This window comes from Garra rufa, chromosome 5 (genome assembly GCF_049309525.1).
Source record: "Garra rufa chromosome 5, GarRuf1.0, whole genome shotgun sequence".
Classification (NCBI taxonomy): domain Eukaryota; kingdom Metazoa; phylum Chordata; class Actinopteri; order Cypriniformes; family Cyprinidae; genus Garra; species Garra rufa.
Genome location: NC_133365.1, coordinates 53,112,353 through 53,184,441, shown reverse-complemented (window position 1 = coordinate 53,184,441; position 72,089 = coordinate 53,112,353). Strand labels below are relative to the sequence as shown.

General features: G+C 33.1%; 2 protein-coding genes across 2 annotated transcripts in view; one reads left to right on the top strand and one right to left on the bottom strand.

Annotated features, from left to right (window-relative positions):
• Nucleotides 1-18,706: 18,706 nt before the first annotated feature.
• mlxipl (MLX interacting protein like) lies at nucleotides 18,707-66,103 on the bottom strand. The gene is made up of 17 exons (XM_073840421.1): nucleotides 65,594-66,103; nucleotides 58,367-58,473; nucleotides 58,047-58,129; nucleotides 54,999-55,088; nucleotides 52,978-53,016; nucleotides 45,169-45,343; nucleotides 37,010-37,090; nucleotides 32,124-32,275; nucleotides 29,790-30,456; nucleotides 28,575-28,648; nucleotides 28,137-28,356; nucleotides 26,190-26,284; nucleotides 25,991-26,110; nucleotides 23,850-23,977; nucleotides 23,640-23,763; nucleotides 21,425-21,554; nucleotides 18,707-19,064 (listed from the first exon to the last, which is right to left on the bottom strand). The coding sequence occupies exons 1-17, from the start codon at nucleotides 65,929-65,931 to the stop codon at nucleotides 18,940-18,942; spliced, it is 2,748 nt and encodes a 915-aa protein (XP_073696522.1). The 5' UTR covers nucleotides 65,932-66,103; the 3' UTR covers nucleotides 18,707-18,939.
• Nucleotides 66,104-68,950: 2,847 nt separating this feature from the next.
• Nucleotides 68,951-72,089, top strand: part of rpain (RPA interacting protein) — a 4,452-nt gene continuing 1,313 nt past the window's right edge. The window contains exons 1-5 of the mRNA XM_073841209.1: nucleotides 68,951-69,114; nucleotides 69,666-69,851; nucleotides 71,131-71,203; nucleotides 71,362-71,476; nucleotides 71,557-71,620. Of these exons, the coding sequence (XP_073697310.1) occupies nucleotides 69,043-69,114; nucleotides 69,666-69,851; nucleotides 71,131-71,203; nucleotides 71,362-71,476; nucleotides 71,557-71,620 (510 nt within the window). The 5' untranslated portion in view covers nucleotides 68,951-69,042. The remainder of the gene's footprint in view (nucleotides 69,115-69,665; nucleotides 69,852-71,130; nucleotides 71,204-71,361; nucleotides 71,477-71,556; nucleotides 71,621-72,089) is intronic.

Genomic DNA, 72,089 nt, shown 5'->3' with positions numbered 1-72,089 from the left:
TTTATTCATCAAAGAATCCCGTAAAAAGTATCAAAGGTTCCAAAAAATATTCCAACACTGATGATAAAAGTAATAAATCAGCATATTACAATGATTTCTGAAGGATCGTGTGACACTGAAGACTGGAGTAATGGCTGATAAAAAATATAACTTTGCATCACAGAAATAAATTGTATTTTAAAGTATATTAAACAAAAAAAACTGTTATTTTAAAATGCAATAAGGAGAAAATTCCTCAGTATTTTAGGAAATTTATATCCTAGTTTATTCCTAAAAGTTGACCAAATTTTTATTTTAAAATGTGTACATTTTAATAGTTTTATTCAGCAGTGATCCATTAAACTGATCAAAAGTGACAGTAAGACATTTAAAATGTTACAAAACATTTCTATTTCAAATACATGCTGAACTTTCTATTCATCAAAGTATCTTGAAAAAATAAATGCATCACCATCTGCACAAAAATATGAAGCATCACAGCTGTTTTCAACATTGATAATAATAATGAATGTTTCTTGAGCAGCAAATTAGCATTAGAATGATTTCTGAAGGATTATGTGACAATGAAGACTGCAGTAATGCTGAAAAAATCAGCTTTGCATCACAGAAATAAATTACATTTTACAATATATTCACAAAGGAAACACTTTTAAATTTTTTTTAAATTGCAATAATTGGTTTTAAATTGCAATAATATTTCACAATATTGCTGTTTTTATTGTAATTTTTGATCAAATAAATGCAGCTTTAGACATATTATATTATATTATATTATATTATTATTTGATGCATAGAAAGATCCAAAGAACAGCATTTATCTAAAATAAAAAAGCTTTTGCAACATTATACACTATACATTTCAAAAGCTTGGAGTGAGTATATATATTTATTATTATTTTTATTTTAGCAAGGGTGCTTTGAATTGATCTATTTCAGATAAATGTGGTTCTTCTGAACTTTCTATTGATCAAAGAAACCCGAAAAAGTTCCACTCAGCTGTTTTTAACCTAATAATAATAAAATCAGAATATTAGAATGATTTCTGAAGGATTATGTGACTGCAGTGATGAAGCTAAAAAGGAATAAATTAGATTTTAAAATATATTTAAATAGAAAACATTTACTTTTTTTTTTTTACAGCTGTTTTTGCTGTCCTTTAGATCAAATGAATGCAGGCTTGGTGAGCAGAACAGACTAAAAACCTTTCCTGGTAGTGTATAGGTATTCACAAACATAATACAACCCCTATTATGAATTAAATAAATCGACAACAACATGTTGGTGAAATATCAGTATTTCTGCATTTACTATTAAATGATCTTCACACAATTATAGATAAACACAACCTGGTTTAAGTAATAACACACAAATAAGTGTACTTTTCGTTGACACTGCAGGTTAAAAAATGCAATTATATTGTCAATATTACTGTTTTGACTGTATTTATGGTCATCTTTATGACACTGAGTCCGGATGGAAAAAGTAAGTGAACCTCTAAGTTGAAGACAATTATGTACTAATAGCCAATTGTGATGCTGTGGCATAACCTAAAGCAGGTTGTGCTGTCAAGAAAACCAAGAAATATTGATAAACTGAAACAGATTTGTGGGAAGGGAATTTGATCTGAGGTCTAATAAGAATCCACATAAAACGTTTGCTAAAGGTTTTGCTCCTAAAGGAGCATCTATAAGGAGTCAACCATTTGACTTTAACCTGCAAATGTGCATCAAAATGCCTCAGAAGCGTGTCTCTCTTTCTCCTGAACTCAGTGTCAGTGGGATCATGTGTTTGTTATCGAGCTTTGAGAACAGAACAGTAAGTGCCCTCATCTCTGCCTTCATCCTGCAGCATGTGATACTCAGAAACGCCAAACCAAAGCCATTTCTGTTGAAGAGAGATCATTTTCTCTATACAGCAAGATTCTGATCAAAACGAAGCACCTCTTTTGTCTTTTCATTTGTTTCCGAACATAGTAATAATCATGAGATCCATTCTATGAAGGGCACTTGGATTTCTCTGAATGGTGTCATTAACTTCAATCATGGGACATGAGTAATACGCCATCTGACAGCACACACACATGATAAACTTCAAATTATGTCATTTCCTCTATCTGTATGTGAGATCAGACAGTGCTGATATCACTGGAGCTGTTCTAGAAACTAGATACATTATACATTTTAATAATATAAGAAAGACCATACAATTTTTTTTATTTAGTATTGTCCTGAGAAAGATATTTTACATAGAAGATGTTTACATATAGTCCACAGGACAAAACTGCTGAAATTATTATAATAACCCTCTTCAAAAGTTTGGGAACCCTTTGCAGAATCTGTGAAAATGTGAATAATTTTAACAAAATAAGCAAGATCACACAAAATGCGTCTGTTTTTTTTATTTAGTACTGTCCTGAGTAAGATATTTCACATAAAAGAGGTTTACATATAGTCCACAAGACAAACTAAATAGCTGAAATTATTCAGATATCCCTCTTTAAAAGTTTGGGGGCCCTTTGCAGAATCTGTGAAAATGTGAATAATTTTAACAAAATAGGAGAAATCGTACAAAACGCATGTTATTTTTAATTTAGCACTGTCCTGAGAAAAATATTTCACATAAAATATGTTTGCTTATTGTCCACGGGACAAAAAAAATTGCTGAAATTATTCAAATAACCTTCTTCAAAAGTTTGAGAACCCCTTGCAGAATCTGTGAAAATCTAAATAGTTTTAACAAAATAGGAGAAATCGTACAAAAAGCATGTTATTTTTTATATGAGTACCCTTGCATAAAAAGACGGGGGCGAAAACTTTTGGAATTTGAAGATCTAGGTAAATTGTACTTAATTTGTCTCCTGGGAAATATGCAAATCTATTCTGTTGCTTCTGAAGGGCAGTACTAAATTGGGAAAAAATATATATTTCTTCAAAATAAGACAAATTTTGACATCTTCATCCTGCTCAAAAGTTTTCACCCCCCAGTGAAAATGCATTTTGCTTTCTTCTGGAGCATCAGTGAGTGTTTGAACCTTCTGTAATAGCTGCATATGAGTCTCTCAGTTGTCCTCAGTGTGAAAAGATGGATCTCAAAATCATGCAGTCATTGTTTGAAAGGGTTCAAATATGCAAAAGATGCTGGAAAACTGAAGAATCTACAGAACCTGGAGGATTTTTCTGAAGAACAGTGCTCATTTTAACTGTCCAGGTCAAACAAGGGACTCATAAACAACCATCACAAAACAAAAAACAGTCATAGATCATCCAGGTAAAAACACACATATTAAAAAGAACCAAGGGTTCCCAAATTTTCAGATATTTTTTGGTCTTGTGGACTATATGTAAACATATTTTAAGTAAAATATCTTCAGGACAGTACAAAAGAAAATGACATGCATTTTGTATGATCTCTCTTATTTTGTTAAAATTATTCACATTTTCTGCAAATAATATATGCCACTATATATACCAAATCTAAGCAATGGTGGGTGGAGTTACTTAAAACAGTCTTTGCCAACAAGATTGACTATTTAACCTCTGTTTGAACAGACACTCCCATAAAATAAAAGTGTAGGAGTGAGTGTGAAGAGTGTGTTTATCTGTCAGTCTGTACTGCACAAGGCATGTTTGTTCATTTTATTGTCTTCTCTCTATAACTATTCAGCAACAGAATAAATTATAAATGCCACTGTTCTTTTATAGCCAGAGATAATGAGCAGTCATGTGATCTGATCGTCTAATTAGGAGCAGGACTGGCGTATACGGTGAGGCTTGTTGCATTACAGATGGTTTCTGTTGAGTACCATCTGTGATGTAAATGCAGCACCTTTGAGTGTGTGTGTGTGTGTGTGTGTGTGTGTGTGTGTGTGTGTGTGTGTGTGTGTGTGTGTGTGTGTGTGTGTGTGTGTGTGTGTGTGTGTGTGTGTGTGTGTACCTGGTATTCATCACGTTGTGGGGACCAAATGTCCCCACAAGGATAGGAATACCAGTAGATCTTGACCTTGTGGGGACATTTCTCAGGTCTTATAAATCTTATAAATCATGCACAATGAGTTTTTTTGAGGAAGTAAAGGTGTGCACAATCTCCTGTGAGGGCTAGGTTTAGGTGTAGGGCGATAGAAAGTACGGTTTGTACAGTATAAAAACCATTACGCCTATGGAATGTCCCCATAAAACATGTAAACCCAACATGTGTGTGTGTGTGTGTGTGTGTGTGTGTGTGTGTGTGTGTGTGTGTGTGTGTGTGTGTGTGTGTGTGTGTGTGTGTGTGTGTGTGTGTGAATACCTTATACAAAAGCAGAAATATCTCCAGAGAGAGAGGAGGAAAGTTCAATGCTGCTGTAAGAGCTGTCTTGAGCTGTCAGTCAAAGTCTCTCTCTCTCTCTCTCTCTCTCTCTCTCTCTCTCTCTCTCTCTCACACACACACACACACACACACACACAGCATGCATTCAGACACAGTGTGAACAAAAAAACTGCACTGCAGCTGCCCACATACTTTAATAAGTGGAAGGTTCAATACAATTTAAATAAGTTTTTGCTTAAACCAAGCAAAAAAATATCTGCAAATGAGGTAAAAAAAAATCTTATTTAACCTTTGAATTAAATGTATTTTATCATATATTTAAAATCAAGTAAATGTAGCTTGATTTTTACAGTTAAAGTCTACAATCAAAAGTCATTATTTAAAAGGTTTTATAAAGGCAGCATTACTTACAAAATGACTAATGGTTATTTAAGCTCAATTATCAAAATTTGTGGCATAATGTTGATTAGCACAATTAAAAAAATAATAATAATGCTAAAAATAAGGGACTGACAATAAAATTTTGTTTGTTTATAATTTAGTGCCATGCCAACAACCCCAGCAAGAAACAAGCAAAAAATGTTTTGTTTCCAGGGAGGACAAAAATAAATTAAGTGCAGTTTGCTTAAAAAAAGACTTATCTTACTTAGTACTTTGTCTTGTTTCTAGTCAAAATACCTAAAATAAAATAAAAAAAATTAAGTGCAGTTTGCTTAAAAAAGGCCTTTTTCTTACTTAGTATTTTTGTCTTGTTTTTAGTCGAAATATCTACAATTCTTAAATTAAGATGCATTTACTAGATAAGCAAAAGGACATAAGATATTATAGACTTGTTTTTTAATTTTAAGAAAGTGCACTTAATGCACTCAGTTTCCCCCCCCCTGGAAACAAGTATCAAGTAAAGTACAAGTAAATCAAAAGTATTTTACTAAGTAAGATAAGGCTTTTTTGCAGTGCAGTGAAAGATCATTGATTTTTGTTCACAGTAAAATTATTAGAAAAACAAATATATATTTTTTTTCTTACTCAGCATTTTTCAGGGTGAATATCTATAAATTCTTAAAGTAATACAAGATACAGAAAAATTACTTAAATATTAAAGTATTAAGTACATTTTTGTTTCAAACCATGAGAAAAATCTTTGGAAGTGAGACCAGAAAAATAATCTTGCTTTAAAAAAAAATGTTAAATCTTACTAGGTTTTGTCTTGTTTCCGGCCAAAATATCAAAAAATTCTTAAATCAAGAAGGATTTTCAAGACGACTAAAAATTATCTTCTTGTTTTCTGAAGAAGAAAAAAACAAGTCAAAATGAAGTGAGTTTTTGCTTAGAACAAGCAAAATAATCTGCCAATGGGGTAAGAAAACTAATCTTGTTTTTTTTTCTTACCCCATTGGCAGATTATTTAGCTTGTTTCAAGCAAAAATGCACTTAATTCTGACTTGTTTTTTCAGAAAACAATACAATAATTTTTAGTCGTCCAGAAAATCCTTCTTGATTTAAGAATTTTCAGATATTTTGGCTGGAAACAAGACAAAAAATCTAAGAAAAGCATTTTTGCAGTGTTCGAATTAAGTACATTTTTCTGACCCCAATGACAGATATTTTTTCTTGTCTTAAGCATAAACCATTAAACCAATTTTGCTATATATATTTCTGATATATATATCAGAAAATGTCTTTAACTGAATGAAAAAAAGTGATGACAAAATAATTATACTCATTATATCACTTTTGAAGTAGAGTATTTTACTGTTTAAAGATCAGCCCCTCTTTCTTACATTTTAAGTACCTAATTGTAATCCAGATTATTAATTTTAGATAAAAAGGGGTACAGATGGAAATTAATTATTGTGGTAATCAATGTTATATCACAAATCCTGTAGGTTTAACTTAACTTTGAACACAGACAAGACAGAGAGCCGTCTTAGACGGTGCACAGCAGAAGGGCTGCCATGCCTCTTATTGTATCTGGAAACCTGATTCGCTCCACACCACCTGATCTATGTGTGTGTGTGTGTGTGTGTGTGTGTGTGTGTGTGTGTGTGTGTGTGTGTGTGTGTGTGAACTCTCTTGAGCTCCTGAGACAGACACGCTACTCCATTATTCAGAGGAAGAGACTGCAGATGTACAGATCTCTGATCACACACAGAGGATGGAAAAATCAGGAATGCGATTGCTTCAATATCTCAACTGTTTTTGCTAGCTAAAAATTTCAGTAATCTTACATGCATCTCCTATAGAATTTCAGAAGAGATCTCAACAATGTGCTCAGATTTGCCTCTGCAAAAATGATTTTCTTACTCCAAAGCCAAACAAAATGAAAGGCCGATTATCGAACACGGTTTTCCGTGTTTCTTCCCCCAAATGTTTTCGACATTGCATAAATTAAATAGCCAAAACAGTTTTGTCTTGCTTTTCAAAAAATAAATCAATTGTAAAACAACAGTTTACTTAACACTAAACATTTTTAACATTCTAGTAGACATTATAGCCTTCCAACACAGCACAATTTAACTTAAAATGAATACGTTAGTAAAGTAATATTCTTAGGCCATTTTTAAGACCCCCTTCTTGAATCAGGCATGTGTTTTTAATGCACAAATAAATGCAGCCTTGCTGAGCAAAGGAGAATGTTAATGAATGTAAATGTATTACTAGAGCTGTTGTAAAGATTGTTATCATTATTTTTGTCTTACTTTTTGATTTTATTTTACAGATCAACAGTAAAATTACAATACTAACATTTATGAATGTTGACTTGTATTTTAGTGGAAACCCACAAGAAGACCTCAGTACTACTTTTTGCTGACCACAGCAGATTTATGAATGATTCTCATCAGGCAGATTTTCCTCACACTTTGGACTCTGAACCCTGGCTAAGGAGCTTGTGCAGAGCTGTCAGAATAAATACAATTTGTGTGTGTATCAGACAACATAACATTCTGTAGTTTATTTACTGATACTTTAAGGCCATTTGGTGATTTCAGTCATCATACAGTAACCAGCAACAACCAGCCCTTTCTCTTCTCATGGACTATATGCAATGCGGTTCTCGCTGTTCTTGCTTGTAATGATTTTTGTGTCTTTCTCAGACAGTTTTAAATGCTTCCACACTGTCCACGTTTGTTGCATTAGTGCGCGCCTCTATTTGATCATGTCACGTGATCATGTTATCATTTATTCGCCCTTTTTCACTTATTTGGCCGAACATCAATTTTTTTGTGTGCTATTTTCATCTGAATAATTTCGGTTGCCGAACATTCGGTGCATTCCTAATATTTTTGCATAAAACAAGAAAAAAAAAATTCAACAAGCTAAAAAAAATCCCTTTGAATTCTAGTTTTATTCATAAAAACAAGACTTAATATCTTGTTTCATTTTGCTCCTCAAGTAAATGTATCTTGATTTTAGAATATTTAGATATTTGTACTGGAAAAATCAGAAAATTACCTGCATTACCTACAAAAAAATGCCTAAAGGTTATTTGTAGTCTTTTTTTTTTTTTTTTTTTGCAATAACGTGCACTTATGACACCAGGAGCGTGAATTAAGATTGTAAATAAGATCTACTTTGATGTTACATTGACTTTGCATTACATTGATGTTGCAGACGTTCTAAAGAGAGACATTAAAGCAACTGTGAATTTAAAAGAAGCCGAAGAACGAAAGGTTGGGAAGAAAGTGCATGAGATGTGCTCCAAACACACAGAAATGTCTATGTCCTCTGCTGTCCCTGTAACAAATGCATGAGCAGCAAAGCTTCAAACATACGGCTTCCATCTCCCCTCACCTCTTCAATAATGCCCTTTCATCTGCTCCCTACATCCAGACCAGACCAGAGACACAGTGAAAGCACAACCAACAGTGATGAACCAATCGTTATTCTGAATCATTCTGCTTCACAAAAACCAGTCTGAGAGAGATGGGTCATGGTTACATCTGGTATGATAATTGCGCCATCCTTTACTCATCCAAATCTGTATGCATTTATCTCTGTCGAACACAAAATAAGATATTTTAGTAAATGAATGAATGAATGAACACATTCAAAACAACTTGTGCTCTGCAGAGGAAATAAAAGCAATTTAAGAAAGTGAATAAACATTTCATGACGTCAAACCACATGCTGTCAGAGCAGATCAGACGACGCTGCTTTACTAATGAACTTGGTCTTTGATGTGACTCAAATGAATCCATTTATATTCTGATTTCAATAGAATTTTACATATTCAGTCTGACATGTCCTTTGAACTCAGATGAGTGCAGATACGAGGCGTCCAGATTACCCAGAATACCAGCACGACTGAGACGACCGCACACTCCTGCTTAAAGGAAAATACTGTCTTTATTTACACATATCCTTCCAAACCCATTTGACTTTATTTCTTTGTGGTTATTTCTTGTGCTAATTGCCATATAATGCAACAACAAAAATGAGAATTGGGGCCATTAAGATGCAAAAACGACCAAAGCGTGTCTTCTACACTATTTTTCACATTTTTACAAAGTCATATGATAGAAATTGTAATAATTTTGCTTAAAGTCTTCTCTATCCACTGTAAAACAACCAAACGTCTGGCATGCACTGCAAAAAAAATGCTTTTCTTTGATTTTTTGTCTTGTTTCCAGCCAAAATATCTAAAAATTCTTAAATCAAGAAGGATTTTCTAGACGAGTAAAAATTACTGTCTTGTTTTCAGAAAAAAAAAATAGTCAAAATAGTGTGTTTTTGCTTGAAACAAGCAAAATAATCTGCCAATGGGGTAAGAAAAATAATCTTGTTTTCTGTTTGAAATAAGATGTATTTTTCTTACCCCATTGGCAGATTATTTTGCTTGTTCTAAGCGAAAACTCACTGAATTTTGACTTGTTTTTGCTGAAAACAAGGCATTTTTTTACTCGTCTAGAAAATCCTTCTTGATTTAAGAATTTTTAGATATTTTGGTTGGAAACAAGACAAAAAAATCTAAGTAAGAAAAGCATTTTTGGAAGTTTGAAGCGTGATTCACTGACTAATTACTTATAATAAATAATAAAAGCAATGCATGACTTCAGAAGGTTTGGAATTTAATGCATGAGTCATGAGTCTTATGATTTATGTTACTCTTTTTTTTTTAAAGCCTCCTACCATTATGAAAAATCTGCAAAATTCTACAGGTCTACATGCAATTCTGCAAATTCTTCTGCCGTTCTAAGAGCGACGTCGCTGTGAAATTCTAAAAATAAATAGACACGAATAGACCGGAAAAAAAGAGACAGAAGCATGCTGACGGTACACATTCCCATTTAGCATTAAACACACTCTAGTGTGTGGTTAGAGGACAGACATATGCTGGAAAACACACACGCGTTAACCAGTCCCCCGAGGATCTGTGTGCCCTTCAGGGGAACGATGGATGGGAGAATTAGGATGGCAGGAGGAGACACATTTGATAAAATGGAGGCTGAGAGAAAAGAGGAGAATGGAGTGAGAGAGAGACCGAGTTGACTTAAGGCTTCCCGGATTTAAACGCAGCGCCCTAAGAGCATAATGGCACTTGATTTTGCTGGCATTCATACATTAAAAGTGTGTATTTTTGTACTTCATCTTAACGCAGTTTTAAGAACACATTCAAAAAAGATTGGAATTGGTGAAACATCTACACCGTAAAAACCTAAGTTCTGATAATATTATTTGTATTGGTTACATGTTTTGCAATAAATCATTTTTTTTTTTATTATTTAGTACAGACCTGAATAAGATATTTCACATAAAAGATGTTTACATCTCGTCCACAAGAGAAAATAATAGCTAAATTTATAAAAATGACCCTGTTCAAAAGTTTACATCCCCTTAATTCTTCATACCATGTTGTTACCGGAACGATCCACAGCTGTTTTTTTGTTTTTCGTTTGGTGATAGTTGTTTAAGAGTTCCTTGTTTGTCCTCAACAGTTCAACTGCCTGCTGTTCTTCAGAAAATCTTCAGGTCACACAAATTCTTTGGTTTTTCAGCATTTTTGTGTATTTGAACCCTTTCCAACAATGACTGGATGATTTTGAGATCCATCTTTTCACAGTGAGGACAACTGAGGGACCCATATGCAACTATTACAGAAGGTTCAAATGGTCACAATGCTCCAGAAGAACAAAACATGCATTAAGAGCCGGAGGGTGAAAACTTTTGGAATTTGAAGATTGGGGTAAATTTAACTTTTGTTGTCTTCTGGGCAGCATGTAACTATCTTCTGTAGCCTCTAAAGGGCAGTACTAAATGAAAAAAATATATAATATTTAGGCAAAATAAGAAATATGTACACATCTCCATTATGTTCAAAAGTTTCCCCACCCCCATATATTTTTTATAACTATTTTTTTCTCTTGTGGTCAGTACTAAATAATCAATACTTCATGCACTTTGCACGATCACTCTTGTTTTGGTAAAATAATTTACATTTAGCAGATTCTGAAAGGGGGGTGTAAACTTTTGACCTCAACAGTCAAACAGTTACTTTTAAAATAGGTTTTCTTTTTCCCTGCATAATGATTTAGTTACAGTATGGTCTAAAATATGAATGTATCTACAACTTCTATATTTAAACGCTTTGTTTTACAAAAAAGCTTTACAGCTGTGCACAAACCATTTGTTGCAATCAATATATAAATCAGTTTTATTTTATGTATGCATTAAAGTGTTTGCATTTCAGATGCTGTCAATATGTTGATATTTTGTTTATGCATAAAAACTATAAATATTAATAATATCACGTGGTCCCTAGGGGGCACAAACAGACTGTTTCAACTCCATCATTTGATTTGATAATAATGCAAACAATTGCAGCCTCTATTTGAAAAAAACAAACAAACAGTATGAGTGTTTTGTGTGCAGTGTCGTGTGAGTCAATCATCACTTTTACTATTACTTTTACTCATAGGGTTAGAGGCTTGCTCAAATCATTACCTTAAACTTCAGTTCATAACATCTGTATTTTAATCCATCAAAATCAAATCACCATATTGTGTCAAATGAGAAAGGAAAAAAGGTACAAAAGCTGTCACTAAAGATGTCACCCTTTCAAAAGCCATGCCTTTATACCTTCATTCACCCCTAAAGGGTGCATATTAGTAGCTTAAATGCACATATTTGTATCTGAAGTGTACATATTAGCATCTAAATGGCACATATTAGTAACTTTTGAAAGGTTACCGCCCTAGTGACAGCTTTTGTACCTTTTTTTGACAGCGCTGGAACATCAAATGAATGTGAAAAATCTCACAGTCGCACACACTGAAGGATGCAATTTTTACTTGGACCAATAAGAAACCATCTAGCAACCATTTAGAACACCCTAGCAACACCCCGGCAACCAAAGTACTCTCACAACCACTTGGCACAACACTCAAAACAATTTAGGATTATGCCAATGAGTTTTGCACAGAAAAGCACCACTCACGTTTTCTATGAATGACGAGAATTATGAGAGCCTCTCAGTTTATATGCACACACACAGACACACAACTGATTTGAATGAATTTTCTGTCCCACAGCTGCAGCCCAAAATCAACCAGGCAAACACTGACAGTCTGTATATCTTTAAAGTCTTCATATTCTTTCATTTCTCTGGCAAAATGGTAATGGTTTATACCATTTACTAATTATTGAAAACACAATTTCAGCACACATATAAAAGCTTTAGCATCTTAACAGTGTTTACTGCGTCCATATACAATGCTTTAATGAGCTTTAAAGTGCTAAAAACCATCAAACAACAGTTTTGCAGCATGCATGTCATTGCTACAGGCTCTGAATGAAACTAAGCATTCATTGAGAAGTATTTCCCTTTATAACTCTTTACCTTGACACGTCTATTCACTAAACCTTCTCCAACCAGCCTGCATGCTGAAATAAATCTACATTACTAGGGATATGCAGACTAAAACGGCACCCTGGGAAATTATTGACAACCAGCCGCGGATAACTAACTCCCCTCCATTAAGTGAACGCATTTGTCTCTTTCTGAACAACCAGCAGCCAGTGACCCCTGAATAAAGAGGGTGTAGAGCTCTTCAGGTAAGGGTAAGCGGAGCACAGAAACCCTCACACACCTCACAGAGGTGTTAATGGCTAAAACACAGACTATTCTCATCCCTACAGCGTTACTATTCAAAATCAAAGCATAGGAAGAAATACTAAGGTTTTAGTAGCACTTTGCATGTCCATATTAAACAACAATAATGCATAAATATGAGAAGCTGCACAAGGTAATTAGACATTTACTTAGCATTATACTGCAAAATTACTAAACATGCATCAACATTACATACACAGCTTACTGGGAGCATTCTCATAGCTTTCTACGACGTTTTTTAAAAGTTATATTAATGTCAGGACAAAATGTTCTTAAACTAATGGGTGCAGTAATGGAACATTTCTATAACTTTATTAATATTTGATATATGTAACCCTGGACAACAAAACCAGTGTTAAGTAGCATGGATATATTTGCAGCAATAGCAAAAAAAATACATTGTATGCATTGCATTTTTCTTTTATGCCAAAAATCATTAGGATATTAAGTAAAGATAAATTGTAAATGGTAAATTTCCTACCATTAATATATCAAAACCTAATTTTTGATTAGTAATATGCATGCCTAAGAACATACAATTTCAAAGGTGATTTTCTCAATATTTAGATTTTTTTTTTGCACCCTCAGATTCCTCAGATTGTATTTTGGCCAAAGAAAAGCATATTTATTTAGCTGATGTATAAATCTCAATTTCAAAGAAATTAACCCTTATGACTGGTTTTGTGGTCCAGGGTCACATATGTTCTCATAAGATTGAGAGAAAACATTTTGCATAGTAAAGGGACGTTCCTAAAACTTTATTAATATTTGATAAATGTGACCCTGGACAACAAAACCAGTGTTAAGTAACACGGGTATATTGTATGCATGGTATGTTTCCTTTATGCCAAAAATCATTTGATCTTTAAGTTAAGATCATGTTCCATGAAGATATTTAGAAAATTTCCTACCGTAAATATATCAAAACTTAATTTCTGATTACTAATATGCATTGCTAAGAACTTCATTTGGACAACTTTAAAAGCGATTTTCTTAATATCTGGGTTTTTTCCACACTCAAGATTCCTCAGATTGTATCTTGGCCAAATATTGTCCTATCCTAACAAACCATACACCAATGAAAAGCGTATTTATTCACCTTTATGACTGGTTTTGTGGTCCAGGGTCATATATGTTCTCAACGTTGAGAGAAAACGTTTTGAGAACATCCTTTGAACATCTTTGTGATGTTATTTGTACTTAAACGTTCTAAGAAACGTTTTTTGTAACTTTTGAACAACTAAACGTTATCAGCATATTAAAAAATAACGTTATATTTAGGGTGAAGATAAAGTTAGTAGAAGGTTATTGGGAACGATTTTGCCTTTAAAAACTGTGTATATAACCTCAATTTGTTACCTAAGAATATACAGATATAATCTAGACACCTTGATATATTTTACCAAATTCACTCTTTAGTTTTAAACACACATGAACCATAACTCCGTCATAATTCCTCGTGCTGCTTCTCTATGGCTCGGATCAGATTTCTAATGATGATTAGCGACATAAACCATCACAGAACCGTTGTTTGATTAAAATCTCGAGCAATTATGTTAATTAAACCAATACATCTTACAAAAAGCATATACACCAATATACATCCATTATGAGATTCAGCAATAAAGCTCATCGTTCATTCCAAACATGTCGAAAACATATCGAAAACATCGATTTGTCAGACCAGAGCGGTTTAAACAGAAAATATTCACATTAAATGCCATTTGTGTGTGTTTGTGTGCAATTACACAGACAATTAAACAATGTAAAGAACAAAAGAATCGGCGTGTTGAAAATAATCGCGTTTAATCACATTAAGAGCTTGTAGCGATTCTGCTGTTGTGTGTTTGGTGTTCACACGTATTCCGTTATTTAAGCGCTATTATTGCGTATATTTGATAGGAAGCGGTATATAATCTTACCGGTTGGTCGTGTGGATGTAGATGAGGCTGGCTGAAGCGCTTCTGCGGCGGTCTGCTGTGTTTTTCTAGGAGGGTCGGGAGCTGTCCTCCGCTCGCGGTGCTGAACGTTCAGTGTTTGGTGCTGGACAGCGGCAGCAGCCCAAGAGCCGAGAACGGGACGATTTGAGTCGAACTGCATCAGACGCAGCGCCCTCCAGCGCTCAGGAGGAGCAACCGCGGCGTACTGCAATACTGACTCATTTCAAAACGACTAATTTGATCACATTAAAACAGGAGGAAACCAAAACAGCAAAATGAAGTATTAACAACAACTATAATTTATAAAACAGCAATTTACAGGTATTTAACAAATGTAAGGAAAACAGGGATAAGCATGTAAGTGTGAATTCACTAGCGACACCTGGTGATGTAGTTTTAACACAGGAACATTTCTTTGTTATTTGCATAAAAAAATCTTTTCTTTTTATCAATGTACAGTCGTGGCCAAAAGTTTTGAGAATGACACAAATATTAGTTTTCACAAAGTTTGCTGCTAAACTGCTTTTAGATCTTTCTTTCAGTTGTTTCTGTGATGTACTGAAATATAATTACAAGCACTTCATACGTTTCAAAGGCTTTTATCGACAATTACATGACATTTATGCAAAGAGTCAGTATTTGCAGTGTTGGCCCTTCTTGTTCAGGACCTCTGCAATTCGACTGGGCATGCTCTCAATCAACTTCTGGGCCAAATCCTGACTAATAGCAACCCATTCTTTCATAATCACTTCTTGGAGTTTGTCAGAATTAGTGGGTTTTTGTTTGTCCACCCGCCTCTTGAGGATTGACCACAAGTTTTAAGATCTGGGGAGTTTCCAGGCCATGGAACCAAAATTTCAACACAGCCACTTAGTTATCACTTTAGCCTTATGGCACGCTGCTCCATCGTGCTGGAAAATGCATTGTTCTTCACCAAACTGTTGTTGGATTGTTAGAAGAAGTTGCTGTTGGAGGGTGTTTTGGTACCATTCTTTATTCATGGCTGTGTTTTTGGGCAAAATTGTGAGTGAGCCCACTCCCTTGGATGAGAAGCAACCCCACACATGAATGGTCTCAGGATGCTTTACTGTTGGCATGACACAGGACTGATGGTAGCGCTCACCTTTTCTTCTCTGGACAAGCCTTTTTCCAGATGCCCCAAACAATCGGAAAGAGGCTTCATCGGAGAATATGACTTTGCCCCAGTCCTCAGCAGTCCATTCGCCATACTTTTTGCAGAAGATCAATCTGTCCCTGATGTTTTTTTTTTGGAGAGAAGTGGCTTCTTTGCTGCCCTTCTTGACACCAGGCCATCTTCCAAAAGTCTTGGCCTCACTGTGTGTTCAGATGCGCTCACACCTGCCTGCTGCCATTCCTGAACAAGCTCTGCACTGGTGGCACTCCGATCCCGCAGCTCAATCCTCTTTAGGAGACCATCCTGGCGCTTGCTGGACTTTCTTGGACGCCCTGAAGCCTTCTTAACAATGCAGTGGAAAGTTTTTTTTTTCGGGATTAAGTTAATTTTCATGGCAAAGAAGGACTATGCAATTCATCTGATCACTCTTCATAACATTCTGGAGTATATGCAAATTGCTATTATAAAAACTTAAGCAGCAACTTTTCCAATTTCCAATATTTATGTAATTCTCAAAACTTTTGGCCACGACTGTAGTTTTTACCTAATTTTGTTATTATTATATAAAAGGGTGCATCTCATAAAATATATATTCTTAGGTAACATGTTTAGGTTATATAAACATTATTTAAAGGCAAAATCATTCCTAATGACCTTTTACTAACGTTATTTGAACGTTTATTTTTAATATTCTGTAAATGATTAGTTGTCATGTTAAAACTTACAAAAACGTTTTACTTAGTACGTTCAAGTACAAATAACATCACAAGGATGTTCAATGAATGTTCTCAAAACGTTTTCTCTCAACATTATGAGAACATATGTGACCCTGGACCACAAAACCAGTCATAAGGTTAAATATGACAAAACTGAGATATACACACCATGTCAAAGCTCAATAAAAAAGATTTCTATTGATATATGGTTTGTTAGGATAGGACAATATTTGGCTGAGCTACATCTATTTGAAAATCTGGAATCTGAGGGTGCAAAAAAAATCTAAATACTGAGAAAATCACCTTTAAAGTTGTCCAAATGAAGTTTTTAACAATGCATATTACTAATCAAAAATTACATTTTGATATATTTATAGTAGGAATTTTACAAAAAATCTTCATGGAACATGATCTTTACTTAATTTCCTAATGATTTTTGGCATAAAAGAAAAACCAATAATTCTGACCCATACCATGTATTTTTGGCTATTGCTACAAATATACCCCAGCGACTTAAGACTGGTTTTGTGCTCTAGGGTCACATATGTGATCATGGACCACAGAACCAGTCATAAGGGTCTTTTTTTAAGCTGAATTAATACGCTTTCCATTGGTGTATAATTTGTTAGGAGAGGACAATATTTGGTGTATTTTTTTCTTTATTTAATTATTATTATTATTATTATTATACAAAAGGGTGAATCTCATAAAATGTATCACGAATGTGCCCACAACACATCTGTATATTCTTAGGTAAAACATTTAGGTTATATAAATGTTATTTTAATGTTATTTAAAGGCAAAATCGTACCTAATAATAACCTTCTACTAACTTTGTTTTCACCTTAAATGTAATGTTATTTGAACGTTTATTTTTTAATATTCTGATAACATTTAGTCGTCGTGTTAAAAGTAACAAAAAACGTTTCTTTAAACGTTCATCAAGTACAAATAACATCACAAGGATGTTTAAAGAATGTTCTCAAAACGTTTTCTCTCAACGTTATTAGAACATATGTGACAATGGACCACAAAACAAGTCATAAGGGTCATTTTTTAATTAAAAAGCTGAATAAATAAGGTTTCCATTGAGGTGTGGTTCATTAGAATAGGACAATATTTGTTCGAGATACAACTCTTTGAAAATCTGGAATCTAAATATACAAGAAAAAAATATTGAGAAAATTGCCTTTAAAGTTGTTCAAATAAAGTTCAAGGAATGCATATTACTAATTAAAATGTAAGTTTTGAAAATATCTTATGACATGATCTTATTATCCTCATTTTTAAATCATCTTAAATGTTCTTAAATACTCTGTTTTTATTGTTGTGATTATTATTTTATTGCTATTTTTATGCTATTATGATTTTAATTCCTTTTATGTACAGCACTTTGAATTGCCATTGTGTATGAAATGTGCTATATAAATAAACTTGCCTTGCCTAGCCTAATTATTTTTGTCATGAAAGAAAAAAATGATCAGTGACCCATACAATGTATTTTGGTTATTGCTACAAATATACCCATGCTACTTAAGACAGGGTCACATTTCTCTATTTATTTAAATGTTTCTTTAAACTGCTATTAAAATTTTGAATGGTATTTTCCATAATAATCATTTTAAAAAAATGGTTTCAATATTAAAGTTACTTGGGCAAATGATTTCTGAAGGATCATGTGACACCTGAAAATTCAGGTTTGACATAAAAAATTAAATACATCTAAAAATATATCCATATAGAAAACAGTTATTTTAAATTGCAATAATGTTTCACAATGATTGTATAAATATAAATATATTTAGTATTTGTTTGGTATTGTTCATGCTTGATGAATGCAGGTTTTCTAATCATTTAAAAATTGAAAAAGTGAAATTAAATAATTTACTTCTCTAGATAGCATCCACATTGTCATTTCTTGAATTTGACCATTTAAAATAGTAATATTACATTTTAGTATAGACAAAAACTCTTGATAACATGCTAGATAATACTTCACCTAATAGCCTGGGAATAAAACATGGGATTTGTGCCTCTAATCCTTTACAGGAAGTTACGGGACACCAAAGCTTACCGTATGAGTGCGATTTGCCATCAAAACAAATGCCATCAGGGTGAAACAAACACACTTTAAGAAAAACAGTCCAATTTTACATTTATTCCTTGAAGGAATTGTTGAAAAGACCAGTTGAACAGTCCAAAGCTGAAATTACATGTGGAAACGTAAAGAAGGCACAGAACATTGTAGAAAATATGTTCCACTGTATCACATTCACTGATATATATATATATATATATATATATATATATATATATATATATATATATTTTTTTTTTTTTTTTTTTTTTTTTTTTTTGCGAATTACGAAACAATAACATGAACAGAAGAAACGTATGCTGAGTCTTCAGCAGTAAGGCATTATAGGGCACATGAAAAATGCATGTTATATATTGGCTGCACTGAATTGAATTGAATCCGATATATTGAACCTATTGATCTAATAAAACTGAGCTTCATGCTGGCTCACGTCTGTCCCTCTTTCCTCTCCGTATCAATTCTGATAATTATAAATAACTAAATCAATGCTGTAGTCACTGCCATCCATAAGCACTTGCACATTTGGCTGCATTTGTGAGGGAGCAAATTGTCATTGGTTGTTGCTGTAGGACGAATGTTCTGATTGGATGCACATGTGGGTCGTATGATTGGCTGTGGTTTTGAGACATGTGCTGTCATTGGCTGTAGCTGTGGGATGAATGTCCGTGAGTTACGGCCTGGACGGCCTGTTCAGGAACCAAATTGGGGTCTGAGAGGATTGATGTGGAGGTGCTGAGCAGACGCAGAGAACTCAAAACAGCTGGAGAGAAACACAGAGACAAGACATAGTAGAAGTATTACGATAAAACTGATATTGCCTAATAGATTTAACTTGATTTCTGACTTGATGGGCAGGTTCTGCTGTTGTAAAATGCCAATAAACACACACTGATGACTTTTGAATCATTTAGTATTAAGTATTGTTTTCTTAAAAAAAAAAAACAACGATCAAAATTTTGTTAGTTTTTGCCTAAAAGAAAAAGGTAAAAGAAAAATTTGCCAGCTGAGTAAGAAAAATAATCTTAATTCAAAAGCTAAACAAGATTTTTAAATAAATAATTTACATTGGTATAAAATATTTATATTTTGAATAAACACTGTACTTTTTAAACTTGTTATTCATGAAAGAATCCTGAAAAGAAAAAAAAAAAAAAAATCACAGGTTCCAAAAAATATTTGGCAGCACAACTGTTGATATTATCCAACACTGATCATTCTAATGATAAATCAGCATATTAGAATGATTTCTAAAGGATCATGTGACACTTAAGACTGGAGTAACAGCTGATAAAGATTCAGCTTTTCATCACAGGAATAAATTCTATTTTAAAGTATGTTAAAATAAAAAACATTATTTTCTATTGTAAAAACATTTTGCAATATTACCGTTTTTTCCTGTATTTTTAATCAAATAAATGCAGCCTTGATGAGCATAAGACACTTCTTTAAAGACTATTACAAGTCTTGCTGACCCCAAACTTTTGAACGGTAGTGTATATATATATATATATATATATATATATATATATATATATATATATTTTTTTTTTTTTTTTTTAAGAAATTAATATTTTCATTCAGCATGGATGCATTAACGTCATCAAGTGACAGTAAAGACATTTATAATGTTACAAAAGATTTCTACTTCAAATAAATGTTGTTTTTTTAAACTTCATATTTATAAAAGATTCTTAAAAACAAAAGTATCACAGCTTCCACAAAAATATGAAGCAGCACAACTGCTTTCAACATTGATAATAATCAGAAATGTTTCTTAAGCAGCAAACCTGAATGTTACAAGATTCGTAAAGATAATCTAAAATGAAATTCCATGACTTTCAAGAACTTTTCAAGCGCTACTTTTTTGATTTTCAAGGACTTCAAACAGAGATCTCACTTTTCAAACAATGTCATATGTTTCAAATTCTAAAAAAATAGTTTGATGTTTTCTGCTGCTTGGTAAAAAAAAAAAAAAAAAAAAAAAAAAGATTTTCGAAGTCTGAAGTGTTAAAGTGAAACAGGAAGTAGGGCAGGGCGATATGGTCAAAAATTTTTATCACGATATAAATAGCCAAATTTGCGATAACGATATAACTGACGATATAATTGACGCTAGACTTCAAAACTGCTACCCAACATACCCAACGTACCCAACGTTACTTTTTTCCCGGTACTTTAGCCTACTTTCATAATAACGAAAACATTTATTTCAGTGAAAAAATAAGTCCAAAACTCTCTATTTTAACATTTTGAACAGTAGGGCTCTAAAAAAAAAGCAATCTTTTGCTTTTTTTTTTTTTTTCCTTTTAGAAATTCTTATGTGTTTTAATTTTTCTGATAATCAAATGAAAGCATAAACATTTATTTATTTTTAATCAAATGAAAAATAAACCCTTTTAATTTTGGGCAAACAAACAGAGGTTTTGTGTTTTTAATTTTATATATTTTCTTTATTTGTATTTATTCATATTTTTTTAAATTCTACCTTTGTATTTAATGTTACTGTTTGTATTTAATGTTACTTGTATGCACCATGGGTCTGAGAGTAACGCAATTTAAATTCTCTGTATGTCCTGTACATGTGGCAGAATTGACAATAAAGTTGACTTTGACTTTGACTTTACTGTTAAAATCAATACATGGAATAAAAGTTATATTCAGTTTAAAACGTTTAAATGATAATTGTAGTATTTTTTTCTACAATTAAGTGGTTAATCTTGTTGTAATATTTAGTTTTTATCATATATATTGTTTTATGTCAATTATTATTATTAGGAATATATAAACACCTACATTATACCGTACAAAAGTAATACAAGACTAATATTGTTCCGTTTCATGTTAAATCGTACTTTTATTTTGACAGGCTGCCTGAAGTTTCTGTGTGTACAGTATGACATGATGCTAGTTTTCGGTAAAAGAATTCAGTAAATGAAATGGTAAAAGTGACACTCACAGCAGTTTTGGTGATTGAGTTTATCTGTTCATGTGAGATGCAAATCTATCGCGATATGTCAATTTCATACCGTACCATAACATTACACCGGTATTACCTTGAAAGGTATGATATGGCCCAGCCCTAACAGGAAGTAGTGTTATATAAAGGAGCTGGTTACTCACTAGGTCTGAGTGCAGGCAGAGAGCAGTGCTGGTCCAGCCAGGACAGAGTGCTGCGACACAGATCATCAACACTGGCTGTAGACACCATCCTGTTAAACGACTCGAACAGCGGCTCAATGATGATGCTGAACTAAGACAACGGCTGCAGTTCAGGAAAATATTAAGACTTGGAGGACTTGCATCTTTATAGAATTACTTATGCTAAAAGAATAGATGTGGATGCTGGTCTCTGCAATTGCATGTTTTTTTCATGCAGGGGTCAATTTCAAAGCTATTTTACTTCCATAACATGTCTTCTATTAGACTAGTAAAAAAAAAAAACATACACATTTTATTACACTTCACTTATTTGCATCTAAAAAATATAGTTTTACACCAAACTTCACAGAGGTGTTTGTTCGTAAATTATTCATACTGAATTTATACAACATTTAATTCCTAAAAACATAGTGAAAATGTATTTCTGACTGTTGACAGTATTTTCTGATTTATGAATCCCTACCATAGATATTATGAGAATAAAGTCGAAATATTTCAAGGTTAAAGTCGAAATATTATGAGAATAAAGTAAAAATATTTCAAGATTAAAGTCGAAATATTATGAGAATAAAGTCAAAATATTTCAAGGTTAAAGTCGAAATATTATGAGAATAAAGTAAAAAAAATTAAAGAATAAAGTTGAAATATTATGAGATTAAAGTCGAAATATTATGAGAATAAAGTAAAAAATTAAAGAATAAAGTTGAAATATTATGAGAATAAAGTAAAAAAAAATAAGAATAAAGTTGAAATATTATGAAAATAAAGTTGAAATATTATGAGAATAAAGTCAAAATATTTCAAGATTAAAGTCGAAATATTATGAGAATAAAGTAAAAAAAAATTAAAGAATAAAAGTTGAAATATTATGAGAATAAAGTTGAAATATGAGAATAAAGCCAAAATATTTCAAGGATAAAGTTGAAATATGAGAATAAAGTCAAAATATTTCAAGATTAAAGTTGAAATATTATAAGAATAAAGTAAAAAACAAAATAAAGAATAAAGTTGAAATATTATGAGAATAAAGTTGAGATATTATGAGAATAAGGTCAAAATAATATGAGAATAAAGTCAAAACATTTCAAGATTAAAGTCGAAATATTATGAGAATAAAGTAAAAAAATTTAAAGAATAAAGTTGAAATATTATTAGAATAAAGTCAAAATAATATGAGAATAAAGTTGAAATATTATGAGCATAAAGTCAAAATAATATGAGAATAAAGTCGAAACATTTCAAGATTAAAGTCGAAATATTATGAGAATAAAGTAAAAAAATTTAAAGAATAAAGTTGAAATATTATGAGAATAAAGTTGAAATATTTCAAGTATAAAGTCAAAATATTTCAAGAATAAAATCGAAATATTCTTGTAATTTCAACTTTATTCTTAAAATATTGTCTTTATTCTCAAAACATTTCGACTTTTTTTTCTCAAAACACTTAGACTTTATTCTCAAAATATTTCAACTTTATTCTCATAATATTTCAACCTAATTCTCAAAAAAATCCAAGATTACGAGATGTGTTGAGAATAAAGTCGAAATATTATGAGAATGAAGTTGAAATATTACGAGAATAAAGTCAAAGTTTTTAGACTTTAATCTCGTAATGTTTCGACTTTATTTTAAGAATAAAGTCAAGAATAAAGTCTAAATGTTTTGAGAATAAAGTCGACTTTATTCTCGTAATTTCAAATTTAAATAAAGTCAAAATTACGAGAATAAGATCAAAATGTTTTGAGAATGAAGTCGACTTTATTCTCAAAACATTTAGACTTTATTCTTGACTTTATTCTTAAAATAAAGTCGAAACATTACAAGTTAAAGTCTAAAAACTTTGACTTTATTCTCGTAATATTTCAACTTTATTTTCGTAATATTTCAACTTCATTCTCATAATATTTCGACTTTATTCTCAACACATCTCGTAATCTTGGATTTTTTTTTACGTAGCACTAAAACGCTGTCATATTAATTTGTCAAAATCAAATAAAAATTTTAAACCTGCCTTCATCCAGTGTTTAGATTTCAGTTCTGAAAATGTACATAAACTAATGCATATTTAATTAGATGATGTCTCATTTGAATATTTAAATTTAACATTCAAAAAAACTTGTATTAATCAACTCTAGAAGTATGATTTTTTCAGATTTGAAACAGCTTTGTAGGATACAATCCAGAACTTCCAGTTCTGCAGCGTCTGAGCTCTCACATACTCTCTGAACTTCTCCCTCATGTGGTCGAATCGCTGTCGTGTTATTGGGACGCCTGTAGCCGGAAGCTGCTGCTGACACGTACTACATACACACAGTTCAGATACATCAATGTTAAAGTCTCTTCTATCTATATTCATCACATTGTAAAACAGCTCAAACAAACTCACTTGATGGCAGAGTTAAGCATGAGGATCTCGTCTCTGAGTCGCTGGGCCTCCTCGTGGAGCTGAGCTCTCTCCTGCTGCATCTTACTGATGTACTCCGCCGTCTTCTGAAGCGTCGTGGCCTTACTGATCTGAGACCAGCGGGAATGAGAGAACAGAGGGGGAGGAAACATGACTGAAGATATTAAACCAGATGAGACTATAGTAGACTCTGCATACATTCTAATAGAAGCTGAGGGTTACAGACAGCATCAGTCTTCAGCTGAAATCCCCTAAACAAATTCAACTGAAGTAACTTAGAAGCTAAAATGCATAGCTATCATTCACCTGTAAAAGAAAAGCATACTTTTAAAATGAGTACTTATTATGGAAACAATATACTTTAGTGCAAACTAAATGTATTGTTTTCGAACACTTAAATGCATGTTATTTACAAATATGAAAGCTTATTAGAGTTTAAATCTATACTAAATGCAATTTGTTGAATTTGAGAGTGCTTTATATCTTTGCATGTAATTTCATAATTACTTCTACATTTTTGTGCCTTGTTACGTTTTTTTTTTAAATCTAAGATTACGAGATTAAAGTCTTAACATTTTGAGAATAAAGTTAAAATATAACGAGAATAATGTTGAAATATTAAGTCTAAATATTATGAGAATAAAGTCGAAATATTTCAAGATGAAAGTCGATATATTATGAGAATAAAGTCAAATATTTTGAGAATAAAGTCGAAATATTATGTTAATAAAGTAAAATAAAATAAAAAAATAAAGTCGAAATATGAGAATAAAGTCTAAATATTTTAAGAATAAAGTCGAAATATTTCAAGATTAAAGTCTAAATATTTTGAGAATATATTCGAAATATTTTGAGAATAAAGTCTAAATATTTCAAGATTAAAGTCGAAATATTTTGAGAATAAATTCTAAATATTTCGAGAATAAAGTCGAAATATTTCAAGATGAAAGTCGTTATATTATGAGAATAAAGTCAAATGTTTTGAGAATAAAGTCGAAATATTATGTTAATAAAGTAAAAAAAATTTTTTTTAAATAAAGTCGAAATATGAGAATAAAGTCTAAATATTTTAAGAATAAAGTCTAAATATTTCAAGATTAAAGTCGAAATATTTTGAGAATAAATTCTAAATATTTTAAGAATAAAGTCTAAATATTTCAAGATTAAAGTCGAAATATTTTGAGAATAAATTCTAAATATTTTGAGAATAAAGTCGAAATATTTCAAGAATAAAGTTGAAAAATGATAAGAATTATAAGAATAAAGTTAAAATATTCGCATAATTTCGACTTTATTCTTGAAATATTTCGTCTTTATTCTCGTAATATTTCGACTTCATTCTCAAAACATTTCGACCTTATTCTCCTAATTTCGACTTTATTTAAAGTTGAAATTACGAGAATAAAGTCAACTTTATTCTCAAAACATGTCGACTTTATTCTCGACTTTATTCTCAAAACTGTACTTTAAAGTAACACTTTTAATTTGACATATTTACAAAGTGCACTTTTAAACGTCTACTTAAGTGTGTTAAAAAACATAGTCATGAAAGTGTCTACAAGTAAACTTGAGCGGCCTTTTATTTTTATTTTTTAGCAATAGCCAAAAATACATTGTATTGGTCAAAATTATCAATTTTTCTTTTATGTCAGATATCATTAGAATATTAAGTAAAGATCATGTTCCATTAAGATATTTTGTAAATTTCATACCATAAATATAAAAACTTGATTTTATGCATTAATAATTAATATGCATTTATGAGTTATATGCATTGCTAAGAACTTTATTTGGACAACTTTAAAGGCGATTTTCCCCATATTTCTTGATTTTTTTGCACCCTCAGATTCCAGGTTTTTAAATAGTTGTATCTAGGCCAAACATTGTCCTGTCCTAACAAACCATGCATCAATGGAAATCTTTTTATTCAGCTTTCAGATAAATCTCAATTTAAAAAAAAAAATTGACATTTATTACTGGTTCTGTGGTCCAGGGTCACATATTATCTGCAAGTACAGTTTTTAAAAACCATCCTTTTAAGATTTGAAGTACACTACAAGTGCACATTCAATACAATTAAGCACAACGTCTTTTTCTCAAATGAGGACACAAAAGAGTGTTACCTTTATACTCGGCTGTGAGCTGAGAGTCGTCACCAGACTGTGTAACGTGTCAAACCCAAGCTTGATGTTGAACCGTCTCTTCTGCTCAGCAGAAATGTGCGTGATCCGTCGTGTGTCTGTCTGTAAAACAAGACAACATGAAAAACAGAGCACACGCTGAGTGGATAGGAAATTATCATGTGTTCATTTATGTTTTTACTCTTGTGGACTCCATCTTGGCTTGTCCAGACGACTCTGGGCTTTTCTCTGGTGGATTCGTAGGTGATGTCTGTCCCATGTTTCCTGAAAAACTGACTAGAAAAAACAAGCAAACATTTGAAAACAAGATTTTTGATTACTTTTAAACTTAAGGGGAGACACTGCAGGCAGAAACGCTGTTTTTTCATGTACCTATCAAAGTTGAGATTATGGGCTTTTAGGTTTTTCATAGTGTTTTTTCAGACTAGTGGAAAGAAAACATCCAAAAAACACTGTAAAGTGTTTCTTTTATAGCACTTTATTTATTTGTGTCAATAGATTTCAACTACAATCCATATTTTTAAAGGCCGTTTTCTCAAAATGAGTTTTTTCTCCTACTCTGAGCCATAAATCTCCACATCAGTAGCACTTACACACACCAGACTTTACATTTTTATTCCTGTTTATATCCTGAAGGTTGTTACAGAGGGATTTGTTCATATATAATTTGCTTAATTTTATACAACATTTTATTAAAAAATTTTTTTTTTTAAATATAGTGTTTCCTGGCTGTTCTCATTTTTTTTCTCTGAATTATGGAGTGACAAATTGACATACACAAAATTCTCTCTGTAAATACTTTTGACTCTAATATGTCAAAAAAAAATGAAACTGACTGCATCCAGTGTTCAGATTTTTGTACTAGAAATGTGGAAATTAGCGCATTTTTCATTAAATAATGCCTCATTTGAATATTTTAACCTAACATTTTAGAAAACTTGTAATACAAAAAATGTTTGCAATTATCAATGTAATCAATGAACTGGGTAAGTAAGGTGATAACTATTAGTTATTTTTTTACCCTATTCACCTGCAGTGTCTCACCTTAAAAACACAATACTTGAGTAGTGTGTCATCATTTGTCATCAATGTAAATATACTGTAACTTTAATTTGCTGAAAATGTCCTCAACATCAAGCCATCCAATATGTAGACAGGTTTGGCTGTGTTTACACTGGCAATAAAAATGGATTTTTTGCTCACATCTGACACAGATCAGAATTTTTTACACTCGTGTACGTAAACAGAAATCTGCAGTTTTTTTTTTTTGCATCTTCCCAATTCCCACTTCCACATTTAATCTGATCCGATATCTGGACAAATGCAAGGGCAACTCGTTTGACCATAAAGCTAGCATTTTAATGCTGGCATGCTGTATTTACTTGCATTTTTTGAGATGGAAATTATATAGGTAAGAAATTGCACATTCAGGAGCTGGTTTTGCAGTTCAGACAAAGCCTTTGTTTCTTCATCAGACCAGATTTTAAGAGAAATGAGCATTCCATCACTGTCTCACCAATGGTTCCACTGCAGTGAATGGGTGCCGTCAGAATGAGGAACCAAACAGCTGATAAAAACATTACAATAATCCACAAGTAATTCACACCACTCCAGTCCATCAAATAACATCTTGTAAAGCTGAAAGCTGTGTGTTTGTAGGGAACAAAAGCATCATTAAACCATTACTTTAAAGTCTATGATCCATAATAATGTTTCCTCCAGTGAAAAAGTCCATCTCCTGTTGTCTCTCACATCAAATTCCATGCATATATTTGTTTAGAGACGTTTTTGCTTAGAAATGGTGCTTGATCTGTGCAGATTTCTCTCCTGATTCAGACCAGATGACTTTTTCACTGGAGAAAGTGTCACAAGATGTAATGTACTGGAGTGGTGTGGATTACTTGTGGATCATTGTAATGTTTTAATCAGCTGTTCGGACTCTCATTCCGACGGCACCCATTCACTCCAGAGGATCCATTGGTGAGACAGCGATGGAATGCTACCTTTCTACAAATCTAACACAGCAACAAATGCATCTACACCTTGGATGGCCTGAGGGTGAGTACATTTGCAGCAAATTTTAATTTTTAAGTGAAATATTCCTATAAAACCACAAAAATCAACACACCTGTTAAACTGGTCCTGTCACTTCCGTGCATTTGTACTGGGGACAGTTTTTCTGTTTTAGGGACCAGAAGCGGTGTTTGTGTGAGCAGAGAGGAGATGGTGCTTCCCTGCGGGGTTGACATGTGTGTCTGACAGTGTAACGGAGACAGTGGTGGGATTGCAGGAGAGACCCAGGGGGGATTGTGGGAAATCTGTGACCCTCCTCGACTGCTGCTCTTTGGCTGTCATGGAGAATAATTTGGATTTTTTTATGTTTTTGAAAGAAGTCTCTTCGACTTCGAAGGCTGCATTCATTTGTTAAAAAATTTACAGTAATAACAGTCATATTGTAATTGCTAAAATACTATTAAAGTTCAAAATAGTTGTGTTCTTTTTTAAAATATAATTCATTTATTTGATGTCAAAGATGAATTTTCTGCATCACTGAAGAAGAGTTTACCGGAGAGATGGGTGATGTTGGTCGGTGACCTATTAACCCTGTTGAAGGAGCATCAAAACTCACTGCTGGTTTTCCTATAAAGATTAAAAAAAGTTAAACAATGCTTTTAAATACCACAGATACAAACTTTGATATAACACATGTTATTATATAAAATAACATGTTAACAACAGTGTTATTTTACTATTACTATTATGCTCATAGTACTTAGTAATTAGAATTAGAATTGTTTTATTTTAACTTTTTATTTTAATTTGTTTAAAAAATTTTGTTATGCACTTTTTAGCTTTTTCAGTTTTAGTGTAAGTTTTTAGTTTAATTTAGTTTAAGTTGTTTTACTTATCTAATATTTATATTTTTTTTCAGCTCTAATTCAATGAACAAAAATGATTTTCACATTAATATATTATATAATACACGTTAACATCAGTGTTATTTTACTATTATTTATATTTTATTGTAACAGTTTATTTTAATTTTAGTTTGTTTAAAAATTTTATGCAAAATTATTTTTACATTAATACATGATATAATACATGTTAATATCAGTGTTATTTTACTATCATATATATATAAACAATTAACTTATTTATAAAATTAGAATTATGTTTTTTATTTTTTTTATTTTTATATTTTGCCTTGTTTTAATTTTTGTTGAATTTCTAGTCATTTTTCTAAGCCATTTTGTCTTTTTGATTAATTTTTTGTTATGTGCTTTTGTCTTTTTTTAATTTTTATTTCAGTTTTATTAATTTTAGTACTTCAACTGAAACTTTTTTCAGATAGTTGCTATTTTAGTTGTTATTTTTCTAAACGATTTTGTCTTTTTGATTATATATATATATATATATATATATATATATATATACACACATATATACACTACCAGCCAAAAGTTTGGACACACTTGAAGTCAAATATTAATAAAACAAAAAAAAAACAATACAATATAATTATTTTATTTTCAAATTGTGGTAGTGTGTGTGTGTGTGTATATATGTATGTATATATATATATATATATATATATATATATAAATTTTATATCAGCTTTACTTCAATTAACAAAACTGATTTTCTTTTTATAGTTTTAGCTACAGAAAGTGCTCAAATTAGTTTTGAACATGGGACACTCCTTTAGCTGTCCAAATGCTCACTGGCAAAAATTGTAGAAACTAAGCAAGAAAAATGACAAATTAATCAAACATCTACATACGCTCTTGAGATCTGGAAGAGAGCAGATTGGCCAGGCAGCTCGTCTGAGTGGGCGGAGTTGTAGATGAAGTCATCACTCTGGGAACCAATGGGGCTCCTCCTGTCTTTTGTTTGTGCTTCCCCCCGCCAGTAGACACACCCACTTGCTGTGGCACAGAGAAGCAGTAAGAAACACTGGGCGAAGGAAGAGAAGGGGTAGCCGTCATGGGCTGGTAGCTCAAAGACATGCAGGTGGCAGGAGGAAACATCTCAGCCACATTGGAGTATCCATGCCCGTGCTGGGCATCCAATGGCAGGGCTGTCGTGGCAGAGCCGGTGTGGGTGATAACCGTGGATGTTGCGGTCGCACAGGTCCGTGATTGGCTGGATGAATATCTGTGTCTGAGGCAGGCTGATGGGTAATGGCTTTCCTGTGTCATGACACCCGGCATCTCAGTGGGGTGACTGCTGAACGACGTTTGCTGACTGTACGGGTCCATACCAGACGAGAGGTTCAGAGGGTGATGAAAGTCACCAATGTATTCCGAGTGACCTTTGAACTTGGGCTCTGAGATTTCGCCACTGGGGTTGAAGGTCATGTCGGGGTGGATGGTCTGGCGAGGATAACTAGATCCGGGGAGGTTTATAGATGAGGACAGCTGGGATAAACTTTCAGCTGAGAGAGGAGGCTAAAAATGAAAATTTAAAAAAGTTAAATAATTTGACTTAGATATTTAGGAAAATGTATTGAATGTATGTGAAATCTCATGAGATAAACTGTCCGAAGCATGGCAAACTTTTTAAACATTAAAATGTAGGAAATAAAACAAACAAATGATTATATATTAATAAATATAATTTTTTTCAGTTAATTTTATTTTAAATATTTTTATGTTGACATGCTTTTAACCATGCTACTAATTACTATATAGTATAATATAATTATCTAATTTTTTATATTTTATTTAATTTCTAATTATTTTATTCTAAACATGTTATAATATAATATAATATAATATAATAGTCTTTTTTGTTATTTAGTAATTTTATTCTAAGCATTTTAATGTTGAAATGTGTACTATGCTTATTAGCATGGTAAAAATTATAATATAATTTAACATAATATAATATAATATGAAACAATATAATTATTAACGTCATGATAAAAAATGTGAAATTATTTGACTAAAGTTTTGTATAAAAGTTTTATATAATAATATAATATAATAGTATTTATTTCATTGTTATTTAGTTATTTTATTCTGAGCATTTTAATGTTGAAATGTGAACTATGGTTATAAGCATGGTAGAAATTATAATATAATTTATGTAATATAATGTAATATAATATGATTTAATAGTATTTATTTTATTGTTATTTAGTCATTTTATTCTAAGCATTTTAATGTTGAAATGTGAACTATGCTTATGAGCCTTGTACAAATTCAAATGTAATTTAATGTAATATAATAAAATATAATTTAATAGTATTTATTTTTATTGTTATTTAGTTGCTTTATTCTAAGCATTTTATTGTTAAAATGTGAACTATGCCTATAAGCATGGTAAAAATTCTAATATAATATAATAACATAATATAACAGTATTTATTTGTTTGTTATTTCATCATTTTATTCTAAGCATTTTAATATTGAAATGTGTACTATGCTTATAAGCATGGTAAAAATTCTAATATAATATAATATAATATAATATAATATAATATAATATAATATAATATAATATAATATAAAAATAGTATTTATTTGTATGTTATTTATTTTATTCTAAGCATTTTATTGTTGAAATGTGAACTATGCTTATAAGCATGGTAAAAATTCTAATATAATTTAACATAATATAATGTAATATAATATAATATGAAACAATATAAGCGTCAAAGAGTTGCACACATTTGACATTTAAATGTAAAAAATAAAATAATAAAGAGATCAAATTTGTATACATAGTACATAAATATTACCATCACAATAAAAATAATTTTTAATATAATAACAAATATTACTATTAATATTATTATTATCACATTGTAATATTGTTATTTAATTATTAGCATCATGATTAAAAGAGTGCCACACATTTTGACATTAAAATGTAAAAAAAAGAAATGAAATTTGTATGCATATGTATATAAAACAATACATTTTGATATAATATTGTTATTATTAATATTATCAAATTGAAATATTATTATTTAATATATACAATCAAGTGATTTGTAGGATGATTCTGCTGAAAAGTCCAACTCTGGAATACGAACAATGAAATGCATGGAAGCGTTTGAGTAAACAGTTATGTTTACATACATTTACACAATCATGAGTAAGTGTTGTACCTGTGTTAGCAGAGATTCTGTGTGTATCATCTGACTGGTGACGGCAGAGGAAGGAGTTGAAGGAAACGCCCCGCTAGACGAACTCTCAAAGAAGCTGCAGTCTGAATAACCCACATGCTCCGTCGGCTGCCCACGGAAACTCATGAAAATGTCTAGAAAGCCATAAGCATGAGGTTAATTCTTCACAAGTAGGTGAGAATGACTCTGAAATATCCTAAAACAAATTCCCCACATGAACTGCCAATACAAAGGAGAATCGACAAATCGAAAGTCTCCACTACAAGCGAGCCCTCACGCAGCATGGTTTAGTCTCTCACAGTATCTAAACTATTCCTCTAGACCTGCCAAACCCACATGCAACCAATCAGAATGCCTTCTGGGAAAGGTATTTTCCACCTCGGATGATACATGCTTCATATAGCCATTCAGTACTAGACCCTAATGTTTCAAACAGTCCAACGGACGCTTCAATAAGAGTGAATTTACATTATCGTAAGACACTTACCACTGTGATGCTACTGAGCAGAATATATAAAGCTAATCTCTGACATAAGGTTCATTAAGAAGAATATAGAAGCACATCTTGACTCAAACGTTGTGTCTACGTCTGTGTTTATATTTGTGAGAAACCTGGCAGCGCCACAATGAATGAGACAGACAGCGTGTCCAGAGCCTCGTGACTGAGTCCTGCCAGCTGACCGCTGCAAACACTGCCAGGAACATGACAGTCATATGCTGGTGCACAAGTCCATTAGACTGATATTTATATGATGCAAGTCTGATGCTGATCTGAGATCTTTAAAACAGTATAGCAGATACTTATATAAAATGATATAAGTGTCAGTCTTTCCTCTAGATCTCTAATAATATGTATTAGTGAGATTAGGTTAGTAAGGTTAGTTTTGATAATTAAAACATGTAATACAATGCAATACAAAGATAATTGAGAGATTAACAACCAGTGTTACTTTTAAAAGTAATGCATTACAATATAAAGTTACACCCTTAAAAAAGTAACTAATTACGTTACTTAGTTACTTTGTATGGAAAGTAATGCGTTATGTTACTTTTGCATTACTTTTTAAATCTGGGCAGGGCTTGCTTGTTTGTTCTTAATATAAAAAGTTTTATTTTTGGCAAATGTAAAAGCTTTTTCACAGCAAAAGCCTTAAGCTTAGAGAAAAGTAAATTCACATCTGTACAGTAGACCGCAGAAGAAAAAATGTCAACTCTTCAGCAATAAAAAAAAAAAAAAAGGAAAACAAATGTTAGATTATCTTGAGTCATTTTTGCTTATTAATGTGGATGAATTGGATCATCGAACGGTTGGCAGCAAAGGCAAGGCAAGGCAAGGCAAGTTTATTTATATAGCACATTTCATACACAATGGCAATTCAAAGTGCTGTACATTAAAGAAATTAAAATCATAATAGCATAAAAATCATAAAAATTTAAAATAATAATCACAACAATAAAAACAGAACATTTAAGATGATTTAAAAAACACAGTAAAATGATTATACATAAAATAATGCAGTCCGTTCGGACGTAGCACAGTGCTCATTCAATAAATGCACAACTGAACAGATGAGTTTTGAGTCTGGATTTAAATGTGGCTAATGTATTAGCACATCTGACAAAGACATTGGTTAATAAAATGGGATTAAATACATAAAGAATATTTGTATTATTTAACATTTAACTATTGCAGGTTTGCGTTGAATTTCACAGTTTGTATTCATTTTGAGGAATACCTTATCTTTTTTTTTTTTAGTGAGTGAGATGAATTAATGCATGTTCACATTTATTCTAGAACTAAAGTAACATTTTCACAATTTCTCTCAACATGGGGACAGGAGAGCTTTTAATCAATAGATGGGGGACAAAAGTAACTGGCGTTACTTATTTGAAAAAGTAACTCAGATATTTTCTTGTCAATTAAAAAGTAATGCGTTACTTTACTAGTTACTTGGAAAAAGTAATTTTATTACATAACCCCCAACACGGTTAACAAATAAAAGCCTGATGATCAAATAAACCTAAGTTGCTTTAGTTCAGTAAGTGTTCATCTTGAAATATTAACCATATCAAACAAATACCAACAATATCAAAGCTATAATGTTTATGTTATGAGGAGGCCTTAGAAATGTGTCAAATATTATACAGTAGGCTGTTTAGGAAAACTGTGACATTCTCAGAACTTATAACTCACTGTTCTGTAAACACATCTGCCAAATTTGCAACTGAACTCAATCACAATGTCTGTCAAAAATGATTATTTGATTATTATGTCCATATTGTACAGCCCTACTATACATTTTCCTGTAAAGTTTAGCGTTTTCTTTACAACTACACTAGTAGTCAAAAGTTTTTATTTTATTTTTAATGTTTTCTAAAGAAGCCCGGATTTATTTGATGCAAAGTCAAGAAAAAAACTGTAAAACTTAAAATATTTTTACTATTTAAAATAACAGCTTTTCTTTGAATATATTTTAAAATGTAATTTATTCCTGTGATTAAAGCTGAATTTTCAGCATCATTACTCCAGTCTTCAGTGTCACACAATTCTTCAGAAATCATTCTGATGATATGCTGATTTGTTTTTATTATTATTATTTTTCAATATTTGAAACAGACGAATACATGTTTTTTCAGGATTTATCTGAGATTAAAAAAAATTTGTAACATTATACACTATACTATTCAAAAGCTTGGAGTCAGTATATTTTTTTTCTTGGGAAAGAAATTATCAAAATTAATATTTTTTATTTAGCAAGGATGCTTTAAATTGATCAAAAGTGATAATAAAGACATTTATAATGTTACAAAAGATTTCTATTTCAGATTTTTAAAAAAAACTTTCTATTCAAAGAAACCTGGGGAAATTCTGCTGAGCTGTTTTCAACATACTAATAATAATAAATGTTTTTTGAGCAGCAAATCAGAATATTAGAATGATTTCTGAAGGACCATGTCACTGGAGTAATGATGCTCAAAAATGTAGCTTTGAAATCACAGGAATAAATCGTATTTAAAAATAGATTCAAATTTTAAATTTAAATTTAAAATATTTTAAAAAAGCAGTTATATAAAATAGTAAAAATGCTCTAAAATTGTACTATTTTTGCTGTACTTTGGATCAAATACATGCAGGCTTGGTAAACATAGGAGACAATAAAAAAAACAATAAAAACCTTATGGTTTAAAAACTTTTGACTGGTTGTGTAAATCAGTACACAAATAGAGGGAACTGAATGAGTGAACAGCGCAGTTGTCCTAAAGTAAACTCATCCCTACAAATGACTCACTATTCAGGGCTGATCACATCCTGTCTGACTTCCACTCTTCAGTCATTGACTCTTTAGCCTTTAAATGACCCCATCACAGATGGGGAAATATCCTTAGAGGAAATCCCACCAAAGCCACAAAGGGGTTAAACTCATTCATTCGTTGGGCCGGCTTCACTAAAGATTACGCAAATTAACTTTTGAACTTCCCTATAGTGCAACATTTATCCAATACCACTTATAATATAAATTCATCAGCAATTTATTTTTTACCATTTTTAAGTTTTTGTATTTACAATTAATATTAATTTTTAATAATTAATTAATGTTATACATGTTATTCATGGTAATTCAATGTTATTCATAAATATTAAAATACTAAATATTTATTAACACTGAAATATTGAACAATTTATAGTCTGTTAATGACTATATTTTAAAGTGTTATTATATTTCTTATTAACATTCAAACTACAGATTTTTTTAAATATTATTAAATTCTATTAAGGACCATATTTAATTGTATTTATACATTTATTATTAACATTCAAACTACAGATATACATTTATAATAATTTTTTAATGACTATATTTAATTTAAATTATATTTAAATATTTTATTAACATTCAAACTACAGAAAAAGCATTGTTCGTGAATATTAAATCAATATATTAATATTGAAAATTATTAAACATTTTTATATGACTATATTAATTACTATATTTATTTTAAATTATATCTAAATGATATTTATTAATAACATTAAAACTTCAGATAAAACATTTTTAATAAATAATAATTAATACTGAAATAAAATAGTGTTATAATAATTATATTATTGACTATATTTCATTTCAATTATATTTCAATTAACAATCAAATTCGAGATAAAACATTGTTCACAAAATATATTTTTTATATTACATGTTTTATTATTTAATTATATTAAGGACTATATTTAATTGTATATATTTAACTTTATATTAATTTATATTTAAATTACATTTATTATTAACGTTCAAACTACAGATATAAACTTTCATAAATATGAAAAATTGAAAAATTGTATAATAATTATGTTAATGACTATATTTAATTTAAATTATATTTAAACATTTTAAAATAAAGCATTGTTAATAAATATTAAATCAATATATTAATATTGAAGATTATTAAACATTTTATATGAATTATATTAATGACAATATTTTAAATTATATCTAAATTATATTTATTAATAACATTAAAACTACAAATAAATACTGAAATAAAATATTGTTATAATAATTATATTATTGACTTTATTTCATTTCAATTAACAATCAAACTACAGATAAAACATTGTTTATTAATGTTCTGTATATTTTACATCAATTTATCTTGTTAATAACTATAATTCATTTAAATTATAAATGATATTTCTTTTTTGGCATTCCTCCTACAGCAAGAAATTGTGAATGCATTTTCATATCACACTTTTTTATAACCAAGTGCGTCTGAGGCTCCAGGACCAGGGTGCAGAGCAGCTCACAGCATATAAAACAATTTAGTTAGAGTTATAAAGCTAAGCAATGTCAGTATAATAAAGAATACCTCACCTGGTATGTCCATCAGGTCATCCAAGTTGGGCTGTAATGGTGTCAAGCCGGGCTGGATCATGTCTGCATTACTGGTGTACGCTGAGACGACAGGAATAAAAAGGATTGTAAGGATGTGTGTGTTTAACCCTGCTCTGTTTGGAGGATTTATTATTTTAAAGTTCCTTGTTTTAGGGTGTGGTGTCCTTCCTGAATAGAACTTTATAAACCCATGTGACTAAATTCTCTCATATCTTGTTAAATCAGACAAATATCCTTTAAAATTCAAAATCTAGTGACCACTTTTAAAAGCAAGTGAAGAAAATGTAAGGACCAATAGATAGTAGCACAATAAGTGTATATGTTCTCTAAATGTAAATGTCTAGCGAGTAGAAAGCGTCTCAGGTTACGTATGTAACCCTGGTTCCCTGAGGGAACGAGACACTGCGTCCTGAAACGCTGTGGGGAACGCCATTGGCGGGCCGCACTCTGAGTCATGTCCAACGTCCAATGAGAAACGGGAGTGACGTCACAGGCGCGGTGACGTCATCGACCAGGAAGTATAAAAGCACGTGCGTTTGAAGCTGGCGTCAGCTCATAGGCATGAAGCGAGCGCAGCAGGGATGCGGGAATTATGGTCCGAGACGCAGTGTCTCGTTCCCTCAGGGAACCAGGGTTACATACGTAACCTGAGACGTTCCCTTCCGGGAACTCTACACTGCGTCCTGAAACGCTGTGGGGAACGAGGTATCAACGTCCCCATAATTTCCGCACCCTGCCTAGTGTCTGCTAGAACAAGGGGGGGGAAAAAAGACAGCGTTAGTACATTACAAACCTCAGCCTGGGGATCCTGCCAGGACATGGGTGGTAATACATCTCTGACTGTGGAGCCCACCAGATCAGAGGGAAAGAGACCTCGGCCCTCGAGCCCACGAGGTCATGTCATCCTTCGTCTGGTCTCGCAAGACCGAGAAGGGACAGTGTCTAGCAATACTTACCTGATGAGACACTGTAGTAACTCCGCCTGGTGATCTTGCCAGGACGCGAGTGGTAATCCACCTCTGTCTGTGACCCATCACCAGACAAGAGGGATAATGAGCCTCGGCCCTCAGGCACACGAGGAGAGATGTGGTCCTTTGTCTGCGTTGCAGCCAGTACAAGAGGGACACGAGAAGTGCCTGGTGATCTTGCCAGGGCACTGGAATTCATCTCTGTCTGTGATCAGCCACCAGACAAGAGGGATAGAGTAGGCCTCGGCCTTAGGCACGCGAGGCTAGGATTCTCAACCGCTGCCTGTCCTCAGACCAGTGCAGGGGGAGAAAAAGTTCCTCGGCCCTCGGGCGCACGAGGAGAGATGGTGGTCCTTTGTCTGCATTACAGCCAGTACAAGAGGGACACGAGAAGTGCCTGGTGATCTTGCCAGGGCACTGGAATTCATCTCTGTCTGTGATCCACCACCAGACAAGAGGGATAAGAGACCTCGGCCCTCAGGCACACGAGGATAGGGTTCTCGACCGCTGCCTGTCACACGACCAGTGCAGGGGGAGAAATGCTCCTCGGCCCTCGGGCACTCGAGGAGAAGTGGCGATCCATTGTCTGCGTTACAGGCAGTACAAGAGGGACGCAAGAAGTGCCTGGTGACCTTGCCAGGGCACTGGAATTCATCTCTGTCTGTGATCAGCCACCAGACACGAGGGATAGAATAGGCCTCGGCCCTCAGGCACACGAGGCTAGGGATCTCAACCGCTGCCTGTCAGCAGACCAGCGCAGGGGGAGAAAAGGATTCCTCGGCCCTTGGGCACGCGAGGAAAGATAGTGGTCCTTTGTCTGCATTACAGCCAGTACAAGAGGGACGCAAGAAGTGCCTGGTGACCTTGCCAGGGCACTGGAATTCATCTCTGTCTGTGATCCACCACCAGACGAGAGGGATAAAGGCCTCGGCCCTCAGGCACACGAGGCTAAGGTTCTCGACCGCTGCCTGTCATATGACCAGTGCAGAGGGAGAAGATGCTCCTCGGCCCTCAGGCACACGAGGAGAAATGGTAGTCCGTTGTCTGCGTATAGCCAGTACAAGAGGGACATAGGGAGTGCCTGGTAATCCTGCCAGGACACTGGAACTCATCTCTGTCTGTGATCGACCACCAGACACGAGGAATACAAGCCTCGGCCCTCGGGCACACGAGGCTGTAGAGGGGAGTCATACGCCTTTGTCTGGGGAACTTGCCAGAACCAAAAAGGGGTAAAAACTCCTTTCCTTACTCAAAGGAAAGCGCCTTTTGACCTCTTGGGCCTAGCCTTAGTGCTAGGGCTGAAGGATGACTGAGCCCGGAGTGGCTCTGAGGTCTAGTTCGTAGAATCTGACGAACGTAAGAGGTGAGGACCAACCCGCCGCACTGCAGATGTCCTTGATTGGGACACCTGCCATCAGAGCTTTGGAGGCTGCGACGCCTCGAGTTGAGTGAGCCTTGACTCCCATCGGTGATGGGAGACCAGAGGACTCGTATGCAGTAGAGATGGCATCAACGATCCATTTACTGATAGTAGGCTTGGAAGCCGGGCACCCCCTCTTAGGGGGGCCGTAACAGACAAACAATTGCTCTGATTTACGCCACAGGGCAGCTCTGTGGACATAAGTGTCTAGTGCTCTTACTGGACACATTAAGTTATACTTCCTCTGGTCGTGCTCCACGAATGGAGGAGGATAAAACGCTAACAGCGTTATTGGCTGTGGTGTTACTGAGGGGACCTTGGGTGTGTACCCAGCTCTTGGGTAGAGGAATGCTTTGGCCAACCCTGGGGCAAAGTCAATATAGGAAGGGGCCACTGAAAGGGCCTGCAGGTCCCCAACTCTCTTAAGAGATGTCAGCGCCAACAGCAGTGCTGTTTTTAGGGTAAGCATCCGATCGGAGGCCTCCTCCAGAGGCTCGAAGGGAGGCTTACACAGCGCTTCTAATACCACAGCCAGGTCCCATGTAGGGACTCTCGGTCTTGCACGAGGCCTCAGCCTGAGTGCACCGCGGAGGAAACGTGAGACCAGGGGGTTTCTGCCCACTGAAAGGCCGCCCCGAGGGGCGTGGTAAGCCGATATAGCCGCCACGTACACCTTCAGGGTGGAGTGAGCTAACCCAGCGGACAAACGAGTTTGCAGGAACTCCAGCACTGTACCAATTGGGCAGTGGACTGGGTTTGAGTGGCGTTCGTGACACCAGGACGCAAACAGGTTCCACTTTAGGCCATAAAGTTTCCTCGTAGAGGGAGCTCTGGATTGAAGGATGGTCTCAGCAACCTCGGTTGAGAGACCAGCTTCTATGAGCTGTGCCCCCTCAGGGGCCACACCCATAACTTCCATTTCTCTGGGTGGGGGTGGCGTATTGCGCCCCCAGCCTGAGAAAGAAGGTCGCTCCTGACGGGAATCTCCCACGGAGAGCCGTCGAGGAGGGCGATTATATCCGAGAACCATACTCGGGCCGGCCAGTACGGGGCTACTAGCAGCAGCCGTACACCGTACCGGCGCACTCTTTCCAGAACTCCCGGGAGCAGAGCGATCGGGGGAAAAGCATACAGACGAAGCCTCGGCCACGTCTGTACCATGGCATCCAGTCCGAGAGGAGCTGGAGGAACTAGAGAGTACCAAAGGGGACATTGCGATGTCTCCTGAGTCGCAAAGAGGTCCACTTGGGCTTGACCAAAGACTCTCCATATCTGCTTCACCACCTGAGGGTGAAGCATCCATTCCCCGGGCCTCAGCCCCTGCCTCGACAGGACGTCTGCTCCCACATTGAGACGTCCAGGAATGTGAACTGCTCTCAATGAGAGAAGCTTCCCTTGTGACCACAGGATGATCTGGTACGCCAGCTTGTATAAGGGGCGTGAACGCAGACCTCCCTGGTGGTTTATATAGTAGACCACCGCCGTGTTGTCCGTGCGGACCAGCACGTGACGGTTTCTCAGGTCTGGAAGGAAATGCTTCAGAGCCAGGAACACTGCCAACATCTCTAGGCAATTTATGTGCCAGGAGTGATGCTGGTCGTTCCATAGGCCTTGGGCGGAGCGGCCACTCATGACCGCTCCCCACCCGGTGAGGGATGCATCTGTCGCTAGCGTGACGCGGCGGCAAGGAGCTCCCAGCACTGGACCTTGTAGTAGGAACCAGGGCTTCTTCCACATGACTAAGGCACGTAGGCAGCGCCGCGTGACCTTGATCTTGCGGAATGGGTTCCCCCTCGGGGAAAACCCTTTGGTTTTGAGCCACCACTGCAGTGGTCTCATGTACAGCAGTCCAAGAGGTATCACGTTGGATGCAGCTGCCATAAGACCTAACAGTACTTGGAACTGTTTGACAGTGAGTAGCAGGCCTAGCTTGACCGCATTTACTGCAGTAAGGATCGAGTCTATCCGAGCAGGTGACAATCGTGCCTGCATCGTGGTCGAATCCCAGATTACACCTAGATAAGTGGTTCTCTGTAATGGAGATAGCACACTTTTCTTGGCGTTGAGTCTCAACCCCAGCTTTTTCATGTGAGCAAGAACAACATCTCGATGTTGAGCCGCTAACTGTTCTGAACTGGTTAGAATGAGCCAGTCGTCTATGTAGTTGAGTATGCGGATGCCCTGGAGTCGCAATGGAGCCAGAGCAGCATCCACACACTTCGTAAAAGTTCGGGGAGAGAGCGCTAGGCCGAACGGAAGAACTCTGTATTGGTAAGCTTTGCCCCTGAAAGCGAACCTGAGAAACTTCCGGTGTTGAGGAAGGATGGAGACGTGAAAGTATGCGTCTTTCAGATCTATCGTGACAAACCAGTCCTCGGACCTGATTTGGGACACGACCTGTTTGACAGTCAACATTTTGAACTTCAGTTTTCTTACTGAGAGGTTTAGCTGTCTGAGATCTAAAATGGGCCGCAGGCCCCCATCCTTCTTGGGAACAATGAAGTACCGGCTGTAGAACCCGGCTTCTCTGCATTGAGGAGGGACCACCTCGATGGCCTCCTTCCTCAGGAGAGTATTCACTTCCTGTTCCAATACCAGAGCCTGCTCGGGGCCTACCAGAGTAGGAAATACCCCGCTGAAAGGTGGCGGCCTGGCGCCGAATTGAATGGAATAACCTTTCTCTACAGTACGCAGGACCCACATAGAAATATTTGGCAGTAGTTTCCACGCTGCCAGAAATTCTACTAAGGGAACCAGCCTCTCGAGACTGGTCTCTGGATTTATTAGAGGAGCTAACTTGGTGACCTGTAGCAGCGAACTGGCAGGATGCACCTGAAGTGAGCGCTCTCGAGACCCCCGTGGGGGTGGCGAACACTCTGGTTCCGCTACGTTTCCGGGCGGAAGGACCAGAGAATGAAGTTCGCGGGAGACTGCCGCGCCCTGTAACACCGGCAGGGTTAGCTGACGAATCTCCTGAGGGCCCCGAAGAGAGGTGGTCACCGTACTCCTCAGAGGCGGTGAGGCACCTGAATCTTCGAGAGGGGCTGCCCTCATTGGCCCTGGGCCACGACCATCAGGGCCGTTTAGCCGCGGCCCTCTTAGACTGTAGGACGACCCTCAGGTCGGGCCTAGTCTTCGAGGACCCCGGCTTGGAGCGTTGCTGAGCCCGCCCTCTAGGCCGCGCCGGAGGGGCACGGGTAGCAACGCTCCTTTTCTGGGTCTCTCTGTGTGAGGAGCTGGAGTGCGGCTGGGGCTGCTCCCGTCCGGCAGCCCCAGAGGAGAAAGTGCGGCGAGGGAGGTAGCGCTGGAACGCCGCTGCCTGCCTACGGGCCTCCTGGTGCCTGTTGACAACTGTGTCAACAGAGTCACCGAAGAGGCCAGCGGGGTGCAGGGGGGCGTCCAGGAGCGTGACCCTGTCCTTCTCTTTCATGTCGGACAGGGTCAGCCAGAGATGCCTCTCCGCGGCCACCAAGGCTGCCATAGACCGCCCAACAGCGCGAGCGGTCTCCTTGGTGGCCCGAAGCGCCAGATCAGCGGTCCTACGCATCTCTGACACGCTCACCTCCTCGCCATCACTAAGCTCCTTCAGCAGGTCGGCTTGGTACGCCTGGAGCACAGACATGGTGTGTAAACATGCACCAGCCTGACCTGCTGCCGCATAAGCCTTGCCCATCAAGCCTGATGTTACTTTTAACGGCTTGGTGGGCAAGGACGGAGCCTTCAGGGACGATGCCAGGCCGGGAGACAGATAGCTCGCTAGTGTCTGCTCGACCTGAGGCATCGCCCTGTAGCAGTATCCCTCCATCCCCCCCACATTACCGTAGTAATCTGAGGCAGGGGAGTAGAGACGAGAGGAATACGGCTTATCCCACGACCTCGCGATTTCTTTATGGAGGTCGGGGAAAAAGGGAAGGCTCCGTTTGGGAGGTGCTGATTTAGCCCGCAGGAAGCGCTCATCAAGCCTGCTCGCCTGGGGCTCTGGATCTGGAGCGGGTGACCAGCTGATGTTGAGCTTGGCCACCGCGCTCGTCAGCACCTCCACCAGCTCCTCATACTGGGGTGAACGGGGGGGCGGTTGTGGGAGGTCAACGCTCTCGATGTCAACCTCCTCGGAGGAAGACAGGAGAAGCGTTGACTCCTCCTCTCGGAGGGAAGGAACCGCAGTGCGGGCTTCCTCATCCAAGAGGAGGTCATACGATCCGCTGGGTGAGGAGAGAGATAGGGGATCACCCGTCTCAACTCCCTCCAGCAGATCTAGCTGCGAACCCCACGAGTGCAGCTGCCGCTCCGCCTCGACGGAAGCGGGGCCAGACCCGCGGGGAACGCTAGCGAAAGCCCCCTCCTCAAAGAGGGCTTTCCGGGAACGGAGCAACCGCAGCGGCATCCGCTCGCACTGCGGGCAGCCAGCCCCCTCAAGGGCTGACCTAGCGTGCTCCGCTCCCAAGCAGGCTACACATAGATCGTGTGTATCCCCACCAACAATGAAGCGTTGGCAGGGAGGGACACACCGTCTATGTGGCTGCTGAACCGCCATAGATCGCTCGTTCTTAAAAGAACGTTCGTTCTTAAAAGAACGTTTTCCCCCTGGCATTTCTGCTCAAATAAAAGTAGTGCAATTGGCACTGAAAAACAGCAGAATGCGAATCAGACAGACAATAACACAGAGCGCTCTCGCTGAATGACAAAAGCTGACGCCAGCTTCAAACGCACGTGCTTTTATACTTCCTGGTCGATGACGTCACCGCGCCTGTGACGTCACTCCCGTTTCTCATTGGACGTTGGACATGACTCAGAGTGCGGCCCGCCAATGGCGTTCCCCACAGCGTTTCAGGACGCAGTGTAGAGTTCCCGGAAGGGAATCTTATTTTCTAAGGGTAAAACAAGACAAACATCTGGCAAAAGATTTAAAAAAAAAATCTGTCAATATGGTATAAAAATTTTATTTTACTTTTAAATTAAGTAGATTTTTTAAAGCATAAATTCATTAATTTTGTTCAATTTCTCAGAAAACAAGACTGAACTATCTTTGTTTTACATCTCAATAAAATGTATCTTGATTTAAAACAAACAAAAATACTAAGGAAGATTATCATTTTTTCATATCAACATTTAATGCCACAAATTCTTTCCGCTCTAAATTAAGATTTTTTTAAGCCTTTAATTTGTTGAAGGGAGAATAAAGACTTTTTAAGATCCGCAAAAACCCTGAAAATTTGTCCATCTCTAAAATCATGTCTCATATCTTGTTAAATCACACAAACATCCTTTAAAATTCAAAATATAGTGGCCACTTTTGAAAGCAAGTAAAGAAAATGTAAGGACCAATCGAAGATATGTTCTCTAAACATTTTGCATCTTGCATCTTAATAAATGTATCTTGATTTAAGGATGTTTAGATATTTGTATTTGAAAACAAGACTGAGGAAGATCTTTTTTTGCAGTGCATGCAACATTTAATGCCACACATTTACAAATTTACAACTTTCTGCTCTAATTTAAGATCTTTTTAAGCCTGTAATTTGTGGAAGGGACAATAAAGACTTTTTAAGATCTGCAAAAACCCTGAAATAAATCCATAAAAAAGGCACAATGTGATTAATTACAAGCCATGCACCAATAACTATTGGCATCACTGATGTTAAACCTTGTACATCACATCCTGAAGGGCAATACAAACTAATTTTATGGGTTTGGAATGGCATGAAGGTCAGTAAATGATTTTTGGATGAACTATCCCTCTGCGGACTCACTGTTTTGGCGGTCTCCACTCCAGGGACTGGGTTTCTGGGTCATGGTGAACAGCGTGTCGGAGATGTCTGACAGGAAGCAATCCAAGTCAAACATGTGCACTTCCATTGATGCCGCCTCAGGCTCTGGATAAATCTGACTGGTCCATTTCTCCAGGCCTGTCCTGCTGATAGGACTCTGTGGAGAAGAGAAAGGAGACGCATGATTAGAGGAAAAATTCAGGTCTGGACAAGTCATACTCAACTTTAATACTCATTGTCCGAGGTTTGATCACATCACTAACACTAAATATTAAAACGAGACTAATATGTGACCCCTGGACCACAAAACCAGTCATAAGGATACATTTTTAATTATACTGAAAGCTGAATAAAGAAGCTTTCCATTAATGTATGGTTTGTTGGTTGAGAAACAACTGTATGAAAATAAAAGTTTGAAAATCACCTTCAAATGAAGTTCTTAGCAATGCATATTAATAACCAAAAATTAAGTTTCCATACATTTACGGTAGGAGATTTACTAAATATCTTTATTTAATATCCTAATGATTTTTGGCAGATAAGAAGGATCTCTAATTTTAACCAATAATTTTTTTGCTATTCCTACAAATATACACGTGCTATTTAAGACTGGTTTCGTGGTCTAGGGTCACATATGATGTTTTAATTAGCAAACATCACTCGGAAAATGTTTATTTATATAGCACTTTTCCAAACATATTATTGCAGTTCAAAGCGCTTTACAAGTAAGAAGGAATCAAAAAACAATAGTATATAATAAGTAAAAGAAATGGAAATAAACCATTTAGAATACAAAGACAAAATTTAAAACATATACTGTATATATAATTAAAATATAAAATCTAAAGCAAAACATTGAAATGGAGAAAGACAAAACATAAAATATACCACAATTTTCTAGGATATTGCAGGAAAGCCAGACTGAAAAAATGAGTTTTTAATTTAGATTATTTGGAAGATTTTTAAAAGATTTTTAAAATCAATACAAAAACTAACAGGTAACCAGTGGAATGACTTCAGTACAGGTTTAATGTGATCTCCCTTATTGGCTTTTGTCCATATTCTAGCAGCAGTATTTTGTATTAATTGTAGTATTTTTATGCATGCATAAATGCATTAATTTTTCTGTATTGCTCAGAGAGAGAAATGGTCTTACTTTTAATAAATATATGACAACAAGGTAGACAACCGCAAGCTAGAATTATTTATGTAACATCAAACTGTAGCTCAGACCGGTTCGCACAAAGGCAACTGGTTTATATTTAAAAGTCGCTAAATGTCGCAAAGGCTTATTCAAGTACAAAACAATCTGTCCAGTATAAATAAGCCATTTTCTGTCCTAAGGAAATGTATTGAAAATCCTGTTGAGAAAATAAAGAGTTTACACACACATACGGACCAAGACACAAGAAGGAATACAAGATAGAGACAGAGAATATATTTTTAAACATGAAAACACATTTGCAACCCATTATTTAAAAAAAGGTAGGGCAGGATGAAATAAATTAGCTTTTGCAAAAGGTTTGCAACAAAACAAACGTACTGTCACAGTCAAGCAAAACTGCAAGGAAAATACAGAAATAAAAATAATAGTAGTGCTGGGCAGTTTTTGTGTACATAATATATGTGTGTGCACTGTGTCAATTTATTATGTGTGTGTGTATATATGTGACCCTGGACCACAAAACCAGTCTTAAGTCGCTGGGGTATGTTTGTAGCAATAGCCAAAAATACATTGCATGGGTCAAAATTATTGATTTTTCTTTTATGCCAAAAATCATTAGGAAATTAAGTAAAGTTCATGTTCCATGAAGATTTTTTGTAAAATTGTAATTTTTGATTTGTAATATGCATTGTTAAGAACCTAATTTGGACAACTTTAAAGGTGATTTTCTCAGTCTTTTCGATTTTTTTGCATCCTCAGATTTCTGATTTCAAATAGATGTACCTCAGTCAAATATTGTCCTATCCTAACAAACCATACATCAATAGAAAGCTTATTTATTGAGCTTTGATATGATGTATAAATCGTTTTGTCAAATTTAACGTTATGACTGGTTTTGTGGTCCAGGATCACATATATATATGTATATATATATACATATATATATACACATATATATATATATATATATATATATATATATACATATATATACACATATATACATATATATACACATATGTATATATATATATATATACATATATATACACATATATATATATATATATATATATATATATATACATATATATACACATACATATATATATATATATATATATATATATATATATATATACATACATACACACACATATACACATATATATATATAATTTTAATATAGATTTTTTTTATAATTACATTGATCATTTTCTTAACATTTTCTAAATTATCAATGTAATTAATCATAAGTAAGGTGATAACTATTAGTTATTTTTTTACCCTATTCACCTGCAGTGTCTCGCCTTAAAGTAAAAAAAACAAAAAACTAAATAAACTAAAAATTAATTAAAAACTATATAGACATTAAAAAAACAATAATAATTACTAAAACTGACCATGATCCAATCAACTCCTGAATGACAATACCAAATCCCACCCTACAGTTTTTAGGTTCGAGAAGCCATTTTACATTTTGATGAAAGATTTCTTTCCTTTGAAAGGTTTGATTTCATGCTGACTTTAACACAAATTTGCAACGCAGTTGCACACACAAAACACGATTTGACATTCTACTCACAGTTTTATTGGAAAAATCCCAAGTGCATCTGTTATACCTGGAGAGCTGCTGTCTTGTTGATTTTGCCACTCTGCAAGTACTGAGGCTCGACACAGGCCGCATATTTATAGGAAGACCCACAATCAAGACAGCAGCGGTGATGATTACGTCTTTCCTGAACACTACCTACGTTCTGTTTTCCACTTTCTTTTTTTCTTATGCACAAAGGTGGCAAATTATAGTATTGGTGCTAGAGCGTGTTTGTGAGCAGAAAAGATGTGTGTGTACGTGGGCCACGGTGCTTACGTGTGAGGTCTTAACGACAGCAGTTTAACGCAAATGTGTAAAAGACAGGAACCCCCTGCCCGATCCCATTATGTTTTCATTTCTCCGTCTATTTTTTTCTAGGTTTCTCCATGTCATTGAAGGCGAGCGGCTCTTTTGTTCCTGACCCAGTTCCTGCTGTCACATTCACGTGTGGAGGACCAGAGCAAACTCACTGCCTCCTACTGGCACACTGACACACTGCATCTCAACACCTGGGCAAACCGGGACATGCCGTCCTATCTGTAGATATGACTTGGGTTTCTACTTCAAAGTGCATCTGTTGTATTTCTTTCACAAGTTTTTTGGTCTAGCAGGTGAAAATGGTGCATCTGATCACATAGTAAAATAACAGCACACCTGTCTGGAGCACAAATGGTCATATCTCTACTGCAAATGTCCAAAAACTATGGAAGCTGTTTCCACCACTGAATAATAATAAAAAAAAGTCTACTGCAACTTTTTTTCTCCCAGAATTGCGTGATACAAACTCACAATTCTGACATTTTTTCTCAGAATTGCGGGATAAAAAATTCAGAAGTTAAAATCTTGCAATTTTGACTTTTTCACCCAATTCTGACATTTTCACACAAATGTTAGTTTAAGTCTTGCAATTCGGAATTTTTCATGCAAATGCAAGTTTAAATCTTGCAATTCTGACTTTTTTTCATGCTATTCTGACTTCTCAGAGTTGCGTGCTATAAACTCACAATTGTGAGAAAAATTAAGTCAGAATTGCGGGATAAAAAATTCAGAAGTTTAATCTTGCAATTTTGACTTTTTCACGCAATTCTGACATTTTCACCCAAATGAGAGTTTAAATCTTGCAATTCTGACTATTTTGTTTTACACAATTCTGACTTTTTTATGCAAAAGCAAGTTTAAATCTTGCAATTCTGCCTTTTTTCACATAATTTTGACTTTTGTACGCAAATTTGACTTTTCTCAGAATTGCGTGATATAAACTCACAATTGCGAGAAAAATAAAGATGTAAAATTAAGATTTTTTTTTGTTTAAATCTTGCAATTCTGACTTTTTCAAGTAATTCTGGCCTTTTCACGCAATTCTGACTTCTCAGAATTGCATGCTATAAACTTACAACTGCGAGAATATAAAGTCAGAATTGCAAGATAAAAAAATTCTGACTTTTTTTCTTGCAACTGCAAGTTTGAATCTTGCAATTCTATTTTTTTTTCATGCAATCCTGGCTGTTTCATGCAAATGCAAGTTTGAATCTTGCAATTCTATTTTTTTTTTTCATGCAATCCTGGCTGTTTCATGCAAATGCAAGTTTAAATCTTGCAATTCTGACTTTTTTATGCAATTCTGAAAAGTCAGAATTGCGTGAAAAATTCAGAATTGCAAGATTGCAAGAATTGCTGTAAACTCACAACTGCAGAAAAATAAGGTCAGAATTGCCAGATAAAAAATTCAGACTTTTTTTCTGGACGTTTAAATCAATTTGCTAGTTTAAATCGTACAATTCTGACTTTCTCAAGCAATTCTGTCTTTTTCACGCAAATGCGAGTTTTAATCTTGCAATTCTGACTGTTTTCACATAATTTTGACCTTTTCACGCAATTCTGACTTTTTAGGCTTTTTGCGAGAATTGCGAGAAAAATAAAATCAGAATTGCAGAATTCAAATATTGCAATTCTGACTTTTTTTTTTCACGCAGTTCTGACTTTTTTCTCAGAAGTGTGATATAAAATGGCAATCGACAAAAGTTATAAAGCCCAGTTTTGAGGGACAAAAGAAAGACTGATATATTTTCAGAATTGCAAGTTTATATCTTACAGTTCTGACTTCATGCAACGGTGTGTTATAAAGTCAGAATTGTGACTTCATTTCTCAGAATTGCGAGAGAAAAACTTGGACTTTATAACTTGCGATTGCGAGTTTATATCTCACAATTCTGAAAGTTACAATTGCCATTTTTTAATTTCTTATAAAACTGGGCTACCTAAAAAAAAAACCTCTCTAAATCCACCAAAACAGAACATCTAAACAGCTTGGACTGGTTTAAGTTTTTTTTTTTTTTTTTTTTTTTTTAAAGAAGTGAATCTTTCAAGTACACTACCATTCAAATATAAGTTCAATTTTTTATGTGTTAGTCTCTTTTGCTCATCCAGGCTGCATTTATTTGATTAGAAATACAGTAAAAACAGTAAAACTGTTAAAATTTACAACTTAAAATAGCTATTTCCTACTTGAATATGTTGTAAAAATGTATTTTGTTCCTGTGACGCAAAGTTGAATTTTCAGCATCATTACTGCAGTCTTAAGTGTCACAGGGTCCTTCAGAAATCATTCTAATATGCTGATTTGCTGCTCAAGAAACATTTCTGATTATTATCAATGTTGTGCTGCTTCATATTTTGGCAGAAACTGTGATACATTTTATTTTTCATGATTCTTTAATAAATAGAAAATTCAAAACAACAGCATTTATTTTAAACAGAAATCTTTTTTAGCATTATAAATGTCTTTACTGTCACTTTTGATCAATTTCATGCATCCTAGCTGAATAAAAATATGTATGAATGGCAGTGTACATTGCAAATACCACAGTACAGTACATTAATATGGTAGACACTGAATATCAAGTACCATGGTACAGTATTATCCGAAAGCATCAGCACTTTGATTTGCAAGCGAGGACTCACATTATCAATCAAATTCACATCCACAAAGCAGCACATGAATAAAATTCATTCAAAAGAGGTGCCGAATCACATCTTGCAGTATGTGGGTCAGATTTGATTAAACGCTGTTAAAGCCCGAATGTGCGTTTCTCTGACCGCTTCATCGAACAGAAGGGAAGATTAGCACTTTAGTCACTCAAGGCAATCAAATGACTCATTTTCTCATCCGTATGACGGAGTGTGACGCAAACGAATTCGCACATTTAAGTTTACTCACGTTTTTCGTACATGGTGGATCTTTTTCATTTTTCAACCAGCTGAGAGAAGCAAAATCTGTGGGGCGACTATTAATAGACATGCACTTGAGCTGTGCAAACATGACCTGCACCTTTAACCTACTAAAGTGAATGCTACACTACACTAACTCATCAATGATTTACACTAGGCCACCATCACAGCTGCGTTTTGGCCCGTAGATATGAAAGATATCTTAAAAAATGTCCCAATAACAAGAAATCAACACGAAACAGCATGTGTACATGCTGCTTTATTTTAGTTAAACCCTCCAAAACAGGCATAATTACCCCTCACATATCTTTACACAGGATTCCCACACTTTTTAGCCAAAACAATTTATAGGTCACTCACATCCATATAGATTCACAGAATACTTTTAATTACTAAATTAGGAATTTTTTTTTTTAATTAATTTATAGAGATTTCTGGACCAGCCTGCTGTTTTACGCCAGATACCAATATTTTACCAATAGTTAATAAATTTAAGTTTACATTTAAATTTATATTTATTCGTCAACAAACATCTTGGTAACATTTTATGTATAATGGGTTATATAATGTACTTTTGCGTGAAAAAAGTCAGAATTGTAAGATTTAAAGAAAAAAAAATCAGAATGGTTTATCTCGATATTCTGACTTTATTTATCGCAATTGTAAGTTTGTATCATGCAATTCTGAGTAGTAACTAAGTTGCAGTAGCTTTTTTTTTATTTAAAAACTCTCTTTTGCGTGAAAAAGAGTGCAATTCTGACTTTTTTCATGCTATTCTGACTTTTCTCAGAATTGTGTGATATAAACTCACAATTGCGAGAAAAATAAAGTCAGAATTGCGAGATAAAAAATGTTTTTTTTTTTTTCTCACAACTGCAAGTTTAAATCTCGCAATTCAGATTTTTTTCATGCAATTCTGACTTTTTCTCTCAACTGCAAGTTCAATTCTTGCAATTCTGACTTTTTCTCTCAACTGCAAGTTCAATTCTTGCAATTCTGACTTTTTTTCACACAGTTCTGACTTTTTTACACAAATGCGAGTTTAAATCATTATAAAAGTTTCACAATGCATGCTGTAATGCATGATTTAATGACATATATTTAAAAATAATTATATCCAAATTTAATTTAATTGTTAATCTGCAATTGTTTTTGGGTGTTTCATATGTTTTAATGCTTTAAACTTTCTAAAGGAATAAGAATACAATAAATATAAGGTTACAATTATTCATGAGATCATACAATGTATTATAAAGTGCATTATAAATATGCATTATAATGCATAATTAATGCATAAAAAATATCGAATATATCTAATAATAATAATGTTTCTAAAAATAATCCATGCTTAAAAGTGGACAGGCTTTACTCTATACAAACACTAAAAATCAATATCTGGCTGGTGAAATATTTCATCAGAATGAACAATTCTCACTCTAGAAATTGTCATGACTTAAAAATTGTAGTTTTGGAAATTTTCTGATACTTGCAGGATTTCCATGACCATGGATATCTTGTCATAACATGAAAAAAAATTGGCACTTGGTTTAAGTGACTTAAGTTTTAATGGGACTATTCACCAAAAAAAAAAAAAAAAAGAATATATTCTATGTTTCACAACAAATGTAAGTTGTATGGGTTTGGAACAACATGAGGTGGACTAAATGATAACAGAATTTTCTTTTTGGGTTTAAATATCTCTTTAAAGGTGAGATCTGCCACTTTTGCACCATTAGCGATTGCAAAACCAGACTACTTACTGTCATTGACTGCACTGAGTAGGCAAGTTTTTCTGTGATCTTACCTTCTGTAGCATGGACAGCAGGTCTTTGTTCTTCTGAAGCTAAAAAATACAATAAAATACATCAGATGTAGCAGTGCCATACAAACCTAATGGATGTTACAAAACAAACAGAAACTGATCTTAAAATGCTGAAAAAAATCTCTTATCTTATCTTAACAATGGTTCAGTACCTGAGAATTTTGAGGATATGGTTTTGTTCACTTTGGGGTCAGAGATTTTACTGGCCCTTCCTGTGAATATTGAACTTTGGGCTCTTGACCCAAAGTTGCTCCTGTAGTTTTGCAATAGTATCTCAACAGAGTAGGAAATATGTAGTATTGTATTACTAGCTGAGGTCTAGTACCTTCAGAAACACAACTGCATTAAATTCCATACTACAAACCAAAGATCTGGGTCATTTCAGGAAGTAATGGGTGCAGTTCAGAAATCACTTGAACTTTTCATGTTGTGTCAACCAATAAAGATGTCTGTAATCATGACAGTGATCTGATGTGCTCTGAATCCACATTTTACTGTGGGATTATTGTGGTGATAAATCAATATATGACCCAGAATGATAAATCAAACCACATTTTGCAACTCGCTTGGCCAGTTAACAAAATGAAACCAAATTGACGAAGCACTTTCTGTTGTGAAATACTTTAGAGAATATTAAGTAAATATTGTGTAAATAATAACTGTTGTGAAAATTTCTGTTTATCATGTGCTGTACTACATATATTGGAAATATATTGGTCATTTATCACTTTCTAAACAGTAGCACTGCGAATGAAAAACCTGTATTAGTTGCCTTCTACATTATTGTTTATTATGAGAAATTTGCCATCAGGGAGATCATTAATGAGAATGAATGATGAAATATACTGTATACACTACATGGGATGCACTGAAATGGAAATTCTTGGCCTTTCCCCATGTATTTTGCCAATTTTTTTCACCATTGTATGAATTGAATAGTCAAAATGTGCTTTTTACAGCTTTGTCTTGCTTTTCAAAAAAATAAAAAATAAATAGCAAAACAACAATTTAAAAATATTTACTTAACACTGAAGATTTTTTTAAATTCTAGTAGACATTATATCCTTCCAACAAAGCACAATTGAACTTAAAATTAATAAATTAGTAATATAATATTCTTTGGTCATTTTTAAGACCTCCTTCTTGAATCAGGCATGTGTTTTTAATGTACAAATAAATGCAGCCTTACTGAGCAAAGGAGAATGTTAGAATAAATGTATTAACACAGCTGTTGTAATGATTGTTATCATTATTTTTGTCTTAGATTTTATTTTATTTTACAGAACAACAGTAAAAATGCTAACATTTATAAATGTTGACTTTTATTTTGACGGAAACCCGCAAGAAGACCTCAGTACTAGTTTTGCTGACAGCAGCAGATTTATGAATGATTCTCATCACAGATTTTCCTCACGCTTTGGACTCTGAACCCTGGCTAAGGAGCTCTTGCAGCGCTGTCAGAATAAATACATTTTGTGCGTGTATTAGACAACACAACTTAATAAACCGTTCTGTAGTTTATTTACTAACAGTTTAAGGCCATTTGGTGATTTCAGTCATCATACAGTAGCCAGCAACAACCAGCCCTTTCTCTTCTCATGGAAGACATGCGATGCGATACTAAACAGTTTCTCGCTGTCGGTGCTAATAAAAACAACTTCGGAAGTAGCAGGAAAGGACAGAGAAATAGAAGTTTCTCCACATGTGTAAAATGATAAGTAATATGAAACAATAACACAACAATAAAAAGTAATATTTAGTGCGCGCCTCTGATTTATTAGGCAAAATAATTTTGGTTGCCGAACATTCGGTGCATCCCTATTTTTTTTGTATTTTGAGTCAAATAAACGCAGCTTTGGTGAGCAGAAGAAACTTCTGTCAAAAACATTAAATAATCTTACCAACCCCAAAATTCTGAATGATAGTTTACCTGTGAATGTCCAAAATGTGCTTTGGACATATAATACACAACTATATCCTATTATATTTGCTCAGTTACTCACTCTTTTCTTATAGTAAATCCTCCATTTGTGATATTCCTTTATCACCACCTCTATCCGTCTCTTCCAGTAGCTTCCCTCCAGAACAATCGCCTGTAAATAAACACATTAACACACAGCAGGTGACATCTTACGTGTGCCAATTTATTGATTCAAAATGTGTGATTATTTCAGGTAGGGCTGGGCGGTATCAAGGTTATTTTCGTAAACGAAAACTAAAACTAAGACGAAAACTATTGATCAGAAAACATTTTCGTAAACTGAAATAAAATAAAAACGTAAAAATAAATGAAAAACTAGAACGAAACGAAACTAACAACTTTTATTAAAAAAAGAACTGAAATAAAATAACAATTATCAAAAATAAATAATCGTTTTCGTAATAATTACGTTCTCATCCCATGGCGGAAAAAAAAAAAACAGCGACCTGAACAGCACCTGCATTAAATCTAGGATACTGCATCAGTTTTAGGCAAAATTATTTATTTTTTATGTAACACAAGCGATCAAACCAATATACTAGAGCTGATTAATCTTTAAAGAATAGAGATTCAAACACCTACTCGATCTCATTTGTAAATGACAACGATTCCCCATGTCTATTAAACCTTTGAAAAAGTCTTACCGGAACATTCAAATCTGTATTGCACTGCCACTGACACAGAGAGCAGTCATCATGTTTATGTGAAAAAACAGCTTCACAAACAGTCTTTACATATACAGTCATTCATATTATCACAGCAATTAAAGATCACAGTTTGGATATAAACATTGATGTCTACGGTAGAGATCAAAATAGAGCACGTCTTTTCAAAGTAATTGGCGCTTCAAGTAACGTTGGTAACACTTTACAATAAGGTTCATTAGTTAACATTAGTTAACCACATTAGTTAACATGAACTAATAATGAACTGCACTTATACAGCATTTATTAATCTGTGTTAATGTTAATTTCAACATTTACTAATACATTATTAAAATTTTGTTAACATTAGTTAATGCAGTGTGAACTAACGTGAACAAACAATGAACAACTGTATTTCCGTTAACTAATGTTAATAAAGATTAGTAAATACAGTAACAAATGTATTGCTCATGGTTAGTTCATGTTAGTTAATACATTAACTAATGTTTAACTAATGAACCTTATTGTAAAGTGTTACCGTAATGTTTGTGTCGATTGCATTGTTTCGCCACTAGATGGAAACAACTGTTAAAATATGTATTTGTCATTGAATAGAGATTGATTCAAAAACGCAGATTCATCCAGTAATGTTTTTGTGAGCAAGTCATTTATTTATTCAAACCACTTTTTTATCAATTTAGTATTATAAATTGGTATTAGATATATTATTTTTTAAATACAAATATTATGTATTAAATGATTAAAAATAATAATTAATTTAAATGAATTAAACACTTTTAAATATACTGCAGCAATTTATATTTTGTCTCACATTATTTCGCTTAGTTTAGAATTGCGAGGAAAACGTGATCTCTGTTTGATCTACAAAAAAAATAAAACTAAAACTAAACTATATAAAAACTACATAGAAATGTGTTCACAAAATAGAAACTAAATTAAAACTAACAAAATTGTTAATGAAACTAATAAAAACTAAACTAAATTTTATTGAAAATTTGAAAACTGTATCAAAATAAAACGAATTTAAAAAAGCAAAACTAAATTAACCTTGGACGGTATGACGGTATATTTCGTTACCGCGGAATGAAATGTGTACCGTAAAAGAATTTTTTATTCCGTGTATACCGCGAAATGTAAATAAGTGGGCGTGGCCAACTCACGTGCAGCACGCGTGAGGCTGAGACTGGTCAAACCATCGAATGCAAGACTGAAGAATACGCTGGGAGGTTGTAAAAACATAGAAATGGAGAAACGAACAGACGAGGAGGGCTCAAAAGAAAATCCTGAGCAGGAGGAGGAACTCGTCATTAAAAGAGGTGCAACATCTGTTGTGTGGACTTGGTTCGGTTTTGCAAAATCTGACAACGAGCAGAAAAAGGTGTCATGCTAATGTACTAACTACAGTAGCAGTGGTAGCACAAGCAATCTGTTTCACCACCTTAAAATGAAACACCCACAAGTTTTATGTTTGTTTTATTTTTCAATGTTTATTTGATATTTTGTCTGACAAAATATTTTACATTTGCTTCATATTTTCAACAATAAGTGATCACTTTCAATATTTATATTTATTTTCCTGTTACTTACTTGAGATATATTTTTTATCTGTGAGATGTTACTTGAGAAAAGTTTACAATAATAAGTTCTGTCCACATCAAGCTGTGAAATGTGACATACAGTGGAATTGTCGTTCATGTAAAGTCATATGTGACCCTGGACCACAAAACCAGTCTTAAGTCGCTGGGGTATATTTGTAGCAATAGCCAAAAATACATTGCATGGGTCAAAATTTTTGATTTTTCTTTTATGCCAAAAATCATTAAGAAATTAAGTAAAGTTCATGTTCCATGAAGATTTTTTGTAAAATTCCTACTGTAAACCTATCAAAATGTAATTTTTGATTTGTAATATGCATTGTTAAGAACCTAATTTGGACAACTTTAAAGGTGATTTTCTCAGTCTTTTTGATTTTTTTGCATCCTCAGATTTCTGATTTCAAATAGATGTATCTCAGCCAAATATTGTCCTATCCTAACAAACCATACATCAATAGAAAGCTTATTTATTGAGCTTTCATATGATGTATAAATCTCAGTTTTGTCAAATTTAACCTTATGACTGGTTTTGTGGTCCAGGGTCACATATTTTGTTTACTATATTTTTAGTAAGGTTAAAAATAAAATACAAAATAATCAAATAAGATCAAGTCCTTTTCTTGTCTTAAATATTTAAGCTTATTTATTATATAAAGCCCTTTTGTACATTTTCTGGAATAACTACCTATATAAAAAATTATATCGTGAAAGATATCGTTACCGTGAAATAAAATTTCTCATACCGTGAAATTAAATTTTGGTCATACCGCCCAGCCCTAATTTCAGGTCTGTCTTTAAGATCAGACTCACCTCAGGTTTGCCGTGAGCATCTGCTTCTGATCCCTCGAGTGGCGTGACAAACCCACAAACGGGGTTCTTCCTTTTCTCCACATCTAAAGCAATTTAACACCATATTTAATTGTTTGAAGTTCATTATGCATTTTTTTGATCATTAGGCCAGCGGTAGGAAAGACAGAGGAGTATCATGGTACCATCACAGTACAGACAGAACACAAAATGTGTCAAGTGATATGTATTTATATAACGCTTTTTACAATATACATTTTTACTTTTACATGAGAAATGAAGTACACTGTGTAATAGAATAGAAATGAGATGAGGAAACTCACATTGAATGAACCAGGCCCTCCAAATGCCATTGTTCAGTCGGATTTTATCCCTCCACAACAACCTCAAACCTTTGAAAGACTTCCACTTTGGAGACACAATCTTCCCACTGAGGAGAAACACAAACATTATTTCATTATTTCATTAAATCACAACATTAGATTTTATGTGCATAGTATATATGTGACCCTGGACCACAAAAACAGTCATAAGGGTAATTTTTTCTGAATAAATAAGCTTTTCATTGATGTATGGTTTGTTAGGATAGGACAATATTTGGTCGAGATACAACTATTTGAAAATCTGGAATCTGAGGGTGCAAAAAAACACAAAATATTGAGAAAATCACCTTTAAAGTTGTTTAAATGAAGTTCTTAGCAATACATATTACTAATCAAAAATTAAGTTCTGATATCTTTACAGTAGGAATTTACAAAATATCTTCAAGGAACATGATCTTTGCTTAATATGCTAATGATATTTAACGAAATTAATTAAGCAAGGCCACATTAAATAGATTGAAAGTGACAGTAAAGACATTTATGTTACAAAAGATTTACATTTCAAATTTATGTTGTTTTCAAACTTTGTATTCATCAAGAAATCCTGAAAAAAGTTTCTACCAAAATATTAAGCAGCAAAAACTATTTTACACAATGATAATTCTAAGAAATATTTTAAATAATTGAGCACCAACAATAATTGATCATGTCTAAGCAGCAAATCAGCATATTAGAATGAATTCTGAAGGATCATGTAACACTGAGGACACTGATTTTCAGCGTTTAAAATTTATTTAAAATTTAAATGTATTTATTTCTTTTTACTCACAGAAATAAATTACATACAAATTACAAACAATTAGACAATAATATTTCACAATATTGTAGTTTCTACTGTATTTTATCAAATGTGATCCTGGACCACAAAACCAGTCATAAGGGTAATTTTAGCTGAATAAATAAGCTTCCCATTGATGTTAGGACAATATTTTGCAGAGATACAACTATTAGAAAATCTGGAATCTGAGGGTGCAAAAATAAATAAATACTGAGAAAATCACTTTTAAAGTTGTCCAAATGAAGTTCTTAATTAAGTTGATATATGTATGGTATGAAATATACAAAATATCTTCAAGGAACATGATCTTTACTTGATGTTTGGCATAAAAGAAAAAACAATAATTTTGACTCATACAATGTATTGTTGGCTATTGCTACCTAAGACTGGTTTTGTTGTCTAGGGTCACATATAAACAGCTTAAATGAACTGAAATGTGCAATAATCTTTGTTTGAGACTAAGACACCATGGTTGAGACACAATGGTGAAATCTTCCCTCTTCACCCTGCTGGCTCTGTATAAACATGATTTTCTCCATCCAGCAGGCACTTTGAACTGTGCTTGCAGTCGGAATAATTTCATCAGTCTAATGCAGTGACACAGCTGCCCATCTGCACATCTGCCATCTCTGATGGCACTTTACACCATTTACTGATGGCTCTAGTGCACTTAACCTTTAAAAACAAGAGACAAGTGAACTAAGAGTGCTGCGCTCACTCAGTTGCTAAGAGTCCAGTGACAATGATTGCTAAAATGTGGGATATGGCTTTGAATGACAGCAAACCCTGACAAATAAACAACACTGATAGGGCGTCATCGAACTGAAAACATAAAATAAAAAGTCTTTTCCTCTGTCCTGTTTACGCCACTTCTAGGATACACCTAAGTGCAGGGGTAGATTAAAACAAGTGGGTGAAAGCAGTAAAATATTTTCTTCCAGAGGTTTTTTGTCAGCCAAACACCTCTGAGGTTTTAATATTAATATGTATAATATATAATAATTTTATAACATTTTCACAGTTCTATGATGCTGGTTAATTGTTGAATGAAATGCAGATTTAGAATTGATTTTTTTTTTTTTTTACATTTAAAATTTTAATTTAAATATATTTCCTTAGTGTTTTAATTTTTAAATTCTTTATTAGTTTTGATTTGACATTTTTATGAATTGATAAATTAAATTAAACTCCCTGCAGTTTCTTTACAAACCAAAACTACTTGGAAGAATATTTGTAAAATGTTGCAGAATAAGTCATGAAATGAAATGCAGAAGAACAAATCAAATATTTGATCTTTTTTAGTATGATTTGATTTATTTATATTCATTTTTACAATTTAATTCTAATTAAACTGCCTTTTTAAAATCTTTACTATTTTAAATTGTAAATTTGTATTATTTAATTAATCTAATTAAACTCCCTGCTGTTCCCTCACAAGCTCCTACACTAGTTTGGGAAACCATGATTCACATTAAAAATACTTAAATTTTATATTTTAATAATTAAGCAACACATTCACATGTTCATGTGTCTATGATGCTGGTTAATAATCATGTACATTAAAGAACTAATTTTTTTGTTTTGTTTTGTTTTTTAATGTTTTTATTATTTTTTTTACTAAATCTTTACTGAATTTTTATGATTTAATTAATCTTATTAAACTCCCTGCAGTTGCCTCTCAACCCCCTAAACTAGTTTGGGAAACCATGCTTTGCATTATTGCGATATATTTCCAATAATGCAATATACAGTAAATATTGCAATACTTGCAATATTTTCATTAAAATTTCAATAACACATTTTAATGACATGACAAGCAGGTAAACAAATAAAATATTACATTTTTTAGTAAAGTGTTTGATTTTGATTGTTTTTAATTTGCATATCATTTTTCCTTTTCATTTGACATTAAATTAATTTAAAATTAAATGAATTAAATAAACTTAAAACTAAACCATTTTATGAAACCATGTTTTATATTAAAAATAATTTAAATATATTATTTCAATATAATATTATATATAGTATTTCATAATATTATATGTAATATATATATAATATTTAGTTAATTTAACAACAAAATAATCACATGAAAAACAGGTAAACTAATAAAATATTTCATCTGTTTTAGCTAATTTAGTTGTTTTACTTTTTTAAAATAACTATAATTTTATTTTTTAGAAAATTCTGCTTGACAAAAAAACAAAAACAAAGAGAACTAGAGTTTATACCATTTCTGAAGGAAATTTGAGAGGCGCATATGCAAAACTCTAGGGTGGTTGCATTGTTTTATATTTAGGGTTAAAGGTTTGTTCAAATGTAATCAGTATAGGGATGCTTACCATAACAACTACCACTAATGATACCAAAGAACACTCAATAGTGTTTTTATGGCACGATATCTCTCACCGTCCAATAACAACTGTCATTATATGTGGCGATACGAGCAGCTGTTTTTGATAGCCTTTCTATGCTGACATGATTCCTCGTCTCAGCTGACGTCAGGTGATTGGTGTGCCATAAATTACTACTCCTGAAGCGCAGCCAAAGTCATACTGTGGTTGCATCACAATATATTTCCAACAGCTAGTGCGTAGAAATTTTCCCGGCTCTTTTGACAAGGCTTGTCTGGTGTTATTATTGGGATATGAAAACAGCAAAGAATATGAAATGTTTAAGTAAATGCAACACTTTAAACCTTAAAGTCTTAAAGTGTAGGGCATTTAACACAAAAAGACTCAAAACATTTAATGGCCCAATATACTTACAAACAATAAAGGTTTAAAGCAGAATTATGTAAAGGAATGTCCCAATATAGTAATTAACACATTCAAGCGTGTTACAGCTGGCTCGAAATAATATACAGTTGAAGTCAAACGTTTACATACAGAATGTTAATTATTTTAGCAAAATAAGAGAGATCATACAAAATGCATGTTATTTTTTATTTAGTACTGACCTACTGACATAAAATATAGTCCACAAGAGAAAATAATAGTTCAAGTTTACATACACTTGATTCTTCTTACTGTGTTGTTACCTGAATGATCCACAGCTGTGTTTTTTTGTTTAGTGATAGTTGTTCATGAGTCCCTTATTTGTGTCTGTTTCTCAGAGAAATCCTTCAGGTCCCACAAATTCTTTGTTTTTTCATCATTTTTGTGTATTTGAACCCTTTTCAACAATGACTGTATGATTTTGAGATCCATCTTTTCACACTGAGGACAACAGAAGGTTCAAACACTCACTGATGCTCCAGAAGGAAAAACTGTGCATTTGAAGATCATGGTAAATTTAACTTATTTTGTCTTCTGGGGAACATGTAAGTATCTTCTGTAGCTTCTGAAGGGACGTACTAAATGAAAAAAAAAAAAAAAAAGATATTTAGGCAAAATAAGAAAAATGTACACATCCTCATTCCATTCAAAAGTTTTCACCCCCTGTCTCTTAATGCATTGTTTTTTTTCTTCTGGAGCATCAGTGAGTGTTTGAACCTTCTTTAATAGTTGCATATGAGTCCCTCAGTTGTCCTCAGTGTGAAAAGATGCATCTCAAAATCATGCAGTCATAGTTGGAAAGGGTTCAAATACACAAAAACAATGAAAAACCAAATCATTTGTGGGACCTGAAGGATTTTTCTGAAGAACAGCGGGCAGTTGAACTGTTCAGAACAAACAAGGGAATCATAAACAAAACCTTGTGTAAACCTCAAATGGGGCCATTTTTATAAATTGAACTATTATATTTTCTGGTGGACTATATGTAAACGTATTTTATGTGAACTATCTTATTCAGGTCATTACTAAATAAAACAATTAACATGCATTTTGTATGATCCTTCTTATTTTGGTAAAATAACTAGGGTGTATGTAAACTTTTGAGACAGCTAAAAAAAAATAAAGTTCTGTCTAATATTGTGGGTTAATCTGTGTATGTTTTGGAGAAAGTGGTATGGGTTCCTCCCGTTACTCTGTAACTCTCACCTCATTTGTCTTCCAACTCCTATCAAAGTCCAAATTTTTTTTCAACCCAGTCAAGGATTTCACAGCTGTTTCGAAAGACTGAATTTAGTACATTTCCTGAGTTCAGTCTCTCGCACACCCACTTTCCACTGCTGTGACATTTCATTCATTTTATTTTATTAATAACATTTCTATTAACTTGCATTAAAAAAAAATTATTGAATAAAAGACTTCAATGCTTAAAAAGCTTAAAATTTTTGATTGACTAATTTCTTATAATAACATTTTATAATTATTTTTACTGAGCCAAATGCAACAGGTCTGCAAAAATAAAACAGAATGATGCAAAAAGTGTAAATTTGTTCAAATGTATCCATACTTTACCTGTTTTCTACAACAATAAAACACTTCCATAAGGTGAAACTTTACTTAAAATATAAGTTATGCAATGTTGTAATTTATCTGTAACTTTAAAGTAATTTATGCATTGCAGCGAGGTAAACTGAAGTTAAATTGTAACTGATTTATATCAGAATACACACTGTTATGAAATGAATTGCATTTAAATATAAGTATGCACTTTAACAGTTGTATACTTGTGTAAACATTTCAGTGAGGTATACACTGAACTTGTTGAAGTTGAATTGTAAATTATCTGTAGTTTAATTTTTATTAAAAAAATTGCATTGTAATGAGGTTAATTTCACTTAATGTAAACATTTCACTGAGGTATACATTCAAATGCAGTATTTTTTTCTGTAACAATTTATATTATTGTACAATTGAGGTCAAATGCACCAATGAGGTCAAATGTAAGTTAAATAGTAAATTATATGTAGTTAAACAATATAAACTATGTGTATTTTTATAACAATATAAACACTGTAATGTGGTGAATTTTGTTAATATTTTGTATGTAACAGTAAGTATATTATTATACAACAATTAAACAACAGATACATTACAACCTTAATTTGCTTTTACCTCACTACTATTAAACAAATTCAACTGTAAACTTGAATTACAGTGTAATGAAATAAATGTAATAAAATTAAAATAAAGACATTATGTGAAATATAAATATTGTCTTTATCTAGATTTATTTAAAATTTGATATTTCTTTTAATATTAATAGGCTAGATTTAATATTTAGCACAAGACAAAAATAATTAAAATTAATTAAAATATAATTAAAATTATTTTTCATGCAAACAAAAGGTAATATTTTAGAACTAAGGTACTGATACATAATAATGTACCTAACAAAAAGTAAATTAATTAAACGTAATCAAATGAAAATAAAGACACATTATGTATATTATATATTGATCTATATTTATTTTAATTTAGATATTTCTTTTAAAATCAATAGGCTATATTTTATATTTATCAAAAAGACAAAAATAATTAAAATAATTAAATATAATTAAAATTATTTTTCGATATTTCAATTTCGATATTTTTTTAATTAAAAGGCTATATATTATATTTATTACAAAAACAAAAATAAGTTAAATTATTAAAATAATTAAATTAAAATATAATTAAATATTTAATTATATTAAAATATAAAATATTACAAAATAAAATTATATTTAATTATATTAAAAATAAAAATATGAAAATATAAAATTATATTTAATTATATTAAAATATAATTAAAATTATTTTTCATGCAAACAACAGGTAACATTTTAGAACTAAAGTACTGATTCAGAACAATGTGTCTAACAAAAGGTAAAATTATTACATTTAATAAAATGAAAATGTAGACATTCTGTGAAATATAAATATTGTCTTTATATTTATTTTAATTTCGATATTTCTTTTCAAATGAATGGGCTATATTTTATATTTATCACAAAGACAAAATTAATTAAAATTAATTAAAATATAATTAAAATTATGTTTCATGTAAACCAAAGGTAACATTTTATAACTAAGTTACTGGTTCGTAATAATGTGTTAAATTTAATAAAATAAAAATAAAGACATTCTATGAAATGTAAATATTATCTTGATCTATATTTATTTTAATTTCAATATATAACAATATAAACACTGTAATGTGGTGAATTTTGTTACTTAATAGAGGATAAGTAACATATTTTGTATGTAACAGTATGTATATTATTATAAAACAATTAAACAACAGATACATTACAACCTTAATTTGCTTTTACCTCATTACTATTGAACAAATTCAACTGTAAACTTAAATAACAGTGAGGTAAATTTTACTAGGTTTAAGTTCAGTGAGGTAAAATTATGCTAGCTGCTAGTTTTACAGTTGTGTAAACACTGCCGTGAGGAGTATTTTAACTATTTTATAATAAAGTAAACATTAGCATGAGGTGAATATTTACTTTATAGTTCAGCAGACGTTAAAGTGAAGTAAATCTGAGGTAAATGATAGGTTTGTTTTACCTGTACGCCAGTGTCATGCATTCAAACAGGCGCGTGAGAGTAGGATCAATGCTTAGCCGTCTGGAGCTCAACGGACCGAAACTGTAGGTCTGGCAATCCGGTTTATTAACGCTGTCAAAATCTGAATTATAAAGAGCTGCGGATCTCCTCCTGACTGAGTCGCTGTGCGGCGAAGACACCATGAAATGTCCGCTGTGGATCACCTGAGTCCGCCGGACTGATCCGGATCCCGCTCCGGCGTCCACACTTGGCAAGTGGTCATCCGGATCCGAATCGGACTCTGAATCCGGTACGATTTGACTGGGCTCTGCGGTTTCTGAGTACTCTGCCTTTGCCATTGCTGCTGGTCTAGTCCTATCACACCGGTCAAATGCAGTTCACTATGAAAAACGCCTGAGGAGGCGCGCTGTAGGCTCTACTCCACTGCATACTTAGTACGCAGCGCCCAGGTCAAAGATCAAGCGTGATAAAATGATCAAAACTCACTGATTAAAACGCTGCATTGAGCTGTTTCAGACTCTGGCAGCCTGAGGCCGTCGTAACTCGAGCACAATTATGTAAGAGTTGATCTCTGTCCCAGCTATTGATGTGCTCTGGCATATTGCTATTATTAGATGACATTACTAGTAGGAGTCTTTCTGATCAGTAAATATGTTCTAGTCATTTTTAAATATGTCCTAGTATTTTTAGAATAAACATGTTTTTGTACATATCTAGTAAATGGATCTGTAAAGTGTTATGTTTGTATAAAAAAATTAGAAATAATTATGATTTATACTTTGTATCAATTTTTTTTATAATTAAAATTGTTTTCATGCAAATCTTTTCAGAAGGTACTAATTCGAAATGTATGTATATATATATGTATATGTATATATATCAGAAAGACAAAAATAATTCAAATGAATTAAAATATAATTAAAATTATTTTTCATGCACACAAAAGGTAACATTTTAGATTCGGAATAATGTGTCCAACAAAAGGTAAAATAATTATATTTTATACAATGAAAATAAAGATATGTTATGTGAAATATAAATATATTATCTTGATTTATATTAATTTTAATTGTAATATTTATTTTAAAATGAATAGGCTATATACGGTGTGTGTGTGTGTGTGTGTGTGTGTGTGTGTGTATGTATATATATATCAGAAAGACAAAAATAATTAAAATTAATTAAAATATAATAAAAAAAATTTGCATTCAAACAAAAGGTAACATTTTAAATGGTACTGATTTGGAATGTGTCTAACAAAAGGTAAAATAATTACATTTAATAAAATTAAAATAAAGATATATTATCTGAAATATAAATATTGTTTTGATCTATATTTATTTATTACGATATTTATTTTAAAATTATTAGGTTATATTTTGCATTCATCACCAAGACAAAAGAATAATTAAAATATAATTAAAATTATTTTTCATGCAAACAAAAGGTAATATTTTAGATTCGGAATAATGTGTCCAACAAAAGGTAAAATAATTATATTTTATACAATGAAAATAAAGATATGTTATGTGAAATATAAATATATTATCTTGATTTATATTAATTTTAATTGTAATATTTATTTTAAAATGAATAGGCTATATACGGTGTGTGTGTGTGTGTGTGTGTGTGTGTGTGTGTGTGTGTGTGTGTGTGTGTGTGTGTGTGTGTGTTTATATATATATATATATATATATATATATATATATGTATGTACAGTATATAGCCTATTCGTTTCAGAATAAATATTACAATTAAAATTAATATAAATCAAGATAATAATAATATATATATATATATATATATATATATGTGTGTGTGTGTGTGTGTGTGTATATAAAATAAATAATTATAATAAAGGTAAAATAATTACATTTAATAAAATTAAAATAAAGATATATTATCTGAAATATTAATATTGTTTTGATCTATATTTATTTATTACGATATTTATTTTAAAATTATTAGGTTATATTTTGCATTTATCACCAAGACAAAAAAATAATTAAAATATAATTAAAATTCTTTTTCATGCAAACAAAAGGTAATATTTTAGAACTAAGGTACTGATTCGGAACAATGTGTTTCACAAAAGGTAAAATTAATTTTAATAAAATGAAAATAAAGACAAATTATGTCAAATATAAATATTGTCTTGATCTATATTTATTTTAATTTCGATATTTATTTTAAATTAATAGGCTATATTTTTCACAAAGTCAAAAATAATTAAAATTAATTAAAATATAATTAAATTGATTTTTTATGCAAACAAATTGTAACATTTTAGAACTAAGGCACTGATTTGAAATAATCTGTTTAACAAAAGGTAAAATAATTCAATTTAATAAAATGAAAATAAAGACATATTATGTGAAATATAAATATTGTCTTGCTTTATATTTCTTTCATTCAGATATTTATTTTAAAATTATTAGGCTAGATGTAATATTAATTACAAAGACAAAAAATAATTTTAATGGAATTAATTAAAATTAATAAAAAAAATCATTCAAACAAGGTAAAATTTTAGAATTAAAGTATTGATTCAGAATAATGTGTTTCACAAAAGGTAAAATAATTAAATTTAATAAAATGAAAATAAAGACATTATGTGAAATATAAATATTGTCTTTATTTATATTTAAAAAATCAACAGGCTATATTTTATAATTATCACATAGACAAAATAATTAAAATGAATTGAAATATAATTAAAATTCTTTTTCATTCAAACAAGGTAACATTTTAGAACTAAGGTACTAATTCAGAATAATGTGTTTCACAAAAGGTCAAATAATTGAATTTAATAAAATGAAAAAAAATTATGTGAAATATAAATGTTATCTTGAATTATATTTATTTTAATTTATATAGTTCTTTTAAAATTATTAGTTTATATTTTATATTTATCACAAAGACAAAAAAATACAATTAATTAAAATATAATTAAAAAGGTAGCATTTTAGAACTAAGGTACTGATACAGAATAATGTGTTTTACAAAAGGTAAAATAATTCATTTCAATAAAATGAAAATAAATACATATTATGTCAAATATAAATATTGTCTAGATCTATATTTATTTTAATTTCGATATTTATTTAAAAATTAATAGGCTACATGTTGTATTTATCACAAAGACAAAATCGTAACAATCTTAATTAAAAAAATAAATAAAGGAAATTAAGTAAAAAAAAATAATTTTTAATAAAAAATATACAACAATAAAATAATGATAATAATATTAAATGTGACTAAATAAGTTTTATAGACTCGCTCGGAGAGTTTATGGACTACAAATCCCATGCGCGCTGAAACAACGTCCGGGTATGTGTGACGTAACCGGAAGGTTAAAAGCCGCTGATTGGCGACCAGCTGCTGGTTTTATTTTCTTGTTTTCAGTGTTTGAGCTCTACTTGAAGTATAACTTTTAGTTTAGGTGAACTATGGACGCGGTACAAAGACACAGGTCCATGTACAAAGGCACGACTCCACCATGGAAAGAAACATACCGGAAGGTAAGTGTCGTGTTTACTTGCTTCTTTGCTAGAGAATCTCATAAAAGTTGTTAACAGTCCAGGTTATATATGTTTATTAGACATTATTTTGATGCCATTTCCATGTTTACTGATTTATTCCTGTTACTCCTTTATTCCGTCTGAGAATAAGTGATAACTTTTTCCTCATGGCAATAAAAAATGTATATTTCCAAGTCTCTCAGAACCTTGTCTATGCCAACCAAAACACTTCCCCAGACCACCAAGTTCTGATATGGATAAATATGTGCCATAAAAGAGAAAATGGTTCAAATAAACCCAGTGAAACTAAATAATGTGGACTGTAAATGATAATTTTGCATGGTTGATTGTTTATTTTAATTTCTACGTTCTATACATCTATTCAATTTAATGTAATTTCCATGCAAAGTACAGGTTTTGGACACAAGGAGTTGGTTTTGTTACATCATTATATTCCACTTTTAATTTCACCACAGGAACGACCAGCAGTGTGTTTTGAGAGACTTAGGGACACTAAAGTGATCATATAATGGTGTGATGTGTGTCCCCAGCGCTGTGTGGAGCGGTTGAAGAACAGCCGGTCGAGGTTACTGGAGAAGTTCAGACAGATGGGAGAGGATTCGGGTGGATCGAAGCGCTCGCTGCTCGTGCAGGAGGTGATGGAGGAGGAATGGAGCGTGTTACAGTCGTCCAACCAGAGTCTCCCATCGCTCTGGAACGAAAACGGCATCAGAGATGTGTGTATTGACCAATGTTTTGTAAAAGCTTTCAGACATGAAAATCCTCATGTCATTTCATCAGCTTTATACAGGAGAAAAAGACAGTGATCAAGGGGTTGTAAACTCCAAAAGGACTTAAAAGCATTATGTGCATGTGTCCTTAGGATATTTATTTTAACTATAAGTAAATTATTTATTTAAATTATATATGTATATACACGCGCTACCAGTCAAAAGGTTTTGAACAGTAGGGTTTTTAAAGAAGTCTCTTCCGGTCACCAAGTTTGCATTTATTTGGTCCAAAATGGAGCAAAAACAGTAAAGTTTATATATTTTTATCACATAATATAATATATTAATAATATTCCTGTGATCAAAGCTGAATTTTCAGCATCATTACTCTAATCTTCAATGTCACATGGTCCTTCAGAAATCATTGTATCATTATCAATATTTAAAATAGTCAAGTACAATTTTTTTTCAGGATTCTTTGATGAATAGAAAGATCCAAAGATTAGCATTAATCTACTGTAACATTATGCACTAGAGCATTCAAAAGCTTGAAATCATCATTTTATTTATTTTATTTAGCAAGGATCCTTTAAATTGATCAAAAGAAATTGATGATAGGCATTTATAATGTTACAAAGTAGTTCTGTTTTAGATAAATGTTTTTGATCTTTCTATTCATCAAAGAAACCTGAAGAAAATTCTACTCCGCTGTTTTAAGCATAATAATAATAATAATAATAAATGTTTTATAGCAGCAAATCAGACTATTAGAAAAATTTCTGAAGGATCATGTGACTAGAGTATCGATGCTAAAAATTCAGCTTTGAAATAACAAATTATAATATAAAGGTATTCAAATAGAAAACGGTTATATTAAATGTTACAAATATTCAGAATTTTACTTTTTTTGATGTACTTGGGATAAAAAAAAATTAGGTTTGTTGAGCAGAACATTAAAAAAAACATTAAAAATCTTACTGTTAGAAATATTTAACTGGTAGTATATAACACTGTATGGGAGTTACATAACATATCAAGTTAAGCTTGATGTCAGAGACATGATGTTTTCAGAATGTTAATACAATACACTTACAGTTATGTACATCTTCGTCAACCCCAGTTTAATTATTCACTGAAAATATTTCTCGTCTGCTCTCAAATCTCATTTTTGCCATTCAAACTTGGCCCAAGATGTATCTGTTGAGAGCTACAGTGGACATAACAGTGACTAAATAAAGAAAGACCGTGCCATTTGTGGATGAATGTGTGTGTTTTCACTCCTCAGGTGTACACCGCACTGCAGGAGTTTGATGAACTTTCAGCATTTGAGGAAATTCAGCAGGAGCTCATAGCACAAGGTTACATCAGCATGCTCTTTTCTCTCCGTATATCAGGTCACAACTTGGAAATGTCAGAAAATGTACAATTTGTGCTAATGAATGCTGAAATTGCATTGGTAAAAAGTGTTAAATGTTAATATTTAGGATTCAATTTGAGTGCATTTCTCCTCCTTCAGAGCTGTTGATTCTGGAGGAATATAATAACAGCATGCGGTACGAAGAGAAGTATATAGACTCAGTGTTGGACGGAATGGAGACGTCCGGACAGATCATATGCCCCGTATGCCACGCGTAAGTGATTGCCGTAAACAATCCCCTGCTAAACCAGTCCTTCTTAATAATGTATATAATGTATTTCTCTGTATCTGCAGGAACAATCTGACAGTCAACAGTCATTTCACATCGTGTGCATGTGGCCTTTACGTTAACACAGTTGTAAGTATTCGCACAGCACCTTACACAGTAAAGCTGGTTATTGTGACTTATCTCACAATTCTGACTTTTTTCAGTCAGATTTGTGAGATTAAAAAGTTGCAATTACTCAGAAACGGGCTTCCATAGGTCAGCAGTCACTGCTGTGCATTTATATATATTTATATATTATATATTTTTATTTATTTATTTTTATTTTATTTATTTATTTTTTATTTATTTTTTTATTTTATATTTTTTTTATATTTTTTTTTATTTTTTATTTATTTGTTTGAATTTCTGTATTTTTTATAATCAAGAAAGCATGTCTAATCAGCTGAGCTGATGAGACTGACAGTTTTTACAATTTATAGGGATTTATGAAAAGTTATACTGTGTGCTAAATTGTTCTCGATTTATGATTTTAAACTGCATTAAGACGAGACACTGCAGGTGAATAGGGGGGAAAAAATGTAACTAATAGTTATCACTT

Bases quoted from the DNA above. Each gene is read 5' to 3' on its own strand.
- mlxipl (XM_073840421.1), bottom strand. From the start codon at position 65,931: ATGGCAAAGGCAGAGTACTCAGAAACCGCAGAGCCCAGTCAAATCGTA. The intron at 55,089-58,046 runs GTGAGTCTGATC...GTTTATTTACAG, and splicing joins ATGCTCACGGCAAACCTGAG to GCGATTGTTCTGGAGGGAAG. The intron at 37,091-45,168 runs GTGAGTCCGCAG...CTGTCGTCTCAG, and splicing joins GAGTGGAGACCGCCAAAACA to CGTACACCAGTAATGCAGAC.